The sequence below is a fragment of the Nicotiana sylvestris genome, chromosome 3 (genome assembly GCF_000393655.2).
Source record: "Nicotiana sylvestris chromosome 3, ASM39365v2, whole genome shotgun sequence".
NCBI classification, from domain to species: domain Eukaryota; kingdom Viridiplantae; phylum Streptophyta; class Magnoliopsida; order Solanales; family Solanaceae; genus Nicotiana; species Nicotiana sylvestris.
Window position 1 is genome coordinate 25,868,839 of NC_091059.1, and position 72,089 is coordinate 25,940,927.

Below are 72,089 nucleotides of genomic sequence, written 5' to 3' on the forward strand. Positions count from 1 at the left end.
TTTAGAGTTGTTACTGCTCTGCCACATTCTGAATCAGTAATAGATATCATGTTTATAGGATCTCACCCAAACACTTAGGCAAGCCTTAGGTGATAACGACAATAAAAACTGAACCCGCCTTTGTTAATCAGTAATTGCTACAACCAACAGGTAGGCCTGATTCAGACTTCTTATCTGAGTTATGTAATAAACTAGTCCACCTCAACAATTAAAACTCTCCTTGCCTTAGTACTTTAAATTCAGACCTTGACTATGTTTAAGTCATGCTTTGTGCTTGGCTTGAAGAGGTATACATGAACCTTTAGTTGTTTACATGTTTCCCCATAATGTGTAGTCCTATGTGTTTTTGTATGTCGCCTTAGCTTTTTCACCTTTTGAAACCTAAAAGTCAGCCTAATATCCCTCTTTAGGAATAGTAGTCCTAAGTTCCTCCAGGACTGATAGGAAAGGGACGGGTAATAGCATACAATGGTGATCGAGACCAATCTGCTCTTTAATACCTCGACGGGGTGGGAAGGGTAGATATGGATATGATGATCGGTGCGCTAATACCACGTGTATCCCCTCTTTTGAGGAGTGTCATACCGGGTATCGCATTGATGTGATCCATATTATAAATAAACCTAGGACCCCATTTCTTTTCATTTGCAACTTCTTTTCAAAAAATTCGCCTTTAATAATAGCTCTTTCAAACTCTTATGTGTTTAAACTTAAATCCCCTACTATTTGAGCCTGTACTTGTCTATTTGCTAAATTGCACAAATTCACAAAAACTATCTGGCTGGAACCACACTAGTGGATCCTAAGGGGTGCCTAACACCTTCCCCTTAGGATAATTTCAAGCCCTTACCCTATCTCTGGTTATCAAACAAACTTAGAAATGGATCCTATAGGTGTCCTAATGCACCTTAAATCATTAGGTGGCGACTCTTCAAATGCAAAACCCAGTTCCCAAAAGGAATGAGTTGTCCTATACCCAAAATGTCATGAACCCGATTTTCCGATGCAAAGAGGGAAAAAGGGGGCACGACAGTAGTAGTCATGGCTATAGCAAAATTAGAGAGCTAAAGCAGGAATTTGTGTAAGTACGTTAGTATTGAAGTAATGAAATACTTAACGCAGAAAAAGAAGGGTAACTACTTAGAATCATGGGATCTCCAAAAAATTAGAAAGAACCCTATATATGGAAAAAACAACATCATTGCAACTCCCGAGGTGGTACCCGGCCTCGAGGACCTCCACCAAAGAGAAGTTAAGCTCTAAGAAGCCAACAACATCATCGCCAGTTCGAGGTGGTACCCGATGTCATGGACCTTCATCAAAAAGAAGTAAGGCCCTAAAAGGCCAATGACATCATTGCCAGTCTCGAGGTGGTACCCGACCTCGAGGACCTCCATCAAAAAGAATTTATGCTCTAAAAAGCCAACAACATCATTGCAAGTCCCGAGGTGGTACCCGACCTCAAGGAACTCTATCAGAAAAAGGAGTTAGGCTCCAAGGAAATAAGCACTTAAACTCAATCCGTATGGGCTTGGCCACGGGGTACCGTCTGAGTTCGAGCAAACCCTCTTCCGGGATGTATCTACAGCTCCTTTAGGCTATCTACGCTAATTTCAAAGCAAGTTTCCAGGTGGCCCGAGTTTGAACGAACCTCCACTCGGGGACTACTCTTGAAAGCTCAAAGGCAGTCCCTATCCTTGGACCTCCGAGCAAATTTCCCCTCAAAGACTACCGCGGGGCCTCGGTGATAAATCACGGTCTCAAGGCTCAAAGCGATACTTTCATTAAACTCGAAGTAAGGTTCCTGACGACCCGAGCTTATCGGTTCAATCCTGGCTCGATCCAAGGAATGACGAAGGGTTCCATGAGAGGTCGTATTAGTCAATAAAAGGTCAAGAAAACTACTCACACCTATGCTTGGTATTGGGAGTAGCCGATAGAATCATGCATTTAGAGTCTCCATAAACGCAAATAAAAGGAAATATAGCAAACATCACAGACAAAATTGAAGAAACGTCTTTACATTCATACAAATTTGATTACAAAATCCCTCGGGGGGTCCCTACATATGATTACAAAAGCCCATAAGGGGTCCTTATAGAGAAACAAAGAAGCAAAGGGATACACATATAGTAAAAGCCTAGAGCCTAGCCTATCCTCGAGGGTGCATCCTTGGTGGCAATATCTTCAAAACACCATATCCTTGTGAGTCTTATATCGATCCTACATAATGGCATCTTCAAAAGGGAAGATGAAGAATAGGAAAGTGATGGAGAATAGCAAAATGATGCAGAAGAATTAGGAAGAAACGAAGAAGTGGCTGGGTGAAAAATCTGGCTAGTATAGATTTCGCCAGCACTACTATTGCGAAGCCACGTTTTGAGGCTTAACCCCGGTGCGGGATGAAACAGTTAGTAAATAGTACCACCTCACTCCAAGGAAAGTAAAGGGAGTGAAGCACCGCACTGGGTAGTTGGGGGAGGTGAGCAGCGGTGTAGAGTTCGAACACCCCCCCCCCCCCGAGAAACGGTGTAGAGTCCAAATATTTCCCTGAGCCAGGAGAAATCAGACCCCTACTTCATCGTCTCGATTCAATGATGACGACAACAACAACAAAAACAACAACAACAAAACGGTTTAGTCTCCCTCGACAAAAAAAGTCTAGGAGACAAGTCATGGCGTGGTTGATAGAAATGCCACCGTATGATCTTGAGGCCATGGGCCTTAAACATGGCGAACAACAATAGATAAAGATGGTGAGAAGAGAGGGATGGATAGATATGGAAAGACACTTGGGTGAAAGGTTGATCCCAGGAGGCTCCCATTTATATAAAGGGAGGCAACGTAACTGATATCGCCATTATTGCCCTCGAAAGACGTAACGACAGGCACATTTAATGCATCCTTGGGAGATGAACCGGCGGTGACATTATAGCTTTGAAGAATGAGGAACTGTAATGCTTTGAATGATCCTGGAGAAGTGAAACGATGGGATGTTTCGATTATCACAGAGGCTTGCGTCATCTGTATGACGTCATTACGGGAACTCTGAAGAGTCGGATGTCAAAATAGTTTCTTATCGCTCCTCTCTAAAAAATGCAGGGACTATATGTATACAGTGAAATCACAGGGTCCAATTCCTCATCATCGAGGCACCTCAGAAGATCATCTCGAATCCTCTGACACAACCTAGTGGACTAGTGGACTACCCTAACCCTGAATCAGGGTGTCATCCCGTTGTCCCATCTCCGCTTTTTTGTCCTTAAAATATTTTGTACTATGTTGGGATTCACCTCCTATATAAAGGAGATCCTTGTCATTTTGTAGACCCCTGTTGCTTCAGTTGCTCCACACGAAATATACAAGAACATTGCTTTGCTCTCTAACATATTCTCTTGATATCATTGCTTCCATTTATTATCTTCATTATTGTTCATCATTTATTGCTTATCATTGGTCATAAAGTGCCTTCGTGGATTTTATTATAACTGTTAGACATACTTCGACCACCTTCGATAGCTCCCAGCTGAGCTCCGGAATCGACCTCGAGGCCCCTGAATCAACAAGCTAGAGACCCCGATAATTAACCTATTGTTTTGGTTATCACCTTATCCTTAACTCCTATTTCGTTTCTAAGTCTCACATACATAGCATCAACTACTTAGCAACTAGCATAAAAAAATCACGTATTTTTAGAGTCTCATAATCAAATTTAATTGTTATTACCATTTCATGGTAAACACCCTTCTTCTCTCTGAGTCTTCTATATATTCAGGGGAGTGTGCGCTTCACGTGACTTCTTTTCTGTTAGAGTCATATCCTAATTTTAAAACGAGGTTCGGACAAGTTGCAAAGGCGGTGAAGCTTCTGTATTCCTGGTACACTGCCCCCCCTTCGGCTCGAGTTGTCCGCTCGGGTAAGCCAGGTCTAGAACAATACACACAGATTTTAAACCTAGAATAACATAGCCTCATGTCGGATTCCTAGTAGGAACTCTTGTTTGCATCACGTGCATTTGACTTTGGGGACTCAATACATGGGTTGGGTCCGTCTAGGACATGTGTACCCGAAATAAAAAGACCATCCTGATGCATTTTACGTGCTACTTGCGCATCTGTTTGCTTCGGCTTGTATGTTGACCGGCTTCTAGAATAGGGAAAGAAAATAAAAAAAAATCAAAAAACCAAGAGTGAGGTAGGTATTTAAAAATCTAGAAACTCTGCCAAAATTCTGAAAAAAGAAAAAGAAAAAGAGTAAGCCAATGTTTTCAAAAATTCATGTTTCCTTTGTTCCATCAAAACTGACCGAACTACGTGGGTCTGATTCTCATCGGATATGAGATACGTTGGCAAACCTCATCGGTTCCAGCCCCAATCTTTTTTTTAAAAAAAATCATTTTATTCCTTCCTTAGAAGTATTTCCTTAGAAATTTTTTAAAAAAAGTATTTTAAACTCAAAAAATAGTTTCCTTCTTTTTGAAGTCTTTCATACTGGAGAAAGAAATAAAAAGAAAAATCAATAAAAAATCAAAATCCAAAATACGGGTTTCCTTTATTTTGAAGTATTTTTTCCAAAAAAAAAGAGAATACAAAAAAAATCTTTTCCTTGTTTAAAAGTCTTTCTTTCGTAAATATAAAAAATAAATTGAAAATTTGAAGTCCAAAAATATTTTCGTTTTTCTTTAGAAGTACTTTTGTAAATTGAAAAACAAAAAAACTCAGAAATCCAAATTATTTTTTTATAAAAAGTCCCTCTTTCGAAAATTAAGAGGCAACATCCGAAATCCAAAAATATTTTATATCTTCTTTAGAAAAAGAAAAAACAAATGAAAATTCAAAAAAATAAATATATGTTTTCCTTTTACTTTTGATATTCCCAAAGTTCAAATAAAAAAAGGAATTTTTAGAAGTGTTTCTTTAAAAAAATCAAAAAATCAAAATCAAAATAAAAAATACAAAAAAAAAATCATTTCTTCTTTTAAAGCATTTCTTTGGAAAAACCAAAAAAAACATTCAAAAAAATTAGTTTTTCATTTTCTTAAATCTTTAATGGTCTGAGTTTTATAAAAGTAAACAAAAAAACAATAAGTTAGCTTATTTACTTCATTCTCATTTTTTCCGAACTATGCAAGATCTGATTCATGCGACGTCATGGTACGTATGCAATCCCCATCGGATTCGATCATAGCCATAAAATTAATTGAGTGAAAAATAAACTCAAAAAAAGAGAAAGAAAAATTGAGTGAAAAAAAGAAGAAGAAAAGAAAAAAGTGAAAAAAAGAAAAAAAAAAGAAAAAGAAAAAAAAGAGCGACAAAAAAATAAAAGAGAGACAAACAAAAAGAGAAAAAGAGAGTTCTTATGAAACGGGATGAAACATGCAATCGTTCAAATACATAGTAGAAACGTTTAACTATTTAGGTGCATTGCATCCAAACGTGCGATTACCTATCTGTTACGCGTCTCAAAACTAACAAGGTTGTTGGGTGTGCAAAATAGCCAGGTTTTGGTGGTTGGTTTTGTTGGTAGTCTAGCCTCCCCTCCTTCACGAGATCTAAAGGAAAGGTTCCTATGGCGTCTGAAATCCATCTACAAATCATTGATCCTAAGGATAGCTTAACAAAGACTATTCGACAACCAGAATCAGCAATTGCTGAAGAGAATAGGATGTTGCGTCTCCGCATATTGGAAATGTGGGATGCCTGGTCTAATGGTAGGGAATCGCTAAATGCAATCCATGGGTTCCCTGAGTCGATCCCCAAGTCAGTTGAGGTTACCAACGTCCATGTGCCCAACACGCTCATCCCATGCGGGCACCCTCCAATGTCGTTCAATCATCCTGGCATGCCTTATGTGGTTCGCCCCCAGGCGCCAGTTTCCCAGGCACCTTCAATATTGTTCTCTACAGCACCAGTCTTCACCAGAACACAACCAACTTTACCACGGCCATATGCTGAGCCTCCAATGTCCACCTTTCAGGGTCCACAGTTTCAATCAGAAATAGCATATGTGACCTCATACTCTTTCTCTCAACCCCCGCAATATGATCTCTCGGTGGAGCAAGAAAAGGTTGTTAAAAATCCTGAGCAAGAGGAAATGGCTCGGAAGATGAAGAGTCTGGAATAAATCCTGAAAAACATGCAAGGTCTGAGTGGCCAAAAGAGTGTCTCATACTCTGACCTCTGTATGTTTCCCCATGTCCACTTGCCAACTGGCTTCAAGTTGCCAAATTTTTAAGAGTACGACGGGCATGTAGACCCGGTCGCTCACTTGAAACGATATTGTAACCAGCTGAGGGGTGCTGGTGGAAAAAAGGAGCTACTAATGGCCTATTTTGGGGAAAGCCTCTACGGAATTGCTTCTGAGTGGTATACGAATCAAGAAATTACACATTGGCATGTGTGGGACGATATGGGTCGAGCTTTTATCCGTAAATTCAAATATAATGTTGACATCGCTCCCAACAGAAACTCTTTGTCCAATTTGAAAAACAAAACCGAGGAAAGCTTCTACGAATATGATGTCAAACGGCGTGAGCAAGCTGCCAGGGTAAAGCCTCCAATGGACGAAATTGAAATTGTCACGGTCTTTCTACAGGCCCAAGAGGCGTACTACTTCTAGAACATTATGTCCGCTATGGAGAAACCGTTCGCTGAGGCTATCAAAATTGGGGAAATGGTTGAGAACAGTTTAAAAATAGGTCGAATCTTGAGTCATGCTGCTTTTAAGGCCACATCACATGCTGCTCAGAATGGTTCGGAGGGTTTGATGAACAACAATGAAAGTGAAGAGGGAGCCATGATGGCTTCAAGCTCGAGGGGGGCCCGCAACTTATTCAACCAATCATTTGTTCCTCCTATGGTCCCACCACACTATTATCCCCTTCAAGATAATGATTGCCATGGCATCGCCTCCTTATGCGGTGATGAACATAAGGAATTATTGAAAGGGCAGTTGAAGGTTTGATTGAAGCTGAAAGAATTGTTTTTCAGGATGAAGAAGCTCTTGATGTGATGAACAATCTGTTGCCTGCCCACAACACCGGGTCAATAGTCCGAATAATTTGTGAAGATGAGGAATTTGATCTGGCATTGAAGGCCATTGCATCCATTGCCGAGACAGAAGAAAAATCAAAAAATGGTCGCCAAACATGAAAGTTCTCAATCAGACGAGAATCTTAGTAGCCAGTCTTGCTATCTTTTCTGCATCCAGATTATCTTAGGGTGTGATCCGGATGTTTTACTTTATTGTGTTACTTTCCGATGTAAACCCTTCTATCTTCAAAAATTGAAAAAAAAATCAAAAATCAAAAAAATCAAATGAAATTAATATTTCATTATCCAGGAACATCTCTTTTCTTAATCTTGTCATTTTTCTTATTCTCTTTTTAGTTCTGTTAAATGCAGATTTCAATAACATGAAATGCTTGCGGACTTCATGCCACAATGAAGATAAGTTTAAGAAAATAAAACAAAGAGTTGGAACATCTAAAGGAAAATTGGTTCATGATTGGAAAGGTCCATACATTGCAACAAGAGTACTGCCAAAAGAGTGCGTTGTGCTTAGGACACATTGAAGAAAATGTCCCTGAAACAATTGTCAATGCAAATGCATCCAAAAGGTACTATGTTTGATCCTCCATATAGTAATAATATTATCTGGTTGGGATGGCGAAGGCTTTTATTCTCGCTACCCAAACATCATTAACCCTTTTGTAAACAATTTGAGCTGATTACTCTTCTTTGATTACCCTCTTTGGAATCTTAAAGTGTTATTGAAAAAAACATTGATTGAAAAAATGAAATGGAAAACGAAGAAAAAAATGAAAATGAAAAAGAGAAGAAAAGAAAGATACAAGGGGGGTAGGGGGGGAAAGACAAAGAAATTAAAAAACAATTGTAAAAAAAAGAGGAAAAGGGAAAGGAAAAGAACGAGAAAGGAAAACAGAAGAAAAACAAAACAAAATCAAAAACAAAGTTCTCTGAACTACGTTCGACTTGATTCTGTAAGGATACGTAGGCAGCCTCTCTCAAGGGTTCAGTCACACCAAAATAAAAATCCAAATTCCTCCAAAAATTTGAAACTGGGGTAAAAGCTATAGTGGTTCGGGCCATGGTTTCTCCTAAAAGGTTTCAAAGTTGTAATTCAATCCAAATTCTTTTTACCCCAAATCTTGTTCAAGTCATTCCGATCAATCGGTAAAGATGTCAAATATTGGAGGATACAGTCACTTGGATCTGATACAACCAAATGAGAGAAAAAAAATAAGAGAGTCTTATTTTTGAAAACCTACACGGGCACCGTGAGGCAACAATGAGCAGAGAAACTAAAAATGAGAGAGCCTTGTTAGTGTAAACTCGCAGAGAGCACTCTAAGGTAATTGTTAGAAGAGAAATGACAGAGGCCAGCATGTGAAAACCCACAAAGGGTGCCCCTGATCGAAAAATGGATCCTCATAGCCATCGCCACCGACAGAGTCCTGGCAAGGTTTCTTGATTTTGAGGCAAAAGTTGTGATGAATTTCTGAGAGTCAGATGGTTTACACAGATCAGGCATCCAGTCCAAAAGGCATGTCAGGTTAATTGAAGTCCGCATGTACTCCAGATAAGTCCTTCATTCCTTTCCCCGAAAGGGACACTTCTTGTTTTAAACTCATTCTCCATCCCATTATTTGTTTTCTTTGAATCCCTTTCGGTCTAACTCTGTTCAAAAATTGAGGCAAAGAAAGGATGGCATGATTGATTTACTGGGCTTTTGTTTGATACGAGCCAATATTTAAGAAGATACCCAGCCTCAGCAGGTGCATCGAGTCTACTTCGACTGGCCATGATGGCCGATGCTTTGAAATAAAAAAACTATTGAAAAGATACGAAGTCAAAGTCAAATGCGCACAAAGGAAATATAAAGTTGAAAAAAGGTTAAGTCCCACGTGGCTAAATGTCTCGGCAAAGATTTGAAAAGCCAAGGGATCCCAAATGCTCTGAAACTAAAGTTGGAAGAAAGAAGCCAAAAATGAAAGGCCTATGAAGGCAAAATAAAGTTGGAAAAGGTTAAGTCCCACGCGACTAGCCGTTGCGACAAATTTGAGGAGCCAAAAGCTCTCTAATGCTCCAAAGTTTATAAAAAAAAGAAAAAAGAAAAAAGAAGAAGAAGAAAAACAACAAGTCAGAGGGAAAGGCCTACAAAGGCAGAAAATAAAGTCGAAAAGGGTTAGTCCCACTGACCAATCATCATGACAAAGTCTGGAAAAGCCCGAGTTTCTCCAGGGTCAGAAGTGCAATCTGTATTCAGGAAGAAACCAGTTGTAGTTGAAATCTTCATCAAAGAAGTCGGGCCTAGATCAAGTGACTGAAATGCTCAAGACCACAAAACCAACCATTGTTTCAAACTAACAAATTGTTCTTTGTTTGAAAAATAGGAAAGAAGTGCAATCCAAAAGAAACCTTGCAAGAAGCAGGTGCGAGCAATAAGAAATTGCGCAAGGGCTAGAAACAGCTTTGCAGCAACAACCCAAAAAGGGATGTCTCCTCCAAAATTCTTTCCCGCATTTACTGATTCTCTGAAATATAAAAAAAAAGCGAAAAAATGATGATGAAATGAAAAGAAAAAGAAAAAGAAGAAGAAAAATTTAAAATCATGGTAGCATAGGGTCTCCAATCTCTAGATATGTCTTTTCCAACATAGGGTCCCACTCCCTAGTTGATTCCGGCATAACTCGATGACTTTTCCGGCATAACCCGATGACTTTTCCGTCATAACCCGATGACTTTTCCGGCATAACCCGATGAAATTTTCGGCAAAACCCGACAATTTTTCCGGCATAACGCGACAATTTTTTTGGCATAACCCGATGACTTTTCTGGCATAACCCGATTACTTTTCCGGTATAACCTGATGACTTTTCCGGCATAAATTGATAACTTTTCCGGCAAAACCCGATAACTCTTCTGGCATAACCCGATGACTCTTCCGGCATAACCCGATGACTCTTCTAGCATAACCCGATGAATCTTCCGGCATAACCCGATGACTTTTCCGGCATAACCCGATGACTTTTCCAGCAAAATCCGATGACTTTTCCGGCATAAACCGGTGATTTTTCCAATATAGGGTTCCACTACTTAGTTGATGCCATCATAACCTGGTAATACTTTTCAATATAGGGTCCCACTCCCTAGCTGTTGCCAGCATAACCTGGTAATCTTTCCCAACACAGAGTCCCACTCCCTATCTGATTCCAGTATAACCTGGTAATCTTTTCCAATATAGGGTCCCATTTCTAAATTGATTCCAGCATAACCTTGTAATCTTTCTAACTTATGGCCTCCAATCCCCAGTTGATTTCATTTTAGATATAGGGTCTTTACTCCCTAATCTCTTTTTCTCGAGGATACACAATCCTGATTTTTATTGCTTTCAATAAATAAGCAGTTTAGATTTTTACAATAACTCACAAAATTTTCCTAGTTAAAACTGGGGCAGAAAAATTTCGTTCGTTTGTTTGTTTTGGTGCCTGAACAGATTTTTACCTTAAGGCACGAGGTTTGAGATGACCAAAAGAAGAAGTCTCAATCCAAATAAAAGAAAAGAAGAACAATAGAAGAAGTGAACTCTAAGTATAGAAACAGAAAAAAGATGTGGACTACTCAAGATATGATTGAAGTCACAAGATTTGCATGTCCCCCCTTGATCCAAAAAGCTGAAGAAAAAATGAACCAGCGGTTACAGCTAACCAGCATCAAGATTTAGTTCACAGTCTGCAGGAAGAACCAGCCAAGACTCAAGATCAAGCTTCAGAATTTTTATAAATAGGAATCTTGTAACTCATAGCTGATAGGCTTAGTTAGTTTAGATTATTATTTTTCATTTTGGTGTAATAAGGAGCTCAGCAAGCAGAAACAGCAGTAATAACAGTGAAATTACAGTTTCTCGGTAGTCCCAGCTACCAAAACTTCCACCTTTCTACCTCCGAAGCAAGGTTCGTTCAGACTTTTTCCCAAAAATGCTTCCTAGGGAGTATCAAGAAGGGAAAAAATCGCTCTTAATTGCTCATTTTATCTTCTCCCGAAAACTCTTCGTGTTTCCGAGCAAAGAGGGGCAGTTGTGAGCATGTAATTTTTGCCCTATCAGAATTACTCCTACAGAATTAAAGAAAATAGATTTTTTCTAAATTGTTTTAAATTTTATAGGATTTTTGTAGGATTTTATTAATTGTTTGCATTTTTGTGCAAGTTTAATTTTGTTAAAATCATGAAAAATGCTCCAAAAATGTCAAAAATATCATGCATTGCATATTAGATTTTGTGTTCATATTTTAGGATTAATTTGTTAATTGATTTCTTTATTAAAATGAAAATCACAAAAAAATATCGCTTATTTTTATATTTTTAGTTTTAATCTTGGATTAGTAATTTCCTCTTTATTAATTTAGGATTAATTAATTAGTAAATATTACTAATAAATGATTAGTTTAATTTTATAATCTAGATTAATTTAGGATTTAATTTAGATCTTAATTAATTTAATTAGGGTTTTTAAAATTATAGAAAAATAAAAAGAAAAGAAAGAAAACAAAAAGAAAATGGGCATGGTCGTTTTGATTTGGAAATTGGGCCACCTCAGAAGCCCATTTTTCCTTTTTATCCGCCCATGCCCAGACCACCCTTACCCGGTCCAATATCCCCTCACCAAAATGACGTAGTTACGCCTTAAAACTACGTCGTTTCAACCCCTCCATCCGCTTAAACGATCACACATTAGTCTTTGTTTCATTAACCTACCCCTCAAAGTAATTGAGCCAAGCCCAAACCTAAATCCCTATCTCTCTCAATACCACCGCCCTCTTCCGTCGTTCCTCCGCCGCTCGAAAATTGTGTCACGGTGGTGGACCACCTCCAAATCCCCTAAAATTTCAACCGCACAACCTCCACCACCCCCTCATTCATATCCCCCCATTGATTTCTCCAAAGGACCACTCATTTTCTCCGAATTAGGGATCTAAGAATAAAAATCCGAACTTTCTGTTTTTTGTTTGATTTTTCCTAACCTAGCCCTCAATTCATGGTGAAACCAGTTTGAATCCCTTACTTTCAACGCGAAGAATCGATTCACTCATAAAGATGACCCACTCTTCTAGTTGTGTCGGATTTTGGGCATTTAAACCTTTGAATGTCCGAATTTCTTTGAACCACTGCCTCATTTTTTCATTTGCATGTGTTGAGGATTGTTGCATGAAGCACTAACTGTGGAAGAGCGGCCAGCCAGTGTTCATATTGCAATTCTCACAATTTGGCCGAGATTCTTGTCCGCCGGAGTTCGAGTTGATTCGTCACTATTTCTCAGGGATATCGAAGTTTTGTTAGATTCAATTGGTATACCTCTCCTCATGTTTTCATAACCCTTCATGTATTAACATATTTATGTCTAAAAGTTTTATTTTCTGGTTCATGATTGATTCGTCAGTAGTAATAACTCCTTAATTAGATTAATCGCATTTGTTATTGTTATTTTTAGCGCATTTTTAAAAGAAAATATGTTTGGGCATCTGTTTCAAATGGATGCACCCGAAGTGTATGAGGATGAGGTTCAAAGCATTTATGCCAGCCTCTTTCCTGTTGATACCGACCACATTTGTGCCTTGGTGAATTAGGTGGACATTGTGTTTGATGTGAGTCTTCTTGGGGATATTCTTAAAGTCCCTACAGTTGGTGTGTCTACTGTGGGAGATGCGTGTAGGTCTAACTTTCAGAATGTTGTGGTAAAGGATAATGCGAACCAAAAGGGGGACCAGGTTCACAAGAAGGCATTACTCTCTATTATTAGTTGCTCTTCGAGTTGGTGAACAAAGTTCTATTACCCCGTGCTGAGAGGAGGTCCATGACTTCCAAGTCTGACTTGTTTTTAATGGAGCAACTGGACGGATTTACACATGTGAACTTGCCTGCCATCATGATCGAACATATGCAGAAGGTAGCAACCTTCAAGGATGGCAATCATGGTCTTCCATATGGGTTTCTACTTATGCTTAGTGTTTAAGTTTTTTAAGGTGCCACTAGGGCAAGGCAAGGTAGGAACCAAGAAGCAGACCTTCTCTAAAACAACTTTGGAAGAATGTGAGTGCATAGAGAAGAATGGGGGGTTATGTAGTACATCAACAATCTCTCAGCTCATCAATGCTCAAAATAGCGCAACTGAGGAGATTCGAAGATTGGAGACTAGGAATGCTATCCTGGACAGTCAGCATGCCCAAGGGGCCCCAGAGTCAAACGAGGAAGTGGTTCAGTTGACAAAAGAAAATGCTGATCTCAGGGCACAAGTGGAGAACCTGAAAGTAGAACTGCTCAATAAGCAAAAGTCGGCAAATGCCCGAATAGAGCTAATTCTCCAAACTCTTGTTGCAACTTCCAAGCCCTCTACTCCTAGTGCCCCCTAAGCAACCCTTTCAGTGACCAGTTTTTGGATTGTCTATTTTTGTTTTTATGACTTGGCAGATATTTTTGTTTCTTTTGTTTTGATGTGGATAGGATGTATCAGTACTGCTCCCGATTTCAATAGTCCAATCTTTGACTTTGCTTTGTAAGCAAAGGCATATGTTTTATATATAAAAACTCTCCTCTTTTGCTATCTAATTGCTTGTGTTATCTGTTTCTCTTTTCTATCATGTTGTGTGCACATATGTGGCATGCGTTAGCTACGCTATACTTCTTTCTGCTATTTGCCTGCTTGTGTATTTTTAATGATGCCAAAAGGGCGAAGTATAATTGAAACAGGGATCTAATAAGGGGGAAGCTTAAAGTCAGGGGGAACTTGTGAAGTTTCTGTTGCTTCATCTGGTTATTTCTGCTCTAAATATATGTTATCAATCTCTAAGTTTGTCATCATCAAAAAGGGGGAAATTGATGGGGTTTCAATGTCTTTGCCATATGTTTTGATGATCTAACAAACTTACTGTCAAGAACCAGATAGGGAACTTGACACACTTGGTACACATTGCTAATGAACAGATTCTAGCCAGAACTCCAGCTAATGTGAACTGCTACAAGTGTAGAAAATAGAAAAACAAGACAGGGACCTGATCCTTTGTGTTTCCCTAACAGCAGTACGAAAGTCAACTGTGCACAGCTGGAAAGTGACTACCACAGAAACAGTGCACACAGTGCAGCAGTTTTGCAGTCACTTGTCCTTTGACCAACCAAATGCTTACATCATTCAAGTGATGCCATCAAAGGTGTAATTAACAAGTGTATTACAACAAGAACATCACTTGAATACTTGAGAATTTACTTCAGGAATTTGACCCTTCAGAGACAGTGATTTTAAATCTCAAGAACCTTAAGAACAAAGTAAAACGCTACTACGGACCAGTTCCTAAATCTAGTATTTTGTTCTCCTTATGTGACGACCCGGCCAGTCATCTCATGAGTTACTGCTCCATTTCACCCATTTCTGCTTATTTATGCTTTGTTATCCGTGTCTTATGTGGTCGAGTTGATTGGGTTGCGTTTGGAGTGGTGTTGATAAGAAATGAGACACTTAGTCTCTTTTAAGAAAGCTTAAGTTGGAAAAGTCAATCGGACGTTGACTTATGAGTTAGGGCTCGGATGTGAGTTCTGATGGTTTGTTTAGCTCCGGGAGGTTATTTTTGACTTAGGAACGTGATCAGAATTGGTTTTGGAGGTCCGGTGTAGAATTAGGCTTGAATTGGCGAAGTTAGTATTTTGGCAATTTTCGGTTGATAGGTGAGATTTTGATCCGAGGGTCGGAATGGAATTCTGAGAGTTTTTATAGCTTTGTTATGTGACTTGGGATGTGTGCGCAAAATTTCAGGTCATTCGGAGGTGATTTGGTTGGGTTTTTGATCAAAAGCGAGTTTCGAAAATTTTTGGAAAACTTAGGCTTGAATTCGATAAGAATTGATGGTTTTAGTGTTGTTTGAGGTGTTTTGATAATTGGAACAAGTTTGAATGAGATTTTAGGATGTGTTGGTACTTTTGGTTGAGGTCTCGTGGGCCTCGGGTGATTTCGGATGGCTAACGGAAAGTTTTGAGCCTTGGAGATTGCAGAAAATGCAGCAGTTATTGTACAGAATTTTAAGTCTTCGCGATCGCGGGAGGTCCCTCACGATCGCATAGAAGGAAATTGGGTTGGCTTGAGATTTGTCTTCACGTTCGTGTTTGGTGCTTCGCGTTTGCGGAGTGTGAGCAGCAGGTGCTTCGCGTTCGCAGGTGGTAATTCGCATTCGTGTAGGAGGCTTTGGAGCCCAGGTGAGATCGTTCTTCACGTTCGCGGGGAGTGGGACGCGTTTGCGTAGTTGTGGAAGTTGAAGCATTGCATTCGCGATGCATTGGTCGCGTTCGCATAGATTATTTTTGAGGATTTGCAATATTGCCCTTCGCGATCGCGAGCCTGGGGCCGCAATCGCATAGAAGGAAGTTAGAAAGCTGGGCAGAAGGCTTTTAAACATTTCATCCGCGAGTTGTAGCCATTTTTCCATCATAGTTGAGAATTTTGAGAGCTCTTTGGGAGAAATTGAAGAGGGATTCGAGGAAGATTGATTGGAGGTAAGTTTTATGAACTAAAAACGTGATTCTATTGTGAAATTAACCTAGAAATTCAAGGAAATTTAGCTAAAAATGGAAGAACTAGGGCTTGGGATTTTGAAATTCTAAATTAGGATTTGAAGGGCCATTTGAGGTCAGATTTGAGAACTTTTGATATGTATGAACTCGTGGCGAGATAAGGAACCCGTTGATGCAAAAATTTCTGAGTTTTGAGAAGTAGGACCGGGGCTCGAGTTTGCCAATTTCGAGATTTTTAATATTTTTTCGATTATTTTCGCTTAGGTTTTGTTCTCGTAGCATATTGTGATGTATTCATTCTGGTTTTGGTCAGATTCGACGCGCGAGGAGGCCGATTTTAGAGGCAAAGGCGTCGCGAGCTAGAGCACTAGCCGGTTCGAGGTGAGTAGTGATTGTAAATGATGTCCTAAGGGTTTGAAACCCCGGATTGCACATCATAGTGTTGTATTGAGATGAGACACGCGCTTGATGATGAGCGTGGGGTCATTTTCTACTGGGGATTGTGACTTGGTCCGTCCCGATTGATGATTTTACTGCTTATTTGAATGAGATTTATTTGCCATCATCATAATTTGGGCCGACTGCTATATTTTGGTTTCGTGCCAATTATTTGAACCCTTCGGGGAGCTTTTATCACTGTTTCCTCACTGTTTTTGACTTTTATTTGAACTCAGTCCTGTTGATATCTATTGTTTTACAAACTCAGCCACTTTTACTTAGATGTGAAACTTAAATGATAATTCTAAATAATATTTTGGGCTGACAACTACTATTTATTAAATGCCCGATGGGCTTGTGATGATTTTCGGACTGAGCGAGGCCGAAGGGCATATGTGAGGATATGGTGAGTGATATGAGGCCGAGGGCCTGAGATACTTCATATGCCACGAGGTGGCTTGAGTGATGTGAGCCTGAGTGCTAAGTGATGTGAGGCCGAGTGATGATGCCACGGGGTGGCTTGATATAGCGCTTGGGTCGTAAGGGGCCCCTCCGGAGTCTGCATACCCATAGTGAGCGCAGGTACCCATATGATCTGAGAGTGAGCTCGAGGAGCTGATACTGTATTGAGAGTGAGCCCGATAGGCTGATACTGTTCTGAGCGATTGATGCTGAGCCCGAGGGGCAGGTTTCTACTTGCTATTTACCTGTGGTTTTACCTGTTTTTAAAAGAGATTTCATTTGATTCTTCACTATTTCACTGCTCTAAGTGTTTTTACTACTTGATATAGAATTGCTTTATGCCTTTATGTGTTTTCATGCTTTCAGCCATTATTTATAATTATTACTCACTGGGTCGGAGTACTCACATTACTCCCTGCACCATGTGTGCAGATTCAGGCATCACAGAGTCCTCTCCTAATTGTTGATCCTTCTAGACCAGGTAGTGATTTGGAGTTTATGAGGTAGTTGTTGACGTCCGCAGCCCCCGTGCCTCCCTTATCCTTTATTATCTATGTTTCTTCAGACTATTGTATCGGATTCCATACTTTGTAGACTTGTATCAGATTCAGTAGTAGCTCATGACTTGTGACACCCCGGTTTGGGCTGTGTCGGGATGGTCCCCTTTATTATTATCGTTGTTTCCGCACATTATGGTTATTTTGATTATGTTTTAGAATTGTTTATGATAATTAATGGTTTAAAAGAGGTGTTTCTTTCGGTTTGGCTGGCCTTGTCTTCACGATAGTCGCCATCATGACTGGGTTCGAGAATTGGGTCGTGACAAATTGGTATAAGATCCTAGGTTACATAGGTCTCACGAGTCATGAGCAAGTTTAGTAGAGTCTTACGGATCGGTACGGAGACGTCTGTATTTATCCTCGAGAGGCTGCAAAACCTTTTAGGAAAAACTTCATATTCTTGAAATTCTTGTCGTGCGACCTTATTGATCCGAGAACTAAACTTCTGTTATTCTATTCTCTAGGAGATGGCAAGGACTCGCGCTACCGGACGAGGTGGATGACCACCAGTGCCACCCACTGAGGCCACTAGAGGTCGTGGATGCGGTCGTGGTCGTGGCAGAGGCAGAGCGGCGAGGGCAGCACCTGTTGATCCACTAGCTGCCCCAGCTCCGGATCAGGCTCCAACAGCACCAGTTCAGGTACCACCTATGCCCATCGTGATCCCGGGTCTACAGGAGGCCTTGGCACAGATCTTGATAGTTTGCACTGGCCTAGCTTAGGCAGTTTTAGCCACCACAGCAGCATCTACTTCACAAGCCGGGGAGGCAATCAGACCCCCACGCTCGCACACCTGAGCAGGTAGTACAGGGATTGCAGACACCGGGGGCACCTCCAGCCCAGCTAGTTGCACCAGCTCAGGAGTTCATTATACCAATTATGCCAGAGGATGAGCAGCGTCGTCTTGAGAGGTTTGGTAGACTCTAGCCTCTGTCATTCAGTGGTGCTGAGGGCGAGGATGCCCCGGGTATTCTTGACAAGTGTCAGCGGATTCTCTAGACAGCAGGGATTCTGGAGACTAGTGGTGTGGCATTTACCTCCTTTCAGTTTACTGGGGTTGCCTTCACTTGGTGGGAGGCATATGAGAGGCGTTGGCAGGTTGGTGCAGTGCCCCTTATTTGGTAGAAGTTCTCAACTCTCTTCTTGTAGAAGTATGTACTGCGATCCCGTAGGGAGGAGCTGCGTAGGCAGTTTGAGTGGCTGAAGCAGGGGGATATGACTGTGTCACTGTATGAGGCAAGGTATTCTGAGTTGGCTCGTCATGCCATCTAGATGGTTCCGACAGACCGTGAGAGGATCAGGAGATTTGTTGATGGCCTTAACTACCCTCAGCAGAGGGGTCAGCCCTCGACTTCTGCTCCAGTTACTTCACCACCCGCCCAGCCAGCTAAGGGTGGAGGCCAGGAGGTCAGGGGTCGCCCCAGAAGGGGAGGTCGATCAGGAGATGGCCAGGCTCATTTCTATGCTATTCTAGGCAGGACAGATGTTATTGCTTCAGATGCTGTCATTATAGGTATTGTTTCAATCTGCCACAGAGATGCCTCTGTATTATTAGATCCCAGTTCCACCTATTCTTATGTGTCCTCATATTTTGCTCATTATTTTGGTATGCCCCAGGAGTTTCTTTCTTTACCTGTTCATGTATCTACCCTAGTGGGCAATACTGTTGTTGTGGACCGTGTGTACCGGTCATGTGTAGTGACTATTGGGGGTCTGGAGACACGATTTGATCTATTACTATTAAGCATGGTGGACTTTGATGTTATTTTGGGCATCCATGTCATGCTATTCTAGACTGTCATGCTGAAACAGTCACATTGGTTGTGCCGGGTGTACCGAGGATCGAGTGGTGTGGTGTGACTGATTATATTCCTAGTAGAGTGATATCTTTCTTGAAGGCCTAGCGTATGGTTGGGAAGGGTTATCTTTCATATCTTGCGTTTATGAGGGATGTTGGAGCTGAGACTCCTAGTATTGATTCTGTTCAGGTTGTGAGGGATTTCCCCGTTGTTTTTCCTACAAACCTGTCGGGCATGCCCCCGGACAGGGATATTGATTTTGGTATTGACCTGGTGTCGGGCACTCAGCCCATCTCTATTCTGCCATATCGTATGGCACCAGCGGAGTTGAAAGAATTGAAGGAGCAGCTTCAGGAACTCCTAGATAAGAGGTTCATTCGGCCTAGTGTGTCACTGTAGGGTGCACCAGTTCTGTTTGTGAAGAAGAAAGACGGAACAATTAGAATGTGCATTGATTATAGGCAATTGAACAAGGTAACAATTAAGAACAAGTATCCCCTGCCTCGTATCGATGATTTATTCGACCAACTTCAGGGGGTAAGGGTGTTCTCCAAGATTGATCTCTGTTCGGGCTATCACCAGTTGAAGATCAGAGATCCGGATATTCTTAAGACTACTTTCAGGACTAGATATGGTCACTATGAGTTTCTTGTCATGTCTTTCGGGCTGACGAATGCCCCAGCAGCGTTCATGCATTTGATGAACAGTGTATTTTAGCCTTATCTGGATTCGTTCGTTATTGTATTAATTGATGATATTCTGATGTACTCGCGTAGTCAGGAGGAGCACGCGGTGCATTTGCGAGTTGTATTGTAGAGATTGAGGGAAGAGAAGCTTTATGCAAAGTTCTCCAAGTGTGAGTTTTGGATCGGTTTAGTGGCTTTCTTGGGACACGTGGTGTCCAACGAGGGTATTCAGGTTGATCTGAAGAAGATAAAGGCGGTGCAGAGTTGGCCTAGACCATCCTCAGCCACAGAGATTCGTAGTTTTCTTGGGTTGGCGGGCTATTATCGCTGATTTGTTCTGGGATTTTCATCCATTGCATCGCCCTTGACCAAGTTAACTAGAAGGGTGCTCCATTTGTATGGTCGGACAAGCGTGAGGAGAGCTTCCAGAAGCTCAAGACAGCTTTGACCACAGCTATAGTATTGGTTTTGCCATCAGCTTCAAGCCCATATACCGTATATTGTGATGTTTCGAGAGTTGGGATTGGTTGTGTGTTGATGCAGGGGGTAGAGTTATTGCTTGTGCTTCTCGTCAGTTGAATCCCCATGAGAAGAACTACCCTGTTCATGATTTGGAGGGTGCTGCCATAGTTCATGCATTAAAGATTTGGAGGCACTACTTGTATGGCGTATCTTGTGAGGTATTCACCGATCATCGCAGTCTACAACATTTGTTCAAGCAAAAGGATCTTAATTTGAGGCAACGGAGGTGGCTAGAGTTGCTTAAGGATTATGATATTACTATTCTGTATCATCCGGGAAAGGCCAATGTAGTGGTTGATGCTTTGAGCTGAAAGGCAGTGAGCATGGGGAGTTTGGCATATATTCCAGTTGGGGAGAGGCCCCTTGCAGTTGATGTTCAGGCCTTGGCCAATTTATTTGTGAGATTAGATATTTCGGAGCCTAGTCGGATGTTGGCTTGTGTGGTTTCTCGGTCTTCCTTGTATGATCGCATCAGAAAGCGCTAGTATGATGATCCGCACTTGCTTGTCCTTAAGGACAGTGTTCAGCATGATGATTCCAGAGATGTGACCATCGGTGATGATATGGTGTTGAGGATGCAGGGCCGGATTTGTGTGCCTAATGTGGATGGGCTTAAAGAGTTGATTCTGGAGGAGGCCCATAGCTTGCGGTATTTTATTCATCCGGGCGCCATAAAGATGTATCAGGACTTGAGGTAGCACTATTGGTGGAGAAGAATGAAGAAAGACATTGTAGGATTTGTAGCTTGGTTTCTCAATTGTCAGCATGTAAAGTATGAGCATCAGAGACCGGGTGGCTTGCTTCAGCAGATGGTCATTCCTGAGTGGAAGTGGGAGAGAGTCACTATGGATTTGGTCAGTGGTCTTCCTCGGACTTTGAAGAAGTTCGATGCTATTTGGGTGATTGTGGATCGGCTGACCAAGTCCGCGCACTTCATTCCTATGTGTACTACCTATTCTTCGGAGCGGCTGGCAGTGATCTTCATCCGAGAGATTGTTCGGTTGCACGGTGTTCCAGTTTCCATCATCTCAGATAGAGGTACTTAGTTTACTTCTCAGTTTTGGAGGACTTTTCAGCGAGAGTTGGGTACTCAGGTGGAGTTGAGCACAGTGTTTCATCCTCAGACGGACGGACAATCCGAGCGTACTATTCAGATATTGGAGGACATGTTGCGTGCTTGTGTTATTGATTTTGGAGGTTCATAGGATGAGTTTCTTCTGCTTGCAGAGTTTGCTTACAACAACAGCTACCAGTCGAGTATTCAGATGGCTCCGTATGAGGCTTTGTATGGGAGACGGTGTAGATCTCCAGTGGGTTGGTTCGAGCCCAGTGAGGCTAGGCTATTGGGGATAGATTTGTTTTAGGATGCCTTAGAGAAGGTGAAGGTGATTCAGGAGAGGCTTCATACAACGCAGTCACGTCAGAAGAGTTATGCGGACCGGAAGGATCGAAATGTGTCCTAAATGGTTGGTGAGATTGTCTTGCTGAAGGTTTCGCCCATGAAGGGTGTTATGAGATTTGGAAAGAAAGAGAAGTTGAGTCCACAGTTCATTGGTCCTTTTGAGGTACTTAGGAGGATTGGGGAGGTGGCTTATATGCTTGCTTTGCCACCCATCTTGTCGAGCGTGCATCAGATATTTCATGTTTCTATGCTCCGGAAGTATGTTGGGGACCCGTCTCATGTTTTGGACTTCAGCATGGTTCACTTGGATGAAGATTTGATCTTTGATGTGGAGCCAGTGGCTATTTTGGGTCGTCAGGTTTGGAAGTTGAGATCGAAGGATATAGATTTAGTGAAAGTGCAGGGGAGAGGTCGGCCCGTGGAGGAGGCTACCTGGGAGACCGAGCGGGAGATGCAGAGTAGATATCCTTACCTGTTTGAGGCTTCAGGTATGTTTCTTGACTCATTCGGGGACAAATATTTGTTTAAGTTGGGGAGGATTTGATGACCCGGCCAGTCGTCTCATGAGTTATCGCTCCGTTTCCCCCATTTCTGCTTTTTTATTCTTCGTTATTCGTATCTTATGTGGTCGAGTTGATTGGGTTGCGTTTGGAGTGGTGTTGATAAGTAATGAGACACTTAGTCTCTTTTAAGAAGGCTTAAGTTGGAAAAGTCAACCGAACATTGACTTATGAGTTAGAGGGCTCGGATGTGAGTTCTGATGGTTCGGTTAGCTCCGCGAAGTGATTTGTGACTTAGGAACATGATCAGAATTAGTTTTAGAGGTCCGGTGTAGAATTAGGCTTGAATTGGCGAAGTTAGTATTTTGGTGATTTCCGGTTGATATTTAAGATTTTGATCTGAGGGTCAGAATGGAGTTCCGAGAGTTGTTGTAGCTTCACATGTGATTTGGCATGTGTGTGCAAAATTTCAGGTCATTTGGAGGTGATTTTGTTGGGTTTTTTATCAAAAGCAAGTTTCGGAAGTTTTTGGAAAACTTAGGCTTGAATTCGATGAGAATTGATGGTTTTAGTGTTGTTTGAGGTGTTTTGATTATTGGAACAAGTTTGAATGAGGTTTTAGTATGTGTTGGTACTTTTGGTTGAGGTCCCGGGGGCCTCGGGGTGATTTCGGATGGCTAACGGGAAGTTTTGAGCCTTGGAGATTGCAGAAAATGCAGCAGTTATTGTAGAGAATTTTAAGTCTACGCGATCGCGGGAGGTCCCTCGCGATCGCATAGAAGGAAATTGGGTTGGCCTGAGATTTGTCTTCGCGTTCGCGTTTGGTGCTTCGCATTCACGGAGTGTGAGCAGCAGGTGCTTCGCGTTCGCAGGTGGTAGTTCGCGTTCGCGTAGGAGGCTTTGGAGCCCAGGTGTGATCGTTCTTCATGTTCGCGGGGAGTGGGACGCGTTCGTGTAGTTGTGGAAGTTGAAGCATCGCGTTCGCGATGCATTGGTCGCATTCGCATAGTTTATTTTTTAGGCTTTGGAATATTGCCCTTTGTGATCGCGATCCTGGGGCCGCGATCGCATAGAAGGAAGTCAGAAAGCTGGGCAGCAGGTTTTTAAATATTTCATCCGCGAGTTGTAGCCATTTTTTCACCATAGTTGACCATTTTGAGAGCTCTTTGGGAGAAATTGAAGAGGGATTCGAGGAGGATTGATTGGAGGTAAGTTTTATGAACTAAAAACGTGATTCTATTGTGAAATTAACTTAGAAATTCATGGAAATTTAGCTAAAATGGAAGAACTAGGGCTTGGAATTTTGAAATTCTAAATTGGGATTTGAAGGGCCATTTGAGGTCGGATTTGAGAACTTTTGATATGTATGAAATCGTGGAGAGATAAGGAACCCGTTGATGCAAAATTTTTTGAGTTTCGAGAAGTGGGCCTGGGGCTCGGGTTTGCCAATTTCGAGATTTTAATATTTTTTCGATTATTTTCGCTTAGGTTTTGTTCCCTTAGCATATTGTGACATATTCGTTCTGGTTTTGGTCAGCTTCGACGCACGAGGAGGGCAATTAGAGAGGCAAAGGCGTCGCGATCTAGAGCTTTAGTCGGCTCGAGGTGAATAGTGATTGTAAATGATGTCCTGAGGGTTTGAAACCCCGGATTGCACATCGTAGTGCTGTATTGGGATGAGACACGCACTTGATGATGAGCGTGGGGTCATTTTCTACTGGGGATTGTGACTTGGTCCGTCCCGATTGATGAATTTATTGCGTATTTGACTGAGAATTATTTGCCATCATCATGATTTGGGCTGATTGCCATATTTGGGCTTCGTGCCAATTATTTGAACCCTTCGGGGAGCTTTTATTATTGTTTCCTCACTGTTTTTGACTTTTATTTGAACTCAGTCCTGTTGACCACTTTTACTTAGATGTGAAACTTAAATGATAATTCTAAATAATATTTTGGGCTGACAACTACTGTATATTAAATGCCCGAGGGGCTTGTGATGATATTCAGACTGAGAGAGGCCGAAAGCCATATATGAGGATATGCTGAGTGATATAATGCTGAGGGCCTGAGATTCTTCATATGCGATGAGGTGGCTCCCTGATGTGAGGCCGAGTGCCGAGTGATGTAAGGTCGAGTGCCGAGTGATGATGCCACGAGGTGGCTTGGTATAGCGCTAGGGTCGTAAGGGGACCCTCCGGAATCTGCACACCCACAGTGAGCGCGGGTACCCATATGATCTGAGAGTGAGCCCGAGAGGCTGATATTGTACTGAGAGTGAGCCCAAGGGGCTGATACTATTTTGAGTGATTGATGCTGAGCCCGAGGGGCAGGTTTCTACTTGCTATTTACCTGTGGTTTTACCTGTTTTTAAAAGAGATTTCATTTGATTCTTCACTATTTCACTTCTTTAAGTGTTTTTACTACTTGATATAGAGTTGCTTTGTGCTTTTACGTGTTTTCATGCTTTCAGCCGTTATTTATAATTACTCACTGGGTCGGAGTACTCACATTAGTCCCTACACCATGTGTGCAGATTTAGGCATCGTAGAGTCCGCTTCTGAGTGCTGATCCTTCCAGAGCAGGTAGTGATTTGGAGTTTACGAAGTAGCTGTTGACGTCTGCAGCCCCCGTGCCTCCCTTAGCCTTTACTATCTATGTTTCTTCAGACTATTGTATTGGATTTCATACTTTGTAGACTTGTATCAGATTCAGTAATAGCTCATGACTTGTGACACCCCGATTTGGGATGTGTCAGGATGGTCCCCTTTATTATTATTGTTGTTTCCGCACATTATGGTTATTTTGATTATGTTTTAGAATTGTTTATGATAATTAATGATTTAAAAGAGGTGTTTCTTTCGATTTGGCTGGCCTTGTCTTCACGAGAGGTGTCATCACGATCGAGTTCGGGAATTGGGTCATGATTAGTTGGTATCAAAGCCTAGGTTACATAGGTCTCATGAGTCATGAACAGGTTTAGTAGAGTCTTGCGGATCGGTACGGAGACGTTTGTATTTATCCTCGAGAGGCTGCAGAACCTTTTAGGAAAAACTTCATATTCTTGAAATTCTTATCGTGCGACCTTGTTTATCCGAGGACTAAACTTCTGTTATTCCATTCTCTCACAGATGGCGAGGACTCACGCTACCGGACGAGGTGGACGACCACCAGTGCCACCCACTGAGGCCACCCGAGGTCGTGGACGCAGTCATGGTCGTGGCAGAGGCAGAGCAGCGAGGGCAGCACCTGTTGATTCACCAGCTGCCCGAGCTCTGGATCAGGCTCTAGCAGCACCAGTTCAGGCAACACCTATGCCCATCGTGATCCTGGGTCTACAGGAGGCATTGGCACAGATCTTGATAGTTTGCACTGGCCTGGCTCAAGCAGTTATAGCCACCACAGCAGTAGCTACTTCACAGGCTTAGGGAGGCAATCAGACCCCCGCAGCTCGCACACTTGAGTAGGTAGTACAGGGATTGTAGACACCGGGGGCATCTCCAGCCCAGCCGGTTGCACTAGCTCAGGAGCTCATTGTACCAGTTATGTCAGAGGATGAGCAACGTCGTCTTGAGAGGTTTGGTAGACTCCAGCCTCCATCATTCAGTGGTGCTGAGGGCGAGGATGCCCAAAGTTTTCTTGACAAGTGTCAGCGGATGCTCCGGACAGAAGGGATTCTGGAGACTAGTGGTGTGGCATTTACCACCTTTCAGTTTACTGGGGCTGCCTTCACTTGGTGGGAGGCATATGATAGGCGTAGGCCGGTTAGTGCAGTGCCCCTTACTTGGTAGGAGTTCTCCACTCTCTTCTTGGAGAAGTATGTGCCGCGGTCCCGCGGGGAGGAGCTACGTAGGTAGTTTGAGTGGCTGAAGTAGGGGATATGACTTTGTCACAGTATGAGGCAAGGTATTATGAGTTGGCTCATCATGCAATCTGGATGATTTCGACAGACCGTGAGAGGATCAGTAGATTTGTTGATGTCCTTAACTACCATCTCTGTATCTTGATGACTAGAGAGAGAGTATTAGGTGCTACATTTGAGGAGGTGGTTGATATCTCTCGTGAGATTGAGATAGTTCACCGTCAGGATAGAGAGGAGAGGGAGGCCAAGAGGTCTTGAGGTTCTTCCAGTTTCAGTGGTGCTCCTTCGAGGGGCCAGTTCCAGCATGGTAGAGGTCGTTCTTTCAGGCCTGCTCAGTCAGCCCGTCCAGAGTATCGCGGGGCATCTTCAGGTCGTGGTTATCATAGTTCTCAGTAGAGTCAGCCTTCACTCAATGCCCTTCTAGCCTAGAGTTCATCTCGTGCCTCGTCAGCTCAGGGTTCTTCTATGCCGAGCGCATCAACTGGTCACTCCAGTGCGAGGGGTTCCCTTCAGTCCCCTTCTCCGACACCTGGGAGTTGTTTCGAGTGTGAAGAGTTTGGGCATGTGTGGAGGTAGTGTCCTCGTCGTGTTGCTAGTTTATCTCAGTAGATGGGTTAGCCCTCGACTTCTGCTCCAATTACTTCACCACCCGCCCAGCCAGCTAGGGGTGGAGGCCATGCAGTCAGGGGTCACCCCAGAGGGGGAGGTCGATCAGGCAGTGGCCAGGAACGTTTCTATGCTATTCCAGGCAGGACAGATGTTATTGCTTCAGATGTTGTCATTACAGGTATTGTTTAAGTCTGCCACAGAGATGCCTTTGTATTATTTGATCCCGGTTCCACTTATTCTTATGTGTCCTCATATTTTGCTCATTATTTGGGTATGCCCCAGGAATTTCTTCCTTTACCTGTTCATGTATCTACCCCAGTGGGCGGTACTGTTGTTGTGGATCGTGTGTACCGGTCATGTGTAGTGACTATTGGGGGTCTGGAGACCCGAGTTTATCTATTGCTATTGAGCATGGCGGACTTTGATGTTATTTTAGGCATGGATTGGTTATCTCCATTTCATGCTATTCTAGACTGTCATGCTAAGACAGTCACTTTGGTTGTGCCAGGTGTACCGAGGATCGAGTGGCGTGGGGTGACTGATTATGTTCCTAGTAGAGTGATATCTTTCTTGAAGGCCCAGAGTATGGTTGGGAAGGATTGTCTTTCATATCTTGCGTTTGTGAGGGATGTTGGAGCTAAAACTCCTAGTATTGATTCTGTTCCGGTTGTAAGGTATTTCCCCGATGTTTTTCCTGCAGACCTGCCGGGCATGCCCCCGGACAGGGATATTGATTTTAGTATTGACCTAGTGCCGGGCACTCAGCCCATCTCTATTCTGCCATATCGTATGGTACCAGCGGAGTTGAAAGAATTGAAGGAGCAGCTTCAGGAACTCCTAGATAAGGGGTTCATTCGGCCTAGTGTGTCACTGTAGGGTGCACCAGTTCTGTTTGTGAAGAAGAAAGATGGCACAATTAGAATGTGCATTGATTATAGGCAATTGAACAATGTAACAATTAAGAACAAGTATCCCCTGCCTCGTATCGATGATTTATTCGACCAGCTTCAGGGGGTAAGGGTGTTCTCCAAGATTGATCTCTGTTCGGGCTATCACCAGTTGAAGATCAGAGATCCGGATATTCTTAAGACTACTTTCAGGACTAGATATGGTCACTATGAGTTTCTTGTCATGTCTTTCGGGCTGACGAATGCCCCAGCAGCGTTCATGCATTTGATGAACAATGTATTTCAGCCTTATCTGGATTCGTTCGTTATTATATTAATTGATGATATTCTGGTGTACTCGCGTAGTTAGGAGGAGAACGCGGAGCATTTGCGAGTTGTATTGTAGAGATTGAGGGAGGAGAAGCTTTATGCAAAGTTCTCCAAGTGTGAGTTTTGGCTCGGTTTAGTGGATTTCTTGGGACACGTGGTGTCTAACGAGGGTATTCAGGTTGATCCGAAGAAGATAGAGGCAATGTAGAGTTGTCCTAGACCATCCTCAGCCATAGAGATTCGTAGTTTTCATGGGTTGGCAGTCTATTATCGCCGATTTGTTCAGGGATTTTCATACATTGCATCGCCCTTGACCAAGTTAACTCAGAAGGGTGCTCCATTTGTATGGTCGAACGAGTGTGAGGAGAGCTTCCAGAAGCTCAAGACAGCTTTGACCACAGCTCCAGTGTTGGTTTTGCCATCCGCTTCAGGCTCATATACCGTATATTGTGATGCTTCGAGAGTTGGGATTGGCTGTGTGTTGATGCAGGAGGGTAGAGTTATTGATTGTGCTTCTCGTCAGTTGAAGCCCCATGAGAAGAATTACCTTGTTCATGATTTGGAGGGTGCTGCCATGGTTCATACATTGAAGATTTGGAGGCACTACTTGTATGGCGTATCGTGTGAGGTATTCACCGATCATCGTAGTCTTCAACATTTGTTCAAGCAGAAGGATCTTAATTTGAGGCAACGGAGGTGGCTAGAGTTGCTTAAGGATTATGATATTACTATTCTGTATCATCCGGGAAAGGTCAATGTAGTGGCCGATGCTTTGAGCCGAAAGGTAGTGAGTATAGGGAGTTTGGTGTATATTCCAGTTGGGGATAGGCCCCTTACAGTTGATGTTCAAGCCTTGGCTAATCGGTTTGTGAGATTAGATATTTCGGAGCCCAGTCGGATGTTGGCTTGTGTTGTTTCTCGGTCTTCCTTGTATGATCGTATCAGAGAGCGCCAGTATGATGATCTGCAATTACTTGTCCTTAAGGGCAGAGTTCAGCATGATGATGCCAGAGATGTGACCATCGGTGATGATGGGGTATTGAGGATGTAGGGCCAGATTTGTGTGCCTAATGTGGATGGGCTTAGAGAGTTGATTCTAAAGGAGCCCAAAGCTCGCGATATTCTATTCATCCGGGTGCCATGAAGATGTATCAAGACTTGAGGTAGCACTATTGGTGGAGTAGAATGACGAAAGATATTGTGGGATTTGTAGCTCGGTGTCTCAATTGTCAGCAGGTAAAGTATGAGCATCAGAGACCGGGTGGCTTGCTTCAGTAGATGGCCATTCCCAAGTGGAAGTGGGAGAGAGTCACTATGGATTTTGTGAGTGGTCTTCCTCGGACTTTGAAGAAGTTCGATGCTATTTGGGTGATTGTGTATCGGCTGACCAAGTCCGCGCACTTCATTCCTATGTGTACTACATATTCTTCAGAGCGGCTGGCAGGGATCTTCATCTGAGAGATTGTTCGGTTGCACGGTGTTCCAGTTTCCATCATCTCAGATAGAGGTACTCAATTTACTTCCCAATTTTGGAGGACTTTTCAGCGAGAGTTGGGTACTCAGGTGGAGTTGAGCACAGCGTTTCATCCTCAGACGGACGGACAGTCCGAGCGTACTATTCAGATATTGGAGAACATGTTGCGTGCTTGTGTTATTGATTTTGGAGGTTCATGGGATGAGTTTTTGCTGCTTCCAGAGTTTGCTTACAATAACATCTACCAGTCGAGTATTCAGATGGCTCTGTATGAGGCTTTGTATGGGAAACGGTGTAGATCTCCAGTTGGTTGGTTCGAGCCCAGTGAGGCTATGCTATTGGGGACAGATTTGGTTCAGGATGCCTTACAGAAGGTGAAGGTGATATAGGAGAGGCTTCGTACAATGCAGCCGCCTTAGAAGATTTATGCGAACCGGAAGGTTCGATATGTGTCCTACATGGTTGGTGAGAAGTTCTTGCTGAAGGTTTCGCCCATGAAGGGTGTTATGAGATTTGAAAATAAAGAGAAGTTGAGTCCGCGGTTCATTGGGCCTTTTGAGGTACTTAGGAGGATTGGGGAGGTGGCTTATATGCTTGCTTTGCCATCCAGCTTGTCGAGCGTGCATCCGATATTTCATGTTTCTATGCTCCGGAAGTATGTTGGGGACCCGTCTCATGTTTTGGACTCCAGCATGGTTCACTTGGATGATGATTTGATCTTTGATGTGGAGCCAGTGGCTATTTTGGGTTGTCAAGTTTGGAAGTTAAGGTCGAAGGATATAGCTTCAGTGAAATTGCAGTGGAGAGGTCGGCCCGTGGAGGAGGCTACCTGGGAGACCGAGCGGGAGATGCGGAGTAGATATCCTCACCTGTTTGAGGCTTCAGGTATGTTTCTTGACTCGTTCAAGGACGAATGTTTGTTTCAGTTGGAGAGGATGTGACGACCCGGCCAGTCGTCTCATGAGTTACCGCTCCGTTTCCCTCATTTCTGCTTCTTTATGCTTCGTTATCCATGTCTTATGTGGTCGAGTTGATTAAGTTGCGTTTGGAGTAGTGTTGATAAGTAATGAGACACTTAGTCTCTTTTAAGAAGGCTTAAGTTGGAAAAGTCAACCAGACGTTGACTTATGAGTTAGAGGGCTCGGATGTGAGTTCTGATGGGTCAGTTAGCTCCGAGAGGTGATTTGTGACTTAGGAACGTGATCAGAATTGGTTTTGGAGGTCCGGTGTAGAATTAGGCTTGAATTGGCGAAGTTAGTATTTTGGCAATTTTCGGTTGATAGGTGAGATTTTGATCCGAGGGTCGGAATGGAATTCTGAGAGTTGATATAACTTCGTCATGTGATTTGGGATGTGTGTGCAAAATTTCAGGTCATTCGGAGGTGATTTGGTTGGGTTTTTTATCAAAAGCGAGTTTCAGAAGTTTTTGGAAAACTTAGGCTTGAATTCGATGAGAATTGATGGTTTTAGTGTTGTTTGAGGTGTTTTGATGATTAGAACAAGTTTGAATGAGGTGTTAGGATGTGTTGGTACTTTTGGTTGAGGTTCCGGGGGCCTCAGGGTGATTTCGGATGGCTAACGGGAAGTTTTGAGCCGTGGAGATTGCAGAAAATGCAGCAGTTATTGCAGAGAATTTTAAGTTTTCCCGATCGCGGGAGGTCCCTCGCGATCGCATAGAAGGAAATTGGGTTGGCCTGAGATTTGTCTTCACGTTCGCGGAGTGTAATCTGCAGGTGATTCGCGTTCGCAGGTGGTAGTTCCCGTTCGCGTAGAAGGCTTTGGAGCCCAGATGTGATCGTTCTTCGCATTCGTGGGGAGTGAGACGCGTTCGCGTAGTTATGGAAGTTGAATCATCGCGTTCGTGATGCATTGGCCGCGTTCGCACAGTTCATTTTTTAGGCTTTGGAATATTGCCCTTCGTGATCGCGAGCCTGGGGCCGCGATCGCATAGAAGGAAGTCAGAAAGCTGGGCAGAAGGTTTTAAAACATTTCATCCGCGAGTTGTAGCCATTTTTCCACCATAGTTGAGCATTTTGAGAGCTCTTTGGGAGAAATTGAAGAGGGAGTCGAGGAGGATTGATTGGAGGTAAGTTTTATGAACTAAAAACGTGATTCTATTGTGAAATTAACATAGAAATTCATGGAAATTTAGCTAAAAATGGAAGAACTAGGGCTTGGGATTTTGAAATTTTTAATTGGGATTTGAAGGGCCATTTGAGGTCGGATTTGAGAACTTTTGATATGTATGAACTCATGTCGAGATAAGGAACCCATTGATGCAAAAATTTTTGAGTTTCGAGAAGTGGGCCCAGGGATCGGGTTTGCCAATTGCGAGATTTTTAATATTTTTTCGATTATTTTCACTAATGTTTTGTTCCCTTAGCATATTGTGACGTATTCATTCTGGTTTTGGTCAGATTCGACGCGCGAGGAGGCCGATTTGAGAGGCAAAGGCGTAGCGAGCTAGAGCTTTAGCCGGTTCGAGGTGAGTAGTGATTGTAAATGATGTCCTGAGGGTTTGAAACCCCGGATTGCACATCGTAGTGTTGTATTGAGATGAGACACGCGCTTGATGATGAGCGTGGGGTCGTTTTCTACTGGGGATTGTGACTTGATCCATCCCGATTGATGATTTTACTGCGTATTTGACTGAGATTTATTTGCCATCATCAAGATTTGGGCTGATTTCCATATTTGGGCTTCGTGCCAATTATTTGAACCTTTCGGGGAGCTTTTATCACTGTTTCCTCATTGTTTTTGACTTATATTTGAACTCAGTCCTGTTGATATCAATTGTTTTAAAAATTCAGTCACTTATACTCAGATTTGAAACTTAAATGATAATTCTAAATAATATTTTGGGCTGACAACTACTGTTTATTAAATGCCCGAGGGGCTTGTGATGATTTTCGGACTGAGCGAGGCCGAGGGCCATATGTGAGGATATGCTGAGTGATATGAGGCTGAGGGCCTGAGATACTTCATATGCCACGAGGTGGCTTGAGTGATGTGAGGCCGAGTGCCGAGTGATGATGCCACGAGGTGGCTTGATATAACGTTTGGGCCGTAAGGGGCCCCTCCGGAGTGTGCACACCCACAGTGAGCGTGGGTACCCATATGATTTGAGAGTGAGCCCGAGGGGCTAATACTGTTCTAAGAGATTGATGTTGAGCCCGAGGGGCAGGTTTCTACTTGCTATTTACCTGTGGTTTTACCTGTTTTACCTGTTTTTAAAAGAGATTTCATTTGATTCTTCATTGTTTCACTGCTTTAAGTGTTTTTACTACTTGATATAGAATTGCTTTGTGCCTTTACGTATTTTCATGCTTTCATCCGTTATTTATAATAATTACTCACTGCGTCGGAGTACTCACATTACTCCCTGCACCATGTGTGCAGATTCAGGCATCGTAGAGTCCGATCCTGAGTACTGATCCTTCCAGACCAGGCAGTGATTTGGAGTTTACGAGGTAACTATTGACGTCCGCAGCCCCCGCGCCTCCCTTATCCTTTATTATCTATATTTCTTCAGACTATTGTATTAGATTCCATACTTTGTAGACTTGTATCAGATTCAGTAGTAGCTCAAGACTTGGGACACCCCGGTTTGGGCTGTGTCGGGATGGTCCCCTTTATTGTTATCGCTGTTTCCGCACATTATGGTTATTTTGATTATGTTTTAGAATTTTTTATGATAATTAATGGTTTAAAAGAGGTGTTTCTTTCTGTTTGACTGGCCTTGTCTTCACGAAAAGTGCCATCACGACCGGGTTCGGGAATTGGGTTGTGACTAGTTGGTATCAGAGCCTAGGTTATATAGGTCTCACAAGTCATGAGCAGGTTTAGTAGAGTCTCGCGGATCGGTATGGAGACGTTTGTATTTATCCTCGAGAGGCTGCAGAACCTTTGAGGAAAAACTTCATATTTTTGAAATTCTTATCGTGCGACCTTGTTGATCCGAGAACTAAACTTATGTTATTCTATTCTCTCACAGATGGTGAGGACTCGCGCTACCGGACGAGGTGGATGACCACCAGTGCCACCCACTGAGGCCACTGGAGGCCGTGGACATGGTCGTGGTAGTGGTAGAGCGGCGAGGGCAGCACCTGTTGATCCACCAGCTTCCCCAGTTCCGTATTAGGCTCTAGTAGCATCAGTTCAGGCACCACCTGTGCCCATCGTGATCCCGGGTCTACAGGAGGCCTTGGCACAAATCTTGATAGTTTGCATTGGCCTGGCTCAGGTAGTTTCAGCCACCATAGTAGCAGCTACTTCACAGGCCGGGGGAGGCAATCAGACCCCCATTGCTCGCACAGCTGAGCAGGTAGTACAGGGATTGCAGACACCGGGGGCACCTCCAGCCCAGCCGGTTGCACCAGCTCAGGAGTTCATTGTACCAGTTATGCCAGAGGATAAGCAGTGTCATCTTGAGAGGTTTGGTAGACTCCAGTTTCTGTCATTCACTGGTGTTGAGGGCGAGGATGCCCAGGGTATTCTTGACAAGTGTTAGCGGATGCTCCGGACAGAAGGGATTCTGGAGACTAGTGATGTGGCATTTACTGGGGCTGCCTTCACTTGGTGGGAGGCGTATGAGAGGCGTAGGCCGGTTGGCGCAGCACCCCTTACTTGGTAGGAGTTCTCCACTCTCTTCTTGGAGAAATATGTACCGTGGTCCCGCAGGGAGGAGCTGCGTAGGTAGTTTGAGTGACTGAAGTAGGGGGATATGATTGTGTCACAGTATGAGGTGAGGTATTCTGAGTTGGCTCGTCATGCCATCTGGATGGTTCCGACAGACCGTGAGAGGATCAGGAGATTCGTTGATGGCCTTAACTACCATCTCCGTATCTTGATGACTAGAGAGAGAGTATTGGGTGATACATTTGAGGAGGTGGTTGATATCGCTCATGAGATTGAGATGGTTCACCGTCAGGATAGAGAGGAGAGGGAGGCCAAGAGGCCTTGAGGTTCTGGCAGTTTCAGTGGTGCTCCTTTGAGGGGCCAGTTCTAGCATGGTAGAGGTTGTTCTTTTAGGCCTGCTTCGTCGGCCTGTACAGAGTATCGCGGGGCATCTTTAGGTCATGGTTATCATGGTTCTCAGTAGGTTCAGCCTTTACTCAGCGCCCTTCCAGACTAGAGTTCATCTCATGCCTCGTCAGCTCAATGTTCTTCTATGTCGAGCGCATCAGCTGGTCACTCCGGTGCGAGGGGTTCCCTTCAGTCCCCTTCTCCGGAACCTAGGAGTTGTTTCGAGTGTGGAGAGTTTGGGTATGTGTGGAGGCAGTGTCCTCGTCGTGTTGCTAGTTCATCTCAGCAGAGGGGTCAGCCCTCGACTTCTGCTCCAGTTACTTTACCACCCGCCCAGCCAGCTAGGGGTGGAGGCCAGGCAGTCAGGGGTCACCCCAGAGGGGGAGGTCAATCAGGTAGTGGCCAGGCTAGTTTCTATGCTATTCCAGGCAGGACAGATGCTATTGCTTCAGACGCTGTCATTACAGGTATTGTTTCAGTCTGCCACAGAGATGTCTCTGTATTATTTGATCCCGGTTCCACCTATTCTTATGTGTCCTCAAATTTTGCTCATTATTTGGGTACGCCCTGGGAGTTTCTTGCTTTACATGTTCATGTATCTACCCCAGTGGGCGATACTGTTGTTGTGGACCGTGTGTACCGGGCATGTGTAGTGACTATTGGGGGTCTGGAGACCCGAGTTGATCTATTGCTATTGAGCATGGTGGACTTTGATATTATTTTGGGCATGGATTGGTTATCTCCGTGTCATGCTATTCTAGACTATCTTGCTAAGACAGTCACGTTGGTTGTGCCGTGTGTACCGAGGATCGAGTGGCGTGGTGTGACTGATTATGTTCCTAGTAGAGTGATATCTTTCTTGAAGGCCCAGCGTATGGTTGGGAAGGGTTGTCTTTCATATCTTACGTTTGTGAGGGATGTTGGAGCTGAGACTCCTAGTATTGATTCTGTTCCGGTTGTGAAGGATTTCCCCGATACTTTTCTTGCAGGCCTGTCGGGCATGCCCCCGGACAAGGATATTGATTTTGGTATTAACTTGGTGCCGGGCACTCAGCCCATCTCTATTCTTCCATATCGTATGGCACCAGCGGAGTTGAAAGAATTGAAGGAGTAGCTTCAAGAACTCCTGGATAAGAGGTTCATTCAGCCTAGTGTGTCACTGTGGGGTGCACCGGTTCTGTTTGTGAAGAAAAAGGATGGCATAATTAGAATGTGCATTGATTATAGGCAATTGAACATGGTACCCATTTAATAACAAGTATCCCCTACCTCGTATCGATGATTTATTCGACCAACTTCAGGGAGTGAGGGTGTTCTCCAAGATTAATCTCCGTTCGGGCTATCACCTAAAGAAGATCAGGGATTCGGATATTCTTAAGACTGCTTTTAGGACTAGATATGGTCACTATGAGTTTCTTGTCATGTCTTTCGGGCTGACCAATGCCCCAGCAGCGTTCATGCATTTGATGAACAGTGTATTTCGGCCTTATCTGGATTCGTTTGTTATTGTATTCATTGATGATATTCTGGTGTACTCGCATAGTCAGGAGGAGCACGTGGAGCATTTGCGAGTTGTATTGTAGAGATTAAGGGAGGAGAAGCTTTATGCAAAGTTCTCGAAGTGTGAGTTTTGGCTCGGTTAATGTGCTTTCTTGGGACACGTGGTGTCCAACGAGGGTATTCATGTTGATCTGAAGAAGATAGAGGCGGTGCAGAGTTGGCCTAGACCGTCCTCAGCCACAGAGATTCATAGTTTTCTTGGGTTGATGGGTTATTATCGCCGATTTGTTCAGGGATTTTCATCCATTGCATCGCCCTTGACCAAGTTAACTTAGAAGGGTGCTCCATTTGTATGGTCGCACGAGTGCGAGACGAGCTTCCAGAAGCTCAAGAGAGCTTTGACCATAGCTCTAGTGTTGGTTTTGCCATCAGCTTCAGGCTCATATACCGTATATTTTGATGTTCCGAGAGGTTAGATTGGTTGTGTATTGATGTAGGAGGGTAGAGTTATTGTTTGTGCTTCTTGTCAATAGAAGCCCCATGAGAAGAACTACCCTGTTCATGATTTGGAGTTGGCTGCCATAGGTCATGCATTGAAGATTTGGAGGCACTACTTGTATGGCGTATCTTGTAAGGTATTCATAGATCATCGCAGTCTTCAGCATTTGTTCAAGCAGAAGGATCTTAATTTGAGGCAGCGGAGGTGGCTAGAGTTGCTTAAGGATTATGATATTACTATTTTGTATCATCCGGGAAAGGCCAATGTAGTGGCCGATGCTTTGAGCTGAAAGGCAGTGAGTATGGGGAGTTTGGCATATATTCCAGTTGGGGAGAGGCCCCTTGTAGTTGATGTTCAGGCCTTGGCCAATCGGTTTGTGAGATTAGATATTTCGGAGCATAGTCGGATGTTGGCTTGTGTGGTTTCTCAGTTTTCCTTGTATGATCGCATCAGAGAGCACCAATATGATGATCCACACTTGCTTGTCCTTAAGGACAGAGTTCAGCATGATGATGCCAGAGATGTGACCATCGGTGATGATGGAGTGTTGAGGATGCAGGGCCAGATTTGTGTGCCCAATGTGGATGGGCTTAGAGAGTTGATTCTGGAGGAGGCCAATAGCTCGCGGTATTCTATTCATCCGGGCGCCACGAAGATGTATCAGGACTTGAGGCAGCACTATTGGTGGAGAAGAATGAAGAAAGATATTGTGGGATTTGTAGCTCGGTGTCTCAATTGTTAGCAGGTAAAGTATGAGCATCAGAGACCGGGTGGCTTGCTTCAGCAGATGGTCATTCCCGAGTGGAAGTGGGAGATAGTCACTATGGATTTTGTGAGTGTTCTTCCTCGAACTTTGAAGAAGTTCGATGCTATTTGGGTGATAGTGGATCGGCTAACCAAGTCCGCGCACTTCATTACTATGTATACTACCTATTCTTCGGAGCGGCTAGCAGGGATCTTCATTCGAGAGATTGTTCGGTTGCACGGTGTTCCAGTTTCCATCATCTCAGATAGAGGTACTCAATTTACTTCCCAATTTTGGAGGACTTTTCAGCGAGAGTTGGGTACTCAGGTGGAGTTGAGCACACCGTTTCATCCTCAGACGGACGGACAGTCCGAGCGTACTATTCAGATATTGGAGGACATGTTGCGTGCTTGTGTTATTGATTTTGGAGGTTCATGGGATGAGTTTCTGCCGCTTGCAGAGTTTGCTTACAACAACATCTACCAGTCGAGTATTCAGATGGCTCCGTATGAGGCTTTGTATGGGAGACGGTGTAGATCTCCAGTGGGTTGCTTCGAGCCCAGCGAGGCTAGGCTATTGGGGACAGATTTGGTTCAGGATTCCTTAGAGAAGGTGAACGTGATTCAGGAGAGGCTTTGTACAGCGTAGTTGCGTCAGAAGAGTTATGCAGACCGGAAGGTTCGAGATGTGTCCTACATGGTTGGTGAGAAGGTCTTGCTGAAGGTTTTGTCCATGAAGGGTGTTATGAGATTTGGAAAGAAAGAGAAGTTAAGTCCGCAGTTCATTGGGCCTTTTGAGGTACTTAGGAGGATTGGGGAGGTGGCTTATATGCTTATTTTGCCACCCAGCTTGTCGAGCATGCATCCAGTATTTCATATTCTTATGCTTCGGAAGTATGTTGGGGACCCTTCTCATGTTTTGGACTTCAGCATGGTTCACTTGGATGATGATTTGACCTTTGATGTGGAGCTAGTGGCTATTTTGGGTCGTCAGGTTCGGAAGTTGAGGTCGAAGGATATAGCTTCAGTGAAAGTGCAGTGGAGAGGTCGGCCCGTAGAGGAGGCTACCTGGGAGACCGAGTGGGAGATGCGGAGCAGATATCCTCACTTGTTTGAGGCTTCAGGTATGTTTCTTGACTCGTTCGAGGACGAACGTTTGTTTAAGTTGGGGAGGATGTGACGACCCAGCCAGTCGTCTCATGAGTTAGAGCTCTGTTTCCTCCATTTCTGCTTCTTTATGCTTTGTTATATGTGTCTTATGTGGTCGAGTTGATTGGGTTTCATTTGGAGTGGTGTTGATAAGTAATGAGACACTTAATCTCTTTTAAGAAGGCTTAAGTTGGAAAAGTCAACCGGAAGTTGACTTATAAGTTAGAGGACTCGGAAGTGAGTTCTGATGATTCGGTTAGCTCCGGGAGGTGATTTGTGACTTAGGAACGTGATCGAAATTGGTTTTGGAGGTCCGGTGTAGAATTAGGCTTGAATTGGCGAAGTTAGAATTTAGGCGATTTCCGGTTGATAGGTGAGATTTTGATCCGAGAGTCGGAATGGAATTCCGAGAGTTGATGTAGCTTCATCATGTGATTTGGGATGTGTGTGCAAAATTTCATGTCATTCGGAGGTGATTTGGTTGGGTTTTTTATCAAAAAAGAGTTTCGGAAGTTTTTGGAAAAACATAGGCTTGAATTCGATGAGAATTGATGGTTTTAGTGTTGTTTGAGGTGTTTTGATGATTGGAACAAGTTTGAATGAGGTTTTAGGACGTGTTGGTACTTTTGGTTGAGGTCCCGGGGGCCTCGGGGTGATTTCAGATGGCTAACGGGAAGTTTTGAGCCTTGGAGATTGCAGAAAATGCAGCAGTTATTGCAAAGACTTTTAAGTCTTCGCGATCGCAGGAGGTCCCTTGCGATCACATAGAAGGAAATTGGGTTGGCCTAAGATTTGTCCTTCGCGTTCGCGGAGTGTGAGCTGCAGGTGCTTCGCGTTCGCAGGTGGTAGTTCGCGTTCGCGTATGAGGCTTTGGAGCCTAGGTGTGATCGTTCTACGCGTTCGCGGGGAGTGGGACGCGTTCGCGTAGTTGTGCAAGTTGAAGCATCGCGTTCGCGATGCATTGGTCGCATTCGTATAGTTCATTTTTGAGGCTTTGGAATATTGCCCTTCGCGATCGCCAGCCTGGGGCCGTGATCGCATAGAAGGAAGTCAGAAAGCTAGGCAGAAGGTTTTTAAACATTTCATCCGCGAGTTGTATCCATTTTTCCACCATAGTTGAGCATTTTGAGAGATCTTTGGGAGAAATTGAAGAGGGATTCGAGGAGGATTGATTGGAGGTAAGTTTTATGAACTAAAAACGTGATTCTATTGTGAAATTAACCTAGAAATTCATGGAAATTTAGCTAAAAATGGAATAACTAGGGCTTGGGATTTTGAAATTCTAAATTGGGATTTAAAGAGCTATTTGAGGTCGGATTTGAGAACTTTTGATATGTATGAAATCGTGGCGAGATAAGGAACCCGTTGATGCAAAAATTTTTGAGTTTCGAGAAGTGGTCCCGAGGCTCGGGTTTGCCAATTTTGATATTTTTAATATTTTTTCGATTATTTTCGCTTAGGTTTTGTTCCCTTAGCATATTGTGACGTATTCGTTCTGGTTTTGTTAGATTCGTCGCACAAGGAGGCCGATTTGAGAGACAAAGGCATCGCGAGCTAGAGCTTTAGCCGGTTTGAGGTGATTAGTGATTGTAAATGATGTCCTGAGGGTTTGAAGCCCCGGATTTCACATCGTAGTACTGTATTGAGATAAGACACGCGCTTGATGATGAGCGTGGGGTCATTTTCTACTGGGTATTGTGACTTGGTCCGTCCCGATTGATGATTTTATTGCGTATTTGACTTAGATTTATTTGCCATCATCATGATTTGGGCTGATTGCCATATTTGGGTTTCGTGCCAATTATTTGAACCCTTCGTGGAGCTTTTATCACTATTTCCTCACTGTTTTTGACTTATATTTGAACTCAGTCCTGTTGATATCTATTGTTTTACAAACTCAACCACTTTTACTCAGATTTGAAACTTAAATGATAATTCTAAATAATATTTTGGGCTGACAACTACTGTTTATTAAATGCCCGAGGGGCTTGTGATGATTTTCGGACTGAGCGAGGCCGGGGGCCATATGTGAGGATATGCTGAGTGATATGAGGCCGAGGGCCTGAGATACTTCATATGCGACGAGGTGGCTTGAGTGATGTGAGGCCGAGTGCTGAGTGACGAGTGCCGAGTGATGATGCCATGAGGTGGCTTGATATAGCTCTTGGGCCGTAAGGGGCCCCTCCGGAGTCTGCACACCCACAGTGAGTGCGGGTACCCATATGATCTGAGAGTGAGCCCGAGGGGCTGATATTGTACTGAGAGTGAGCCCGAGGGGCTGGTACTGTCCTGAGCGATTGATGCTGAGCCCGATGGGCAGGTTTCTACTTGCTATTTACCTGTGGTTTTACCTGTTTTACCTGTTTTTAAAAGAGATTCCATTTGATTCTTCACTATTTCACTGCTTTAAGTGTTTTTACTACTTGAAATAGAATTGCTTTGTGCCTTTACGTGTTTTCATGCTTTCAGCCGTTATTTATAATTATTACTACTGCGTCGCAGTACTCACATTACTCCTTGCACCATGTGTACAGATTTAGGCATCGCAGAGTCCGCTCCTGAGTGCTGATCCTTCTAGACTAGGCAGTGATTTGGAGTTTACGAGGTAGTTGTTGACGTTCGCAGCCCCAGTGCCTCCCTTATCCTTTATTATCTATGTTTCTTCAGACTATTGTATCAGATTCGATACTTTGTAGACTTGTATCAGATTCAGTAGTAGGTCATGACTTGTGACACCCCAGTTTGGGCTGTGTCGGGATGATCCTTTTTATTATTATCACTGTTTCTGCACATTATGGTTATTTTGATTATGTTTTAGAATTGTTTATGATATTTAATGGTTTAAAAGAGTTGTTTCTTTCGGTTTGGCTGGCCTTGTCTTCACGAGAGGTGTCATCATGACCGGATTCGGAAATTGGGTCGTGACACCTTAGTTGAGTTGTAACTTTGTAATTGTTCTTCATTGTAATTCCTAAATTGCTCAGCTAGAAGCGTACTTAGGAATCCCTTTGTAAAACCATAAACCCTTTGTGTTTGTTTCGTAACTAGAGTTAGTCATGAGTTAAAGTCTTTGTAATAGGTGTATTGCAAAGTGGCTTGTAATAGGTGTATTACGAGTTAGTGAGGGATTAAGAGTTTCATTCCTAGATTGCATAGGTTGTAATTTTAAAGTTGCTCATAGTGAGTTGAAATCATACCAGTGTAGGTCGTGGTTTTTATCCCCTTAAGCAGGGATTTTTCCACGTAAAACTCCCTGCCTTATTTACTTACTGTTTTATTAGTATTCTCAGTAGAAACTCATAGAGGACCTGGTACTCTATAGTTTGGTGGACTCATATAAACTATCAGACTAGCCTAAGCTAGGCCTCGAGGTTGAGCTAGTGAGCTTGACTGGGGATGATCGATGAAGGACTAACAGTTCCAAGGGCCTCAATAATGGCTCTTTATAATCAATGATGAATAATAAATGAAGAACAATCAATAAGACACAATAAATGTAAGCAATAAAACTAAGGGAGAGATAGTAGAATATGTTTAAGTTGAATAGCAGAGAATGTTCTTGTTCTTGTATTGAATATCACCCATCTTTACAAAACGACAATGGTCCCCTTTATATAGGAGGGGGAATCCCAACATAGTACATATGCATTTATTACAAAGATATACAGCTGGTATAACTATTTAATGCCACGGTACGGACTGTAGACATGTGATTTTTGACCTTCTCCAATATTTTTATATTTTAGCGTAAAATATTTAATTTGGGCCTAATATAGCTATTTTAACTCATTTTTTTACTCTTTTACTTTATTTTATTATAAGAAAAATGAAAATTACAAAAATATTTTAGTATGTATCTTTCAAAAAAAAATACAAAATAGAACCATATTTTCGTCTTTATATAATTTTGGAAAATAAAAAATATATAATAGTTTCATGTTAGCTTTTGCATGGGGTAGTATTTTTATCTTACTTTAAAATGAGTCAATTAATGTGTTGGATCATAATTTTAAGAGTTTTAGAACTCAATTCTTGGTCCAATTCAGATTAGTCCATTAAGCCTAAGGACCCTTCTAGACTCTTCTTTGAAACAAAAAATAAATAAATAAGACCCAAAGTACTTAACACAAAAGACCTAGGAACTAATGGGCAAAATACATAAAGATACACCTAAACCTAGACTCTACATATAAATTAGTGCTTAAAAATCAAGAAGGGAGAACAAAAAAAAAAGCTGAAAAAGCTGCGCAAGGAACGACCCCCACCACCCACGTCGTCGTCTTCTTGAATACCACCCTAAACGACCCCTTCGTTCCATCTCCATCCTCCATTCTAGAACCTGCGGCAACCAACATCCACCAAAACTCCATCGCCGGCCAGCCGTGACACCCTAGCTTTCATCTTCTTCATCCTTCATCTTCATCCATAACACACAAGAGAATCCCTTCCCCCCTCAATGCACACAGCCACACACATGTACATAAATGAAAAACAGAGAGAACGAGAGTAGAAGGTGTAAGCATGTGATTTTTGCTTCACGGACAATCACTCCAAAAGAAAACAAAAAAAAATAATGACAAATGGCCTCGCTGTACAATTTGTCGTTTTGCCGTGACATGTGTTGTTAGTCATTTGTGGGTCTGTCCATTTTGCATTTAATCTTACCGATCAAAATACAAAAGTATGTATGTTATGGTAATTAAACCATAATTCGGTCATTAAAAAAGAAAATTCACAAAAAATATGTGTGCATCTTTTATTTCAGGTTGTGATTTAACCATTTGGAATTGTTTTTTTTTAGTATGTGTGTGTTAAGTATTGATTAGTTGGATATGGCAAGTTCATTTTAATTTAGTTGTATTTTTAAAAATTGGAAAACAAAAGAAAAAGAGTGCAAATGGTGTAGTAAATCGGACTTGGGCCTATTTTTGAATTGAGGCCCAAGTTCAGCCCACATCAGCCACGTCCAAGGACCCGGTCCAGACTAGGCCTGCCCAGGCACCTCCCGAAACGACGCCGCATCAGGCGTCTGATCTGAGCCGTTCAACCACATTCATCCAACGGTCCACGTCTGCACCCGTAACCCGACCTGTTTAGCCGGTCCATCCCAACCCCTCACTAAAATCCAAACGACCCCGTTTTAATGCCAAACGACCTTGTTTCACCCCTCACCATCAGATCCAAGCCGTTGAGATCATCTGATCTAATGGCCCGGATCCAATCCTCTACTCCGTATATAAACCTTCCCTCACACCCCACGCCCCCTATCCGAACCCCCCTCCACTCATCGTCTTCACCAAACACTGAAACCCCCCAAACCCTAGCAGCCGCCCTGATTTCCCTTTCACCAGAACCCGGCGGCATGAACGCCGATGACCACCTTCTGAACACCCTAGGACCACCTCACTGTCCTGAACATGGATCCGTTACCCCCTAGCCTCGAATCACTTTCCTTCGTCTCGAATCTTCATTTGAAGATTAGAGTCGAACTCTGACCTACACCAAACCTCACCATCTTCACACTAGACAGTCCCCGAACCTCCCTCGTGACCAAACCATGTTTGGTTTGGTCCGAATCTAACCAGGGAAACACGAATCCCAGATCTGTTGTTTCGAACCCTAGGGTTCTTCGTGCCTGTTCCGTGCCTGTTCCGTGCCTGTTTAAACCAAGAGTTTATGGTCTAATGGACCTTAATCGAAGTGTTTCTCAAAATACTTCGATTAAGGGTTCCTCGTGCCTGTTCCGTGCCTGCTCCGTGCCTGTTTAAACCAAGAGTTTATGGTCTAATGGACCTTAATCGAAGGGTTTCTCATTTGAGAAACACTTCGATTAAAGTCCGTTAAACTTTGAGAAGAGTCTGTTCAAACACAAGTTGATTTTCCTGATCTTTTCTTTCAAAGAGTTTAAGGTAAGTTTGTCTTCTCTTCTTCATTCCAGTTCGTGTGTGTGTTAAAGGTCTATTCGTATGGCCAAACATCTTGTTCAAATTGTGTTTTGAATTTTACCAACTGTTTTCTCACACCTTGCCTGGACCTCTGTTATTTGATCAAATGTTTCCTCATTCACTGATAATGCGTGTGTATGTGAACTGCATAACTTACTGAATTGAAACTGTTTGAGTAATCAATCCCCAAGTTAACCTCTGTATTGACATGTGCAATCTGACCCCTTGCTGATACTGTTTGATTCTAATCCTTGGCTTTGATTGTGTATGTTGTAATTAGTATAGTCGATTCGATACATGTCGTTAAATAGTTTTAGCTGTTTGAATGGTAACAGCTTTGATTTGTCTCGTTGAACATTGCTTGAATCAAAATTGAAGATCGACTATAGCTATTTACAATTGATGTATTTGAATCAGAAATATAAAGGGATTGATTTTGTTTAGTTGCAGTTAGAATTGGAGGGCATGTGCACTTGTGCACAACATGTGCATAAAGCCCTTTTGGATTAAAATAGTCTGACAGCACATGCTGTCAGATTATATTCTTGCTGCCCATGGCCTGTTTTAGTTTAATAAATGTTAAAAGGGGGTTGTCAGGGATGTCATGGGAGTCTGTTTATTTAAAATAGCTGAGTGGAAAAAAAACAGCAGGGAGGGGGAATTTTGAGTTGTCACACAGACTGTAAAGTGCTGAATTCAGGTTATAAAAGAGGCAGACCTTCCATTGAGAAAAGGGGGATTCTTTTTTGGAGCCTAAAAGAGAAGGTTTTCTTAAAAAAAAACTGAAAGAAAGAAACATAAATTCTGAGAATATTGTAACCAAATGCTGTCTGAAAACTACAGAAGAGTTCACTTTGGTTAAGTTGTCTTGGCCAAGTTCTGTTGTTTGCCCTGATTGAGCTGCTTGTGATTGTTGAACTGCTGGTGTTGCTGCATTGAATACTCTGTTTATTTCTGTGGGTTCATTACTGGTTCTGGGACTGTTTGTTTGTTGCTCGACTGCTCGTGAGCTTCATCATTGTTGGCTGGTTGTTGTTGCTGTGTTGTTGTTGTGTATCAGCTGTTGCTGTGTTTGTTGCATACCACTCAACTGATCATTCCTTTCTTCCTTTGCTTTCCTTACCAGGTACACAATTACACTACCAATGTAACTCGAAAGTTTGAGCAATGAGTGTAAAAGAGAAGATCTGCAGATGTTTTTTATATACATGGACTGTTGTGTTAAATGTCATGTAGTGTCTAATAGCTCACATTTTTGTTTGGGATACTGAAGGTAGCTTACAAGCCTAGCTGATGTCAATGTAGGGGATTGAATGATAGTTGTATATGTATGCTGTTAGATAAAGGTATTCCCAATGCAGTAGGTTGTATCTTGGATTTAGTTTAATTGTGCAGTATAATTCTTTAATGTATGCCAAGCATGAAAACTGTACACTACTAGTTAAGTTCTTTCTCTTCTGATAAATTGCCTCATCTAACTGGTAAACCATGCTTTAGAACAAAGAACACAAAGCTTGCAATCTCAACCTCATGAAGGTTGAGCCCAGGTCAAAACAGACCAAGCAGGCCCGCATCGAACAAACAGTGGCCCAGGTCTGGCCCATCCCGCATGAGCTGGATTTTGGCCGTAATGTTCAATCAGCTGACTGTGTACGTGGCCGTGCTTCTGATTTTGTGCAAGCACTCGGAATTCTGTATAGATAACTTGCAAGCATGTAATTAACTAGGGCTATCTACTGTTTTCAATTAGTAGAGACAAACGCAACAAGAAACGTAGTTGCTATAGGATATCCTTTTAAAATAAGGACGAGATGAGCCTCGACAAAAAATAAAGAAAAACGCACAAATTGCGGGGCCCTTGTTAAATATATATATGTTGAAGCATTCAGTCCCTAAGGTGGGTCGTTTAGCAAATCTCACGACCCTCCCGGAATAATAACGCGATAGCCTCTTTAAGCGCGTATTTAATAATTTTACCTTCTTAAATTCGGGTGCGCATTTATGTGACCCAAATCCAAATCTCGACGGATTCGAGATGTGTTTCTAATCACGGGTATATTGATTGTGACGTGGTTCGAGATGCATGTCCATGACGTCGCAAATTCCTTTTTAAAAGTAAGAATGAGACGAGCCTCGACAAACAAAAATGTACAAAGCTGCGGGGCCCTCTAAATGTATGTATATATTAAAGTGTTTAGAATTCGGGATGTGCCGTTTAACGGATCTTTACGACCTTCCCCAAAATAACAAGACGCTAGTTGCTTTAGGAAAGCCTTTAACAATTTATTTTCCTTAATTCGGGTGCACATTTATGTGACCCAAATCCAAATCTCAACCGAGTCGAGATATAACGATAACTACGGGTGCATTGATGTAACGTGGTTCGAGATATGTTTTCACGATGTTGCAATTCTCGTAAAATAATAAAATGACAAAAGCGGTTAAAAGTTAAATTTTGCGCATAGGTTCAACATGTATTAAATCAGATGATCAAGCCAAATATGACAGTTGAGCGACCGTGCTAGAACCACGGAACTCGGGAATGCCTAACACCTTCTCCCGGGTTAACAAAATTCCTTATCCGGATTTCTGGTACGCAGACTGTAATATAGAGTCATTCTTTTCCTCGATTCGGGATTAAAATCGGTGACTTGGGACACCCTAAATCTCCCAGGTGGCGACTCTGAAATAAATAAACAAATCCCGTTTCGATTGTCCTTTAATTGGAAAAAACTCCCTTGCACCCTCGCGGGTGCGGAAAAAGGAGGTGTGACAGCTCTGGCGACTCTGCTGGGGACCTGATAAAACCCAGAACCACTGGTTCAGGGTTCAAGAATTTGAGCTTAGAATAATTGTTATATTTGGCTTTATTATCTGATCTTTATTACATGTTTTTGCATAACGTGCTAAATTTTGTCTTTTACCGCTTTGATGTTATCTGAACTGTATATAAACTGTGCCGAAACCCTTCTCTTCTTACCTCCGGGGAGAAGCTCGCTGGTCGAGACTCCCTATTCTGTTAGTGTCATACCCTGAAATAAGAAAGAGGTCGGACAAGTTACAAAGCCGGACGATCTCGCGGGTCCCCGGTACGTAGCCCCCTCCTCGACTCGAGTTGTCCGCTCGGGTACACAGTCTAGAACAAATACCCAGGTTATAAACCTAGTATAATGAAACTTCATGCCGGATCCCTAGTAGGAACGCTTATTTGCATCATGTTGCATTTGACTTAGGGGACTCAACACAGGGGTTGGGTCCGTCTAGGACAGGCAACCTGAAATGAAAAAACCATCCTGCTACATCCTACTTGTTTGCGCATTTATTTGCTTCAGTTCCGCATGCTGACGGGTTTCTAAAAAAAAATTCTCTTTAATTACTTTCAAAAAGGGGTATTTAAAAAAATGGAAAATTCGTAATTCAAAAAAAATGTTGTTTCTTTTAATGTACCTTTTTCTATAAAAAAAAATATATTTTCTTTAGTCTTTATCTCTTTTCAAAAAGAAAATATATTCTTGCTTTCTTGGTTTAATTGATTTTTCTATTCATGATGTACCGAACTACGCCGGTTTGATTCTCACCGGATGTGAGATACGTAGGCAACCCTCGTCGGGTTCAACCCCATTTTTGCTAAAATAGCCAAAATCAATAAATAAATAAAAAAAATGTGTCAAATTTTAAAGAGTCATAAATAAGTCAGGTGATGCTGTTTTGTCATAAAAAGCCGAATGTTCCCGAAAGGGACGCCGGAAGGTTGACTTTGCATAAAACAGCCACCTTTGGATCTTGTTTAGTATTTTTGTCCAGTTGACCCACACGGCCTTAAAATCTTCGTCCCCGAAGTACTTAAAGGCCGTGTTCGAAACTTGATCCCCTTTGTAAAATATTATTGAGTCAAGTCATTTTGTTAAAACCACCTTAATAAATGTGCAGGATGAGCACGATGCAAAATGAACATTTTTCAATAATGACCAAAATCCCTGTCAAGTTACGGCTATGGTGGAATGATCTAGGTGTTGAAGGACAAAATGAGGTCAAGAAATATTTGAAAGGTCTCGTGGGTTTGTTGGAAATCCAACCTCGGGGAGATATCATAAGAGCTTTGGTTACCTACTGGGACCCGGCGCACAATGTTTTCCATTTCTCTGATTTTGAACTCACCCCGACTTTGGAAGAAATGGCTGGGTACATCGGAATTGCTGAACTTCCGTTAAAGCAAAAATACTTGGTCGCCCCAAGAGCTGTCACGGTACATCGGTTCCTCGATTCACTGAAGATACCCAGAACGGTCCACAACCCGGATCTGGCTGCCGGTTTTTGCACTCCATGCTTCATATATGATAGGTACGGTCATGAAGAGGGATTCAATAATCCAATCAACAAACTGTGCAGCAAAGGTATTCGTCAGAAGTGGGACAAACACAGACGGGTAGCCTTCATGATGATGTTCCTGGGCCTTCTGGTATTTCCAAGGAAAGACGGAAACATTGATTTGAAGATATCCGGGGTCGTCAGCACTTTACTCACGCAAAGTGACAGTACTCTCGCGCCTATGGTGGTATCTGACATCTTTCGAGCTCTTACAGCTTGTAAAGCTGGGGGAAAAATTTTCGAAGGTTGTAACTTGCTCCTACAAATGTGGATGACCGAGCACCTCTGCCATCGTTCCGAGATTTTGAGCCATGGTTCCCCAGAAAAGACTTGCATAGAAGAATTTTACACGAGAACCAAAGAGATCAGTTTGCCCAAAGGAGTCCTGGCATGGACCTCGTTCTTTCAAGCTCTTACTGCCAGCCAAATACAATGGACGCTGGGATGGTTGCCTGTTGATGAGGTCATATATATGCCGGCAGCTAAAACTTATTTCTTACTGATGGGGGGCTTAAGAGCATTCAACCTTACGCGCCCTGCCGAGTTTTGAGACAGCTCGGAAGATGCCAGACAGTACCTCATGAGGAAGATCTTAGCACTCAAGCAGTTGAGATAAGTCCTGACGGACAGTTTCCAGAAGCGAATATTCGCCAAATCTGGAGTGAGTGTCAATATTTGAAATCAGATACTTGCGTACGGGATCGAGCCAAAGGTGAGACGGCACCAGGTTACCTTGCGTGGTATATAAGGGAACTTGAGCATGTAAGGCCGGCTAAGAGACCCCACATCCTGAATTTCGCCGAATCGTCGCGAAAGCAGTGGGATTGGTTAGCGAAAGAAAGAGGCTATTGCGCCGAAATCAGCAGGGTGAAGCAACAAGTGGAAAGCTTGAAATATGAGCACAACGTGCAAGTTGCTACCGATCTGGGAGAGCAGAACAGGTTAATTCAGGAAAACGAAATGCTCAGAGCACAGATCAAACAGATAAGGATGGATGCGGATAAACAGCCAAGGCGTCGATCAGATGAGCAGTTGATAAAAAGGCTAAAAGGCAAAGTCAGGGAATGGCAAGAGGATTTAGAGAAATCTAAAAACGTCATAACAGAGCTCAGGGCACAGTGGGATACAAGAGCAGATAAGCATCGCCGATACTTGAATCAATTGGAAGGCGACCACGAGAAAATTGTTGCTAAAATGAAGAGAGAGATGGCTACACTTGAGATTAGAGCAACTAATCAGGCCAAGGATTTCCAAATTGAGAGCAGATACTGGTACGACTTGTTGGCCCAGATGAAGCTAGAAGTACGGCAACTGAAGCATCAGCATGTACAGGATGCTCAGGCATTCAAGATATGTAGCGATCAGATAAAACGCCTACTCATGGAGAAGAAGCAAACCAGAGATAGGATCAAGGCCATTGCCCATGCCATCACCAGACGATGTCTACGATGTGAGAACATGACCAGCGTTACCGTCCTCTCGGCAGTGATGGGTTATGTCAAGCAGACTATGCATGAGCTGGAGCAACTTGAGAGGGATCTCGCACCTAGGACCGCGGCAAGGCCGAACGATGCCCCGCGGACACCAATTTTCAAAACCATAATGTACTCATAAGTCAAGTCTGTATCTTAGCACCTTCTGCCTGTTTTTTCATCAGGGTGATTTTTGGTCTATTTTTTGAGTCTAGGCTTATTTTCAAAGTTTGCTCTTTCTTTTGCAAAATGTAGTTTGTAATAGACCATTTCAACAATAAAAGGTTGTTTGCTTTTACGCTCATTTGTGTTTTGAACTACGTAATGATCTGATTCACGCGGCATCGTGATACGTAGGCAATCCTCATCGGATCCGGTCGCATTTTTACCGCAAAATAAAAACATAGCCAGAAGCCTAAAAAGAAAGCCGGGATGACGCATGTTGTTCGAAGCAAAGCATGTAGAAATGGTTAAATGCCTAGGAGCATTGCATCCTCTATGTGATATGATCAAATATGTTAAGCTCTAACGCTAACAAAGTTTGTTGTTGTCTGTACCAGACAAGTTAGTTGTTAAAGAACTCTGGCAACACACTCCTATCAAACCAGATCTAAAGGACCGATAGCAACAAGCATGACTACCTCAGAGAATAGCAATGAGGAAGAGAGGCCGATGAGCCAATTGTTAAAAGAAGCGATGGAAAAGATTGAAAGGATGGGACTAGAGATGAACGCAATGCAGCTAGCCATAGCCAAAACACAAAAGAGCCCTGAAACACTAGGACACACGCCGGAATACCCTCACTCCGGCCCTTCCACAAGCATCCCAAATCCCCGTTATCATCAAGAAAGAAGACCTCATGATTCCCAAGCTCCACCACCCTATCAACCTCTCCCAACACCCAGTATTCCCAGTTTTGTGGGACCCACATCAGCCCCTTTGCAAAGGATGACCAGTGAGCCATTGTTTCAGGCTCACGATGCGCAATACTATCCCCCCGAGCCTACAGTTCATGCCCCCGAGCCACAGGCTTACAATCCACACTTGGAAGTGCCGGCAGAGATTGAAAAGCCGGTTAATGCCCCTGAACAGGATGAGGTATTGAGAAAGTTCAAAAGCCTGGAGCAGTCCTTCAGGAACTTGCACGGACTGGGCAACCAAGTCAGCGTAGCATACAAAGATCTATGCCCTTTCCCAGACGTCCAACTCCCGGCTGGATTCAAGATGCCTAAGTTTGATCTATATGAAGGGCACGGTGATCCCATGGCACATTTGCGGGGATTCTGTAGCAAAATGAGAGGGGCAGGCGGCAAGGATGAGCTGCTAATAGCTTATTTCGGCCAAAGTCTGAGCGGATCTGCACTAGAATGGTATACCAGGCAGGATTCCAGTAGGTGGTATACATGGGATGATCTAGCGCAGGCTTTTGCAGGTCATTTCCAGTACAATCTCGAGATAGTCCCTGACCGTCTCACATTATTAAGAACTGGGGAGAAACCCGGGGAAAGTTTTCGCGAGTTCGGATTCCGCTGGAGAGAGCAAGCAGCTAGAGTCGATCCTCCCATGAGAGAGGGAGAGATGGTGGACTATTTCTTGCAAACATTGGATCCAACCTACTTTGGTCACTTGGTGACAACGGTTGGAAAATCCTTCAACGAGGTGGTCAAGATAGGGGTCATGATAGAAGAGGGTCTGAGGTCTGACAAAATCTTGAACTACTCGGCACTCAAGGCCACAACCCAGGCTATTCAAAGCGGCACGGGAGGTGCGCTGAGAAGAAAGAAAGAAGAGGTTGCCACGATCGAGGCAGGCAGTTGGTCCAGGGCTGGCAGGCCACACTACAACCAACCCAGACCTCACAGGTCAAACTACCCATACAACCCACCACAAAATTTCCATCCACCTCGAGAACCACATTGTTCCGTACACCAGGCCCAAGCATACACTCAGCCTCCGGTTCGCCCGCACTGGCACGCGCCGGCTCCCCAGAACATATATACGCCACCACAAAACACCTATCCTCCACCGAGGGCGTATAGAAACCCTCCAAAGGCAGGCTTTCAGGGAAATTCAGATGCTAGGAATGATAGGTTGCGGAAACAAAGAACTTTCACGGAGTTGGGAAAAACCTACACCGCTTTGTTCCACAAGCTGAGGCAATTGGGTTTGGTTAGTCCTGTCCAGACTCGAGAACCAAATCCCCCACCTCAGAATTTGGACCGATCAATAAGTTGTGAATACTGCTCAGGGATGCTCGGGCATGATACCGAGAAGTGTTGGAAATTGAGGCATGCCATATAGGATCTTATTGACACCAATAAGATCGAGGTCCAGACACCGGAGGTTCCTAACATCAACCAGAACCCACTGCCAGCGCACCACGAGACTCACATGATTGAGTTGGTGTATGAGGGAGGAGAGTTGAGAAAACCCTCACAAACGGTGATGATGATCCAGGCCGCCCCGAAAGAAGTCTCAACCAGTGGAGGAACGAGTGTACAGTCGTAGGGAGAAAGCGTCAAGCCGGTAGTGATATTGGGAAAGAGCCCGTCCGCCATAACAAGCAAACCCGAGCCAAACAAGTTGGTAATATCAGGGATTCCGCCCATACCGACAGTCGTGTTAAAAGGGGTATGTAGAGAATTGGTAACCATAAAGCCTGTGGTCCAGCTGCCGATGATTGATAGCAAGGCTGTGCCTTGGAAATATGAAAAGGCGGTGTTGATGTATAAAGGAAAACAGGTGGAAGAAGTTAGTTGTGAAGCGCAAGGGCTAACTCGATCAGGTCGAAGTTTCGCTCCGGTGGAACTAAGGAGAACCAACCCAGCTGCAACCAAGAAACCTGTGTCCGAAGAAGAGGCTGAGGAGTTCCTGAGGAAGATGAAAATGCAGGACTACTCCGTGGTCGAACAGCTGAGAAAAACACCAGCCCAGATCTCGCTGCTGTCATTACTGATCCATTCTGAGGAGCATCGACGGGCTTTGATGAAGATATTGAACGAAGCTCATGTACCCAATGAGATTTCTGTAAACCACCTAGAAACCATTGCCAACAAGATTTTCGAGGTGAACAGGGTGACATTCTCAGATGATGATCTGCCGGTGGAAGGTACGGAGCATAATAAAGCTCTATACCTAGCTGTCAAATGTGAAGACTCGGTGGTAACTCGAGTATTGGTGGATAACGGCTCAAGTGTCAATATTTGCCCACTATCTACCCTGGACCAGTTAAAGATCGACCACGGAAGGATCCATAAGAACAGCATCTGTGTTCGAGGGTTCGACGGAAACGGAACAGCCACTGTGGGGGATGTTGTACTTGAATTAACCATCGGGCCAGTCCTGTTTACCATGGAGTTCCAGGTGTTAGATGCCACAGTATCTTATAACCTTCTGTTGGGGCGACCGTGGATTCATGCAGCCAAAGCAGTGCCCTCCACCCTACATCAGATGGTAAAGTTCGAGTGGGAAAGACAAGAGGTCGTGCTACATGGCGAGGACACGGCGTGCACCATGGGTGGCGCCATTGTACCTTTCATAGAGACCACTGACGACAAAGGTCCTTGGGTCTACCAGATTTTCGATACAGGGACGGCCAACAAAATCTCTGAAGGAGAGATCATCCCACACCCTAGGGTAGTTGCCGCGACAGTCATGATGGTCTCAGAAATGCTGGGTAATAGATTTGTGCCGGGAAAGGGCCTAGGAGTCGAGCTGCAGGGGATTGTCCAACCTGTCACCTTGCCTAAAAATCTGGAAACTTTCGGATTGGGGTTCAAACCAACCGCAGCAGATAGGAAGCAAGCGCGAAAAATGAAGAAGAGGGTCTGGTTTCTGCCAAAGCCGGTGCCACGTCTCTCAAGGTCTTTTGTCAAAGAAAGTGCCAAGGGGTCACCGGTCCCAAAGATTCTAGGACCATTGATCGGTATAAATGAGGATCTGAATTAGAGTTTTGAGAGGCTATTCGCTGATGTCAGTGTGGTAGAAGCTGGTGAAGGTTCCAGCAGAACAGAGATACAGTTTGTGGGGCCTGAGGCCAAGACCAACAATTGGACAGTTACTCCTCTTCCTGTCCGAGGGGAGTCTTGGTAGTAGGCTTTGATTTATGTTTTGTTTGTTTTGTTTTGTTCGGATTATTCCAGGGTGTAATCCAAATTTTACTTTTGTTTTGTAAAAGTGTGAACCCTTTTATCCCGCAAGTTTAATAAAGTTCTCTTCTTTTGTCCCATTTTAATTTTGTTTTGTTCTTTTTCTTTCTGAACAGTTCTCTTTTTACTGGTTCTAATGACATGGCATGCACAGCGGATCTTCGACCTAGTCTAATAAATCAATCTGAATCCGACTCAATGATGCAAGAGGTCGTTTGCGATGATGAATTTGAATATGACGAAGATAAGGCCTTCGAAGAGATAAACCGAGAACTGTGCCAATTTGAAGAAAAACCCAAGCCTAACCTAAATGACACCGTGGCTGTAAATCTAGGAGACGCTGATAACGTCCAAGAAACCAAAATCAGCATCCACATTGAGCCGAATGTTAGGAAAGAATTGATCAAAACCCTCATGGAATTCAAGGATGTTTTTGCATGGTCATATGACGATATGCCTGGATTAAGCACCAATTTAGTGGTTCACAAATTGCCCACTGACCCGGCATACCCTCCGGTCAAGCAAAAACTAAGGAAATTTAAAACAGAAATGAGTGTAAAGATCAAAGAAGAGGTGATTAAGCAGTTGCAGGCGAAGGTCATTCGGGTCACTCGATATCCCGAGTGGTTGGCCAATGTGGTACCAGTCCCAAAGAAGGATGGGAAAATCAGGGTGTGCGTCGACTACCGCAACCTCAACAAAGCAAGTCCCAAGGACAATTTTCCATTGCCCAACATCCATATCTTGATCGATAATTGCGCTGGGCGCGAGATCGGATCCTTTGTAGATTGCTATGCGGGTTATCATCAGATCCTAATGGACGAGGAGGATGCGGAAAAGATAGCGTTTATTACGCCATGGGGAACCTACTGCTATCGGGTAATGCCGTTCGGGTTGAAGAACGCCGGGGCAACGTACATGCGAGCAATGACTGCTGTGTTTCATGACATGATACACAAAGAAATCGAGGTGTACGTCGATGATGTGATCATAAAGTCTTGGCGTCAGGAGGACCATGTAGCAGACCTAAGGAGATTTTTCCAAAGACTCCGAAGGTATGATATCAAGCTCAACCCGGCCAAATGCGCATTCGGGGTTCCATCAGGAAAGCTGCTAGGATTCATCGTCAGTCGACGGGGGATTGAGTTAGACCCATCCAAAATTGAATCCATCCGAGATTTGCCACCGCCAAAGAACAAAACAGAGGTAATGAGTTTGCTGGGTAGACTCAATTACATCAGCAGGTTCATCGCTCAACTCATAGCAACTTGTGAGCCCATATTTCGACTGCTGAGAAAGGATGTTGTGGTAGGTTGGATGGCAGAGTGTCAGGAGGACTTTGACCAAATCAAATGGTATCTGTCTAATCCACCCGTATTGGTCCCGCCTAAGCCTGGGAAGCCCTTAATTCTTTACCTGACGGTCCTGGAAAATTCATTTGGTTGTGTGCTGGGGCAACATGATGACACAGGAAGGAAGGAGCAGGCCATCTACTATCTTAGCAAGAAATTCACAGTACATGAGGTCAAGTACACTCAACTCGAGAAAACATGTTGCGCCCTAACTTGGGTAGCTCAGAAGTTGAAACACTACCTGTCTTCGTATACTACTTATCTCATATCCCGTTTGGACCCATTGAAGTATATCTTTCAGAAACCTATGCCCACGGGAAGGTTGGCAAAATGGCAAATTCTGCTCACAGAGTTTGATATCGTCTATGTGACGAGGACAGCCATGAAAGCCCAGGCGCTGGCCGACCATTTGGCAGAGAATCCCGTTGATGAAAAGTACGAGCCCTTAAGAACGTACTTTCCCGACGAAGAGGTAATGCATACAAATGAGATGGAATTAACTGAGGAACCGGGTTGGAAGCTTTTCTTCGATGGAGCTGCAAACGCGAAAGGGGTTGGAATAGGAGCAGTACTCATTTCCGAAACGGGACGCCATTATCCTGTTACGGCTCAACTACGCTTCTATTGCACCAATAATATGGCCGAGTATGAAGCTTGCATTCTGGGTCTGCGCTTGGCTGCTGACATGGATGTCCAAGACGTCTTGGTCTTGGGAGACTCGGACCTCTTGGTACATCAGATTCAGGGTGAATGGGAAACGCGAGATCTAAAGCTCATACCATATCGACAATGCTTGCATGATCTGAGCAAGCGATTTCGATCGGTGAAGTTCAAACATATCCCGAGAGTTCACAATGAGGTTGCGGATGCCTTGGCCACCTTAGCATCAATGCTGCACCACCCTGACAAAATGTATGTTGATCCTCTGCACATCCAGGTCCGTGATCAGCACGCTTACTGCAACGCCATAGAAGAAGAAGCAGATAGAGAACCCTGGTTTCATGATATCAAGGAATACCTCAGAATGGGGATATATCCAGAACATGCCTCTGGAGACCAAAAAGAGCCCTTCGGCGTTTGTCGAATGGTTTCTTCCTCAGCGGAGGAGTGTTGTACAAAAGAACCCCGGATTTGGGATTGTTGAGGTGCATAGATGCCGGTCAAGCCACGACGGTTATGGCAGAGGTACATGCTGGAGTTTGTGGGCCACACATGAGCGGATATGTGTTGGCAAGGAAGATCCTTCGAACAGGGTGTTATTGGCTCACCATGCAACACGACTGTATCACTTTCGTGAGGAAATGCCATCAGTGCCAGGTACATGGAGATCTGATCCATTCTCCGCCAACAGAGTTACATACGATGTCAGCACCCTGGCCGTTTGTGGCATGGGGCATGGATGTCTTTGGACCTATTGAGCCGGCAGCATCCAACGGTCATAGGTTCATCTTAGTGACCATTGATTACTTCACCAAATGGGTTGAGGCTAAAACCTTCAAATCGGTAACCAAAAAGGCAGTGGTGGATTTTGTGCACTCCCATATCATCTGTAGATTTGGGATCCCAAAAGTAATCATCACGGAAAACGGTGCGAATCTTAATAGCAGCCTGATGAGAGAGGTATGCCAACAATTCAAGATTACACACCGCAATTCCACCCCATATCGTCCCAAGGCGAATGGAGCGGTCGAAGCAGCCAATAAGAACATCAAGAAGATACTGCGAAAGATGGTGGAAGGGTCCAGACAATGGCACGAGAGATTACCCTTTGCTTTGTTAGGTTACCGCACTACCGTCCGGACTTCCGTAGGTACAACTCCTTATTTGTTGGTGTACAGAACTGAGGCCGTAATACCAGCAGAAGTCGAAATTCCATCCCTCCGGATTGTCGCTGAAGTCGGGATTAATGATGATGAATGGGTCAAAGCTCGATTGGAACAGTTGAGCCTGATAGATGAGAAAAGATTGGCAGCAGTGTGCCATGGTCAGCTGTACCAGAAGAGAATGGCAAGAACATATAATAAGAAGGTGCGCCCCAGGAAGTTTGAAGTAGGGCAGCAGGTATTGAAGAAGATCCTCCCACATCAGGTCGAGGCAAAAGGCAAATTCGCCCCAAATTGGCAAGGGCCTTATATCGTGACCAGAGTATTGTCCAACGGTGCTTTGTGTTTGACAGATATCGAGGGGAGATGTGTCGACATGGCTATCAATTCTGATGCAGTCAAGAGATATTATGCGTAATTTCTTTAATTATGGCAATTATTGGTTCGTTTGTTTGTATTTGGCATTTATTGGATAATGAGATGACGGAGGCAATTCTTTCTTCTATCCAAACACTTTTAACCCTTGCTTCCCCTTTTGAGCCTTAAGTTATTCTTTCATACCCCTCTTTTGGAATCACTAATGGAAAAGACATGGAAAAAAAAGAAAAAAAGAAAAAAAAAAGAAAAAAAAAGATAAAATCATAAGAAATACAAAACCGTGGGAACTACGTTTGACCTGATTCCTCAAAGAGGATACGTAGGCGCCTCACGGCTCGGTCATAGTGTGCATCATAGTGTATATAAGATGCATAATGTACATAGTGTGCATAATAGGCACAGTGTGCGTAACGCACGTAGCTCAACACAAGTATAAAAAAATAAAATTCCCCAAGCAAGAAAACTGGGGCAGAGGTTATGTTTTACGTTCCAACAAAGGTTTGATTCCAAAAGTTGTAGCAGATCACCCATCAAATTATTTCATTTTTGATAGCCTTTCTTTAGCCCCACACCGAAACCAACATCGACGTCCAAAAGACCTCCCGATCAATATCCAAGAAATACCAAGTCAGGCAAATAGAGCCAAGAATAATACGCCGATCCCCAGCAAAGAAGAGGATCATAAGACGGGGAATGAATTGATGGTCAGAGGAACCTCCAGAAAAGAGAGTCGTATCGACAACACCCCGATTCCTTGATGAAGGAGTAAAATGAGAGAGTCTTATCGGTGAAAACCTTCACAGGCACCGAAAGGCGACGTAAGATGAGAAATGTAAAATGAGAGAGTCTTATCGGTGAAAACCTTCACAGGCACCGAAAGGTGACGTAAGATGAGAAATGTAAAATGAGAGAGTCTTATCGGTGAAAACCTTCACAGGCACCGAAAGGCGACGTAAGATGAGAAATGTAAAATGAGAGAGTCTTATTGGTGAAAACCTTCACAGGGACCATAAGGCGCCGGGAGCTGAGAGAAAAGAGAGAGTCTCATTAGTGAAAACCCCTCGAAGGGCACTATGAGGCGACAAGACAGATCAACAAAAAAGCGACCACATTCGCAATGAAATGGACACTCATTTATCATCCCCAGCAAGTCAGACCATCGGGCAAATCGATTGATACAACTAGACTGGGTCGGGAATCTATGGTGCACGTCATGATCACGGGGACCAGTCATGTCCTCCAGATAAGTTCTTCTGAATTTCTTCTCCCACCAAATAATTGGTTCAGAAAGATTTTCTCCTTTTTCTACCTTTTATTTCTCTTCCTAAAATTTGTCTTGAAAAGGATTTTTCAAAGCTTACTACCAGAGACCGAAGGGGGATTCATCCAATGCAGGATAACCCCAACAGTCCTAAAGGCTGGCCCCAGGCAATGCAATGTTGTGCCCCGCGGTTTTGGAGGAAGTAAACTCCTAAAGGGAGCGATTTCGGGAGTAAGAGCAGACTCCCACAGCATGTACTGTAAAGAGAAAGCAGAAAAGGGGATAAATTGAAAACCAATCCCCAGCAGGCCGGATACCCCCAGCAAGCAATTTTGTCCACCAACCAATTATGGAGGAATAGAGCAAGAAAAGGGGAAGAGAGAAAAATCATCCGCCGGAAAGGCACCTCCTCCCACAACGATTAAACTAACTAAATCCTTTTGTCTGCTGCAGGAAAACAAAGGATTGATAATGGCAGCAAGACACAACGCTAGGGAAATCACCAAAAACCGGGGCAGAAAATTTTCTGCCGATTGTCAAAAATTTTCTCGGAAGAACGGGGAAACAATTTCAATACATTAAGTTCTAGGTCGCCCACCAGTAAAATGCGGGAATACATTTAAGTTCTAGGTCGCCCACCAGTAAAATGCGGGAATACATTTAAGTTCTAGGTCGCCCACCAGTAAAATGCGGGAATACTTTTAAGTTCTAGGTCGCCCACCAGTAAAATGCGGGAATACATTTAAGTTCTAGGTCGCCCACCAGTAAAATACGGGAATACTTTTAAGTTCTAGGTCGCCCACCAGTAAAATGCGGGAATACATTTAAGTTCTAGGTCGCCCACCAGTAAAATGCGGGAATACATTTAAGTTCTAGGTCGCCCACCAGTAAAATGCAGGAATACATTTAAGTTCTAGGTCGCCCACCAGTAAAATGCGGGAATACATTTAAGTTCTAGGTCGCCCACCAGTAAAATGCGGGAATACATTTAAGTTCTAGGTCGCCCACCAGTAAAATGCGGGAATACATTTAAGTTCTAGGTCGCCCACCAGTAAAATGCGGGAATACTTTTAAGTTCTAGGTCGCCTACCAGTAAAATGTGGGAATACATTTAAGTTCTAGGTCGCCCACCAGTAAAATGCGGGAATACATTTAAGTTCTAGGTCGCCCACCAGTAAAATGCGGGAATACTTTTAAGTTCTAGGTCGCCCACTAGTAAAATGCGGGAATACTTTTCAGCTCTAGGTCGCCCACCAGTAAAATGCGGGAATACTTTTAAGTTTTAGGTCGCCCACCAGTAAAATGCGGGAATACTTTTAAGTTCTAGGTCGCCCACTAGTAAAATGCGGGAATACATTTAAGTTCTAGGTCGCCCACCAGTAAAATGCGGGAATATATTTAAGTCCTAGGTCGCCCACCAGTAAAATGCGGGAATACTTTTAAGTTCTAGGTCGCCCACCAGTAAAATGCGGGAATACATTTAAGTTTTAGGTCGCCCACCAGTAAAATGTGGGAATACATTTAAGTTCTAGGTCATCCACCAGTAAAATGCGGGAATACTTTTCAGCTTTAGATTTTGGAATCAGTAACCCCCCCTGAAGGCGGAAGGTTACAACAGAAATCCCCAAGCAGGAAACAATAAAATCCCCAACACCAAGAAGCAGAAGGCTGCAAAGGCAAGCGCGCGATTCAAAAGGAAGAAGGAACGCGTCTCAAAAGAAGCAGTTTGGGAACGTTATAGCATGCCCAACATAACAATTTTGATGAAGAAAGCCATACCACTGAAGAAACCATTGAAAGGCTTAAAGAAGAGGGCCATGTTCCCAGCAGATCAAGCGAAGTGATGAAAACTGGCATTCAGAAAAGGCGAAGGACCAGTATCATCCCCCAAGTTCACAAAATAAAGGCATCGGAGGAAAAGCGTTAGCCGACAAGAAAGCAAGGCAACAAGAACAAGTTGAAGATAGATGAGATCTCATGATCCATACTCTAGCTTAGCTTCTTGTTTTTCCTTTCAGAAAAATGTAACAAGGAGATTGGTGAGCGGTAGCATCCCACAACAGCATGCAATAGCGCACAGCAGCAGCTAACACTACAGTCACGCGGTAGTCCCAGCTACCAAAATTTCCCGAACTACATTGACCTGATTCCTGTTCAGCCCAGGATATGTAGGAAACCTCTGAAGTAAAGGTTCGGTCAAGTCTTTTTCAAAAAATGCTTCACACGGAGTACTCGGACGAGCAAAAATCGCCCGCTTCATCTTTGCGCGAAAACCCTTCGTGTCTTCGGGCAAAGAGGGGCAGCTGTAAGCCCGTGATTTTTGCTTCACGGACAATCACTCCAAAAGAAAACAAAAAAAATAATGACAAATGGCCTCGCTGTACAATTTGTCGTTTTGCCGTGACATGTGTTGTTAGTCATTTGTGGGTCTGTCCATTTTGCATTTAATCTTACCGATCAAAATACAAAAGTATGTATGTCATGGTAATTAAACCATAATTCGGTCATTAAAAAAGAAAATTCACAAAAAATATGTGTGCATCTTTTATTTCATGTTGTGATTTAACCATTTGGAATTGTTTTTTTTAGTATGTGTGTGTTAAGTATTGATTAGTTGGATATGGCAAGTTCATTTTAATTTAGTTGTATTTTTAAAAATTGGAAAACAAAAGAAAAAGAGTGCAAATGGTGTAGTAAATCGGACTTGGGCCTATTTTTGAATTGAGGCCCAAGTTCAGCCCATATCAGCCACGTCCAAGGACCCGGTCCAGACTAGGCCTGCCCAGGCACCTCCCGAAATGACGCCGCATCAGGCGTCTGATCTGAGCCGTTCAACCACATTCATCCAACGGTCCACGTCTGCACCCGTAACCCGACCTGTTTAGCCGGTCCAACCCAACCCCTCACTAAAATCCAAACGACCCCGTTTTAATGCCAAACGACCTCGTCTCACCCCTCACCATCAGATCCAAGCCGTTGAGATCATCTGATCTAACGGCCCGGATCCAATCCTCTACTCCGTATATAAACCTTCCCTCACACCCCACGCCCTCTATCCGAACCCCCCTCTACTCATCGTCTTCACCAAACACTGAAACCCCCAAACCCTAGCAGTCGCCCTGATTTCCCTTTCACCAAAACCCGGCGGCATGAACGTCGATGACCACCTTCTGAACACCCTAGGACCACCTCACTGTCCTGAACATGGATCCGTTACCCCCTAGCCTCGAATCACCTTCCTTCGCCTCGAATCTTCATTTGAAGATTCGAGTCGAACTCTGACCTACACCAAACCTCACCATCTTCACACTAGACAGTCCCCGAACCTCCCTCGTGACCAAACCATGTTTGAATCTGACCAGGGAAACACGAATCCCAAATCTGCTGTTTCGAACCCTAGGGTTCTTCGTACCTATTCCGTGCCTGTTCCGTGCCTGTTTAAACCAAGAGTTTATGGTCTAATGGACCTTAATCGAAGTGTTTCTCAAAACACTTCGATTAAGGGTTCCTCGTGCCTGTTCCGTGCCTGTTCCGTGCCTGTTTAAACCAAGAGTTTATGGTCTAATGGACCTTAATCGAAGGGTTTCTCATTTGAGAAACACTTCGATTAAAGTCCGTTAAACTTTGAGAAGGGTCTGTTCAAACACAAGTTGATTTTCCTGATCTTTTCTTTCAAAGATTTTAAGGTAAGTTTGTCTTCTCTTCTTCATTCCAGTTCGTGTGTGTGTTAAAGGTCTATTCGTATGGCCAAACATCTTGTTCAAATTGTGTTTTGAATTTTACCAACTGTTTTCTCACACCTTGCCTGGACCTCTGTTATTTGATCAAATGTTTCCTCATTCACTGATAATGCGTGTGTATGTGAACTGCATAACTTACTGAATTGAAACTGTTTGAGTAATCAATCCCCAAGTTAACCTCTGTATTGACATGTGCAATCTGACCCCTTGCTGATACTGTTTGATTCTAATCCTTGGCTTTGATTGTGTATGTTGTAATTAGTATAGTCGATTCGATACATGTGTTAAATAGTTTTAGCTGTTTGAATGGTAACAGTTTGATTTGTCTCGTTGAACATTGCTTGAATCAAAATTGAAGATCGACTATAGCTATTTACAATTGATGTATTTGAATCAGAAATATAAAGGGATTGATTTTGTTTAGTTGCAGTTAGAATTGGAGGGCATGTGCACTTGTGCACAATATGTGCATAAAGCCCTTTTGGATTAAAATAGTCTGACAGCACATGCTGTCAGATTATATTTTTGCTGCCCATGGCCTGTTTTAGTTTAATAAATGTTAAAAGGGGGCTGTCAGGGATGTCATGGGAGTCTGTTTATTTAAAATAGCTGAGTGGAAAAAAAACAGCAGGGAGGGGGAATTTTGAGTTGTCACACAGACTGTAAAGTGCTGAATTCAGGTTATAAAAGAGGCAGACCTTCCATTGAGAAAAGGGGGATTCTTTTTTGGAGCCTAAAAGAGAAGGTTTTCTTTAAAAAAAACTGAAACAAAGAAACATAAATTCTGAGAATATTGTAACCAAACGCTGTCTGAAAACTACAGAAGAGTTCACTTTGGTCAAGTTGTCTTGGCCAAGTTCTGTTGTTTGCCCTGATTGAGCTGCTTGTGATTGTTGAACTGCTGGTGTTGCTGCATTGAATACTCTGTTTATTTCTGTGGGTTCATTACTGGTTATGGGATTGTTTGTTTGTTGCTCGACTGCTCGTGAGCTTCATCATTGTTGGCTGGTTGTTGTTGCTGTGTTGTTGCTGTGTATCTGCTGTTGCTGTATTTGTTGCATACCACTCAACTGATCATTCCTTTCTTCCTTTGCTTTCCTTACCAGGTACACAATTACACTACCAATGTAACTCGAAAGTTTGAGCAATGAGTGTAAAAGAGAAGATCTGCAGATGTTTTTTATATACATGGACTGTTGTGTTAAATGTCATGTAGTGTCTAATAGCTCACATTTTTGTTTGGGATACTGAAGGTAGCTTACAAGCCTAGCTGATGTCAATGTAGGGGATTGAATGATAGTTGTATATGTATGCTGTTAGATAAAGGTATTCCCAATGCAGTAGGTTGTATCTTGGATTTAGTTTAATTGTGTAGTATAATTCTTTAATGTATGCCAAGCATGAAAACTGTACACTACTAGTTAAGTTCTTTCTCTTCCGATAAATTGCCTCATCTAACTGGTAAACCATGCTTTAGAACAAAGAACACAAAGCTTGCAATCTCAACCTCATGAAGGTTGAGCCCAGGTCAAAACAGACCAAGCAGGCCCGCATCGAACAAACAGTGGCCCAGGTCTGGCCCATCCCGCATGAGCTGGATTTGGGCCGTAATGTTCAATCAGCTGTCCGTGTGCGTAATCACGTTTACTTATTCTGTAAAAGCATTTTGAATCCTGCTATAAATAAGCCTACAAGCATGTAATCAACTAGGACTATCTTTGTTTTCAATTAGTAGAGACAAACGCGACAAGAAACGTAGTTGCTATAGGATATCCTTTTAAAATAAGGACGAGATGAGCCTCGACAAAAAATAAAGAAAAACGCACAAATTGCGGGGCCCTTGTTAAATATATATATGTTGAAGCATTCAGTCCCTAAGGTGGGTCGTTTAGCAAATCTCACGACCCTCCCGGAATAATAACGCGATAGCCTCTTTAAGCGCGTATTTAATAATTTTACCTTCTTAAATTCGGGTGCGCATTTATGTGACCCAAATCCAAATCTCGACGGATTCGAGATGTGTTTCTAATCACGGGTACATTGATTGTGACGTGGTTCGAGATGCATGTCCATGACGTCGCAAATTCCTTTTTAAAAGTAAGAATGAGACGAGCCTCGACAAACAAAAATGTACAAAGCTGCGGGGCCCTCTAAATGTATGTATATATTAAAGTGTTTAGAATTCGAGATGTGCCGTTTAACGGATCTTTACGACCTTCCCCAAAATAACAAGACGCTAGTTGCTTTAGGCGCGCCTTTAACAATTTATTTTCTTTAATTCGGGTGCACATTTATGTGACCCAAATCCAAATCTCAACCGAGTCGAGATATATCGATTACTACGGGTGCATTGATGTAACGTGGTTCGAGATATATTTTCACGACGTTGCAATTCTCGTAAAATAATAATAATGACAAAAGCGGTTAAAAGTTAAATTTTGCACATAGGTTCAACATGTATTAAATCAGATGATCAAGCCAAATATGACAGTTGAGCGACCGCGCTAGAACCACGGAACTCGGGAATGCCTAACACCTTCTCCCGGGTTAACAGAATTCCTTATCCGGATTTCTGGTATGCAGACTGTAATATAGAGTCATTCTTATCCTCGATTCGGGATTAAAATCGGTGACTTGGGACACCCTAAATCTCCCAGGTGGCGACTCTGAAATAAATAAACAAATCCCGTTTCGATTGTCCTTTAATTGGAAAAAACTCCCTTGCACCCTCGCGGGTGCGGAAAAAGGATGTGTGACAGAAGGGAGGCAGCGAATTTCAGTCCAAAATCAAGTGAACATTAACTCCGAGCTTGGGTGTCAAGTTTTTCGACGCCGGTTCGAGGTTCCGGCGATGTTGCCTATAGAACTTTCTGGGCGTTGTTCAGGTATTATGGCAAAGATTCCGACTCTGTTCTTGCTTCATTAATGCAAAGGTTCATTCTTATCTTATCTCAATATTTTCAGTTTTGCTTCGCGATTGAAAGACATAGTTTGAATCTTTCTAAATGTTCGGAGTTTCATCGCTTCTATCCAGTATGAGATTTTGACTTAGATCTATGGATATGTGCTCAAACGCATGGATTGTGAGTTGGTTTTAGATCTGTGAATATTCTATGCCACAAAGCTTTGATTTCTGATTTTTTCTATCTTTTTAGTTGCATTTTTGTAAGTTTCCAATGTGAGTTTGTACTGTATTCTTCTCACGATTTCTTAGCAGTATTTGATCGTTCTTTTTTGTGTTGTTCTTGTGTTATGGTCGATCTGTTTTGCTCAATTTATATTGAGTTGGAATTTCGGTTGATTTGTTGTTTTACTAGGATTCTAGTTGATTTATGTTTCTTTGCAAATTTTTTCGTTTTCATTGGTAAGTGAACTTGTATTCGTTCATTGTGTTCTGCCGTGCAAATTGAATTATTCGCTTGTTTAATAGCTCAGTTTACTATTAAGAAACGTTGAAGTTAGGTTGTAGATGTACCTCGTTATGTGATTTTGCTCATCAGATTTAGCCCAGTGCAATTTTCCTAGTAGTTGTGCAAATATGGCCTTAAATCTTTGGTTGAAGTAATTCTTGTAATTAAATCGAGGTGTGCAGTAGTGCAAAATTAGATAACTCATGGCCCTCGGATAATTAATAACTCTTTTAAAATTGAGTCGTGCCATGCCAAGTAAAAATTTTAAAATGCATGGCCCCCGCTTAATAAGTATTTTAATCCTTAGAATTCGAGGTGTGCCATTTAGTTGAATTTTTCATGGCCCTCGCAAAGCTGCAAATGCATTAGTTGCTTTAGGTGCGTTATTTAATAATGTACATTCCTAAACTCGGGTGCGCATTTATGTGACCCAAATCCAAATCTCAACGATGTTAAAATATGTCAAAAACCACGGGTGCATTTATGTGACGTGGTTAGAGACGTGTTCTAATAACGTTGCAATTTTCCTTAAAAATAATTAAAGCGGTTATAAAGTTTAAAATTGAACCATAGGTTAAAACATGTATCAAAAATCAGATAATAGGCCGAATATAACAGTTAAGCGACTGTGCTAGAACCACGGAACTTGGGAATGCCTAACACCTTCTCCCAGGTTAACAGAATTCCTTACTCGGATTTCTGGTTCGCGAACTGTAATACAGAGTCAACCTTTCTTCGATTCGGGATTCAACCGCTAACTTGGGACATCATAAATCTCCCAAGTGGCGACTCTGAATCTTTAAATAATAAATCCCGTTTCGATTGTCCTTTAATTGGAAAAACTCCCTTATATACTACCCCTTCGGGGTGTGTGTAGAAAAAAGGAGGTGTCACAGCTCTGGACAATCAAAACAGGATTTATTATAAAGATTCAGAGTCGCCACTTGGGAGATTTATGGTGCCCCAAGTCACCGATTGAATCCCTAATCGAGGAAAAGATTGACTCTATGAACCAGAAATCCGAGTAAGGAATTCTGTTAACCCGGGAGAAGGTGTTAGGCATTCCCGAGTTCCGTGGTTCTAGCACGGTCGCTCAACTGTTATATTTGTCTTAATTATCTGATTTTAAACAATTTTGAACCTATGTCCAAATTTTAGTTTTAACCGCTTTTATTCATTTTTAAAAGAAAATTTCAACGTTATTAAAACACGTCTTGAACCTCGCCACATAAATGCACCTGTAGTTTTTGACATACTTTAATATTGTTGAGATTGGATTTGGGTCACATAAATGCGCACCCGAAATAAGGAAGGTAATATTATTAAGATACGCGCCTAAAGCAACTACGCGTTTTTAACTTTGTGAGGGCCATAGAAATTTGCTAAATGGCACGCCTCGAGTTCTATGCAATTTTAAAAGATACAATTAAGCGAGGGCCGCGCATTTGAGATTTTACTAGGCGCGGCGCACCTCAATTCCATTTTTTAAAAGGATATTCAAACTAAAGCTCGAAGGGCCATAAGCTATGAATTATCTAATTATGGCTCACCTCCAATCTACTTTGAAAAGAAAACCCAATTAATTAGCTAAAGAAAAACTGAGGAACTTATGTTCGTTCGAATAAAATCTCCAACCTGTTGACCAGCTAACAAAGAATGGGATTAAAGAAAAATCATCTAACTCGGAAATCCCGTTCATGACCACTTTCAAGCTTGGGCCCAGCGAGCCCCAACAAATTATCGGGGATTCCAGTGTTGCCAAAACCATTAATAGTTTCAAAATGAATCCCCACAAAACAAGTCCAATCTGAAATACGACAACTGAGAAGTATGGACCTAGAATCGAGTCCCTATGAGCCCAACCCAATTTGACATGAAAAATCAGTTTCCAAATTATTATGCCAATGCAAATTACCAATCACTCGATACCAAACCATGGGCATTGAGATTGATTTAACACTATGAACTTCTGGTTTTAAGATATCAAACACAACGATCTGCTTAACTTTCTAATTTTAGTTATGTTGACCTGATATGACTAGATAACATCATAACTCAATATTAAGTAAGCAAGCTAAATTCAACTTCTAACATAACTTAAAAACACGAATCTGAAACTGGGCTTCAAAACGGACATGTTGACAGGGCAGAATTCGGGTAAATTGATACATATATAGGCCACCATTCAACAGTTCAATGCATTCAAATGGCTTATCAAAGCTAAAATACCGTTGTTCTTTGGTATAAATTAAACAAAAACCTTCAACCTAAAGCAGTACACCGAATCCTGACACAAGGCCTTAAAAGATCTTTTACCCAGCATTTATCCAAATTCACTAAAGAAGACTAAATAGATAAAGTCCACAGTTCACTTATCAATACAAGTGTAAATTACTATTGCAGGCTACTCTCACACATGCGAATTCAGGAAAAAAACTAACTAACATCTGATTTAAAACTAATTGCGGAATATTGAAACAATAAGAGGAACAAGAGAAAGCAGACTCAAATACAGCCTTCATTTAAACAGAACTTCACTTAAATTACATGTTCAACAGTTATTCTTCACTCATAAGCTAAGGAGGGTACCTGGAGAGTGAAACAAAGAAGAAAATGAGAGGCCAGCAAGATAAACACCAACAGTCAGCACCAGCAGTAACACAGACCCCAGATCCAGGAAATTGAACCCATAGAATCAGTGTAAATCCAATAGAACATTGATTTCAGCAACAGTTTGACCCAAGACTTGAATACCACACGAACTTCAACTCATTTTTAACCCTTGAGTAATCAGGAATTGTTTTGGAAAGGAAAACCTCAGGAGAAACTTTAATGGAACAGTATTTTTTACAAAGTTACAGCTATTTTTTTATTTTTCAGGATTTCTCAACTCTCAAAATTATGTATTTTTCCACTTCAAAATCTGGCTTGAGCTCTAAGTAACAATTCCTTTATAGGCAAGCTACTAGGGCAGCCTTAAAGATTTATTTTTACCTTTTAGTCCCTTTTTAAATCTTTTTTAGCTTAAAAGTCCCTCACTTATTGGCGTGTTACTCAAGTTATATTGTTAAAAGTCTGAAATTCACAGAGAAACCCTCACTAGAAACTTCCAAATCAGTTACACTAAAGATTCCTTATGTCCTATTTCCTAAACTACCCTCCCAGCACCTTGTTTTTACCCTGAAGACCAACCTGGGTCAAACGGGTGTGTGTGTTATGGACCCCAAATGGACTCAATGTCTCAAAAGACATGGCCTCAAATTCAAGCCAAATAAGACTCCCTGAGAACGAGGTCTGTATTGCCCCTAGAGCCCAAATAGCAAAGTGAAACCAAAACAAATTCAAAAGAAAAACAAACTTAACAGAACCCAACAAGTTGACTAATTTAACGATCACAAACAAGCAGGGAGCTAATTAAGCTATTAAAACTAATTAACAAACTAAGCAATTTTAGACAAACAAATAAAAAGACTATGAAAACAACATCGATTTTAGAGGTACTTAAGAAACTAACCTTAAAACAGAGTTTCAACAATCAGTTTTTCAAAACGCAGAGATCAAATTGGACTCAATCTTTTGAAGAGGATAAAAAGGAAGAAGGCAGGGACAAAAAGAAAGAGAAGAGCAAGGAAAGCCATTGAGAGAAACTTACTTAAGAGGACGAACGGATATCAGGCCCTCTTAGATTTCAACTTTGCTTTGACCAACAGAAATCATTTCTTCCAGTAGACCCAACTTTGCATGGCTTCGGCTGAGTCTTTTTGAGAGAGAGGATTCTTGAGAGTCTTGACCTTGAAAGAAAACAGAAACGGAGAGATCTGAGGGACCATATTGGGGAAAACCAGGTCTTCCGAGTTTTGGATCTGAAATTCTGACCAGTAAACAGAAGTTATTGGGAAACCGATTGGGAATCCGGTATGAGGAGGGAACGGGAAGTTTGGGGTGCCAAAATGATGGCGTTTTAGAGGAGATATGGTTTTTAGCCAGACCTTTATTTAAAGATTCGAATCGTTCTAGTTTGATTCGAGGCAGACGGAGTGAGGATTTGGAACGAGGGGGTCAAGGTGGTTCTATGGTGTGATTTTGGTGAGGATTAGAGGTGGTGTCGTCGGGCTAAGGTGGTGGGAATATGAGGGCGGCGCTAGGGTTCATCAGGAAAGAGATGAAGGAGATGAACGAAGGGGGGGTTGTGAACTGGTACTAGGTTGCAATGAGGGTCTTCGGACCTTTTTAACTAAAGAGAGGGAAGTCCTAAGGGCCGTTGGATGGAAATGAACGAATGGCTGAGATTCAATCCAACATTAAACGGGGTCGTTTGGTGTTAATGGGGAAGGGTCCGGTTTTGGACGGGTCAGGGGCTAGACCGGATATTGGGCTGGGTTACACGGGTTTGGGAAGAAAAGATGATTTGGGCTGGGGAATTTAATTAGTTTGGCCCAAAATTTTGATCTTTTTCCATTCTTTCCTTCTCTTTTTCAACTTATTTTTCTTTGAAATTCTTTTTTCTTTTTCCAAAATTAAAATTAAAACATAAATTAAATCCTAAAACTAAATTAATTTATCAAAAATACTAACTAATTCTAAATAATAACTAACACGACCAATTAAAAACCAAATTTAAAGAAAACTGCCCAAAGTTCGAAATTTAAAAATTAAAAAGTACAAAATAAACTATTTTTTGTGATTTTTCCATTTTTATAGAACAGCTAATTTATTAATCAATCCTAAAAATGTGAAGATTAATTCTAACGCTAATGCAGTTTTTTTTTTGTATTTTCATGAATTAAATAAAATAAACATGCACAGACAAATGCAATCAATTATAAGAAAATGCCACGAAATCCACAAAATTACAAATAATGAAAAGAAGTTATGTTATTTTGAATTTATGGGAGTAATTCATATAGGGAAAAAATCACGTGCTCACAGCTACCCCTCTTTTCTCGAAAACACGAAGAGTTTTCGTGCAAAGATAAGTGAGCGGATACGAGCGATTTTTGCCCATTTGAATACTCCGTGGGAAGCATTTTGAAAGATTTAACCGCACCCTGCTTCCTAGGTTGCCTACATATCCTGGCTAAAAAGGAATCAAGTCAGTGTAGTTCAGGAATGTTTGGTAGCTGGGACTACCATGAAGCTGTGATTTCACTATTGCTGTTGTTGCTGCTACTGCTTACTGAACCCCCTTATTACACTGTGTCCAAATAAAACAAGAAGCTAGACTAAACTATGATCTATGCATTACAAAAAATCCTATCTATATCTTCAGACTTGATCTTGTAGTTTTTGTTGTCTTGTTGACTTGCATTCTCCCGGTGAGATTCCTTTGTTGCCGCCTTGAATTGTAATCTGAGATGTTTTTCCCTTCTCCAGGTGGGTTCCTGACTGCTGAACTTGATATGTATTCCCATGCTATCCAGGCGGGCTCCTGACTTCAGCAAAATAGAAAAAATAAAGAAAATTTTCTGCCCCAGTTTGGGTATGTGGGCCCATGTGAGTGTAAAATGAATCACATTACCGAATATCAATAAGAATTTTGAAAACCAAAACTTGAATTGTACTCTCTTGTTCTCCAGGCGGGCTCCTGACTGCTAAACTTGATAGTATTCCCTGCTTTCCAAGCGGGCTCCTGACTGCTGAACATGAAAGTATTCCCATGCTCTCCAGGCGGGATCCTGACTGCTGAACTTGAATGTATTCCCTGCTCTCCAGGCGGGCTCCTGACTTCAAAAATAGACAAAACAAAGAATTTGAAAGCTAACATTAAATTGTACTCCCTTGTTCTCCAGGCGGGCTCCTGGCTGCTGCGCTTGAAAGTATTCCCTGCTCTCCAGGCAGGCTCCTGACTACTGCATTTGAAAGTATTCCCTGCTCTCCAGGCGGGCTCCTGACTTCAACATAGACAAAACAAAGAATTTGAAAGCTAAAACTTAAATTGTACTCCCTTGTTCTTCAGGCGGGCTCCTGACTGCTGCGCTTGAATGTATTCCATGCTCTCTAGGCGGGCTCCTGACTGCTGCATTTGAAAGTATTCCCTGCTCTCCAGGCGGACTCCTGACTTCAACATAGACAAAACAAAGAATTTATAAGCTAGAACTTAAATTGTACTCTCTTGTTCTCCAGGCGGGCTCCTGACTGTTGCGCTTGAATGTATTCCCTACTCTCCAGG